The 72089-nt window shown below is 42.5% G+C and overlaps 1 long non-coding RNA gene and 1 pseudogene across 1 annotated transcript; both read left to right on the top strand.

Annotated features, from left to right (window-relative positions):
* The first annotated feature begins 25974 nt into the window (after positions 1 to 25974).
* On the top strand, positions 25975 to 27143 carry LOC130557428 (uncharacterized). The gene is made up of 3 exons (XR_008963308.1): positions 25975 to 26126; positions 26909 to 26979; positions 27085 to 27143. It is a non-coding gene; the product is annotated as an uncharacterized LOC130557428 (long non-coding RNA).
* Positions 27144 to 31010: 3867 nt separating this feature from the next.
* Positions 31011 to 65183, top strand: LOC130558395 (uncharacterized protein K02A2.6-like; annotated as a pseudogene).
* The last annotated feature ends 6906 nt before the right edge of the window (positions 65184 to 72089 follow it).

Raw genomic sequence — 72089 nt, 5'->3', positions numbered from 1 at the left:
TCATTGTGTCATGTTATAAGTGAGATGCGCTGTGAGCGTCAGATTAATAATGAAGAAATCTTTGAGTTCCAGCCACACCGACCCTGTCTACTTCCTTCACTACATTGAACCTCATCACACTGGTGCCGAAACCCGGGAGGAAGGAGAACGCCGCTGCCATCATGCAGACTCGGAATCGCCGTTTGCGGAGGTCATACAATCGCTCGCGGGGCTTCATCAGGAACACCACCAGGCTCTACTGGGACAGAGGGAAGACCTTGAGAGGCGTTTTCAGGCTCTCCTCCAAGCATAGAAGGAAGACTGCGAGTTGTTCCGGAGCTGGATGGTACGGGAGGGACACGACGGAAGCGCCATCGGCCACCGCCCCATCACAGTCGGAGCCGCTGCACAAGATGGGGCCTCAGGACGACCTAGAGGCTTTTATCGAGCTCTTCAAGAGGTCCGTGGAGACATCTGGCCAGGCCCAGGAGGATCGGCCCATGCGGCTCATACCTTTGCTGTTGGGGGAAGCGCAGCTAGCCAAACAACAGCTGCCAGTCAAGAACCTCCTAGTGCACACGGACCTCAAAAGTGCCATTCTCCAGCGGGTCGGCCTGAGCCCAGAGCAGCACTGCTAGCGCTTCCGGTAGGGGACCCGGGCCAGCCGTTCCTGATGGCCCAACAGCTCCGGGACGCCTGACGCAGATGACTGATGGCCGACAAAAGCGACGTCAGGGACGTCATCAAGAAGGTGGTGCTGGAGCAGTTTGTGACTCAACGACCACCCAGTGGGTCCAGTGCCACCGCATGAAGTCGCTGAGTCAGGTCATCCAACTGGCTGAGGACCAGATGGTGGCGTGCTCCGGGGTCGGCGAACCCATACCATCTCTCTCTGTTCCCCTTCTCCTTTTAAACCTGTCCCCTTTCCCAGGTCCCGAGGCAATCTGACTCCGCGCCCACCTTTTCGCTCGAGACCATCCCAGGGGACAGGACCAGCGTCGTTGAAGGCCCAGCCCAGAGGGGCGGCCCCAGCATGCAGCAGCTTTGAGGAAACACATACCTCCACCCTCTCCCCACCAATTTCTTGGCCCACTTCCTGCAACTAGGGCGGCGGGGAAGCCTGGGCCGGTCTGTTGGCATTGTGGGGACCCGGATCCTTTTCTTGATCGCTGTCCAGTGATGGATGTGGGGACACTGATCCGGGTCCCAGATGCCCCACAGGCTTCCCCCGATCAAGCTGGCCTACCAAGTTCCAGTGAGTATTAAAGGGGGTACATATCAGGTTTTGGTGGATTCAGGATGTAACCAGACCCCAATTCACCAAAGCCTGATTCAGTCCGTGGCACTGAATACGAGCCGCATGGTTAAGGTACGGTGTGTGCACGGGCATGTGGTGAACTATCCCTTATTGATCGTAGCTATAAAATTCCGGGTTCAAAAGTATAGCATAGAGGTGGCCGTTAACCCGCACCTCAGACATCTGTTAATTTTGGGAACGAATTGGCCAGGTTTTAGTATTTTATTGAGGCATTTAAGTGCGGATATCTCTTGGAGGAACCAAGAGCAGCAAAGGAGGGCGGTCGCCCAGGCGGGAGAAGCCGAGCCGGGGCCAATGAGAACTGAGTCAGGGGAACGGAGCGCTGTTGAGAGGAGAAATCTCTCTCAGAGTGATGATTTTCCCCTGGAACAGTCTCTGGACGAGACGCTCAAAAATGCATTTGAACAGGTCCGCACCACGGGCTGCTTCTCCAACCGACTTGTCCGCTCTCCTATACCTATTTTGCTATTTTAAAAGACAAGTTGTATCGAGTGACCCAAGATGCTAAGTCAAAGCAGAATACAACCCAGTTAGTCGTGCCAAAGAGCCGTTGGGAAATGCTTTTCCAGGAGGCTCACTGTAATCCAATGGCCGGACATTTAGGGCAAACGGCAACGTTAAATCGTCTGACGACTCGATTTTTCTGGCCGGGCATGCACAAGAACGTGCACAGGTGGTGTGCGTCTTGTCGTGAATGTCAACTGGTAAACCCAGCGGCCACCCCAAAAGCACCATTGTGCCCTCTCCCGTTCATACAGGACCCCTTCGAGAGAATTGGTATGGACCTGGTAGGGCCGTTAGAGCAATCTACACGAGGGCATTGCTTTGCATTGGTCATAGTAGACTATGCGATACCCCGAGGCAGTGGCACTCCGCAGTATTTCTGCGAAAAGCATAGCGGACACCCTGTTTCGTTTAATCTCACACGTGGGAATCCCAAAAGAGGTTCTTACGGATCAAGGCACGGCGTTCATGTCACGGACCCTCCGCGAACTTTACTGATTATTGAGCGTTAAATCGATCCGCACCAGCGTCTACCACCCACAAACAGACAGACTAGTCGAACGATTTAACCACACGTTGAAAACCATGATCCGAAAATTCATTCACGAAAACGCCAAAAATTGGGATAGATGGCTGGAACCCCTGTTTTTTGCCATGCGTGAGGTCCCCCAAGCCTCCACAGGGTTTTCCCCTTTGAGCTTCTCTATGGAAGTCAGCCCACGGGATGTTGGACGTCCTAAGGGAAACTTGGGAGGACGGACCCTCAGACAGCAAAAACTAAATTCAGTATGTCCTAGACCTGAGAAAGAAACTCCACACTTTGGGGCGGCTCTCTATGGAGTATTTGTTACAGGCGCAGGACAGACAAAACTGGCTGTATAACAGGGGCGCCAGATTGTGCAAATTTACACCGGGAGAGAAAGTACTCATATTGCTCCCAACATCTAGCTCTAAATTACTCGCCAAGTGGCAAGGGCCCTTTGAGGTCACATGACAAGTTGGTGATCTCAATTATGAAGTGGTACGATCAGACAGGAGCAGGGCACATCAAATAAACCACCTCAACCTCCTAAAAAAATGGAGTGAGGAGGACTCAGTGATGCTGGCGACGGTGATGAGTAGGGAGGAAGGTCTCGGCCCAAAGGTGAGCACCAAAAGTCAATCTCTCGCTCTGGCCCAAGGTGGAAATCACCTCTCGCCCTCCCAGATCACTGACGTTGCCAAGTTGCAAGCGGAGTTCGCAGATGTGTTCTCGCCCCTGCCTGGCTGCACTAATCTCATTCAGCACCCCATTGAGACCAAGCCAGGTGTGGTAGTGCGCAGCCGGCCGTATCGCTTACCCGAACACAAAAAAAAGTGGTTCAGATGGAATTAGACGCGATGTTAGATATGGGAGTAATAGAGGAGTCCAGCAGCTATTGGGCAAGCCCGATAGTTTTGCTCCCTAAAACGGACGGCTCTGTGCGATTCAGCTTGGACTATCGCAAGGTGAATGTTGTGTCGAAGTTCGAAGCATATCCAATGCAGCAGGTTGACGAACTGCTTGATCGGCTCGGTTCAGCTCATTTTTACTCGACACTGGATTTAACAAAAGGATATTGGCAGATAGCCTTATCTCCATTATCCAAGGAAAAGACTGCTTTCACCACGCCGTTTGGATTACACCAATTTGTCACCCTTCCTTTCGGCTTATTCGGAGCTCCAGCCACCTTTCAGCGTCTCATGGACCGCATACTTCAGCCGAAAGCTGCATACTTGGATGATATCACCATCTATAGTAATGACTGGCAGCATCATATGCAGCATCTGAGGGCAGTTCTGGGCTCGCTGAGAGGAGCCGGACTAATGGTTATCCTGAAGAAGTGTGCAATTGGGCGTGTGGAGGTTAGATATCTGGGCTTCCACTTGGGTCACAGTCAGGTGCGTCCCCAAATTGACAAGACGGCAGCAGTTGCAACCTCTCCGAGCCCCAAGACCAAAAAGGAGGTGAGGCAGTTCCTGGGGCTGGCGGGATATTATAGGGGTTTGTACCTAATTATTCGGACCTCACCAGCCCGCTGACTGACCTCACTAAAAAGGAGGCTCAAGATCCCATCCAGTGGAGCTGTGCCAGCAGGCTTTCACCCAGATGAAGGCTGCTCTGTGTGACGGCCCGCTATTACACTCTCCTGATTTCTCTCTCCCCTTTCTCTTGCAGACCAACGCATCGGACAGGGGGCTGGGAGCGGTCCTGACCCAGGAGGTAGAGGGTGAGGAACGGCCAGTGCTGTACATCAGTCGTAAGCTCTCAAAGAGAGAGACGATGTACAGCACCATCAAAAAAGAATGTTTAGCAATTAGGTGGGCTGTCCTCACTCTTCGCTATTATCTTCTGGGATGGGAGTTCACGCTCTGTTCGGACCACGTGCCCCTGCAGTGGCTCCACTGCATGAAGGATACCAACGCGCGGATCACCCGTTGGTATCTAGCATTACAACCTTACAAATTTCAGGTGGTCCACAGGCCGGGGATGCAGATGGCAGTGGCCGACTTTCATTCAAGATCTTACATGTAGTGAGCGTACACTATGCTTACAGAAAATTGTCATTCTGTGCACAATATTCAGGCTTTATACTGCAAATCTTGAATCTTTGGCAACAAGAATAGTTGGAACTGATTAGCATTTTCCTTTCACAGCTTCCAATTATGATTAAACATTGATTCAAGTAAAACTGACAGACATTCTCTTTTCGGTAATTTTGATCTCAAGCAAGGCTCCTCTGAGCCAATGAACATGACGAATATCCTATGAAATCTTCACTGAACCAAACCGATGCGTTTTACCAAAGCCGTGTTATTTCTGCAGTCCAGGACCTAACCATAAAGACCTGTTTCAAATGATGATGCTTGAGTCTGTGTGGTGTGTAATGGAGTGAACACAGCACACCATTCTGCCACCCACTTGGCTTTGAGCTGTCAGACCAAGAAAGAGCGCCTACATTCCTCCTCATTGTTCTCTTCTCAAAGCCCAGTCTCATTATGTCCAGTCTACTGTCTGAGAGACTGTACCCACCTTTCACATGTACCACTTCAAGATGCTTCTTCTGGCCGCCCTATTATTATGTCTGATAAATGCAATCACTGCTACACCGCTTTTTAGTTCTTCAGAGCCGTTTTAGATTGCGCTTTATTACCAATTCCATCTGGTTTGTTAAAATTGTCTCCCGAGTCAATGACATGAAATGTTGAGGGATCACAAATCGTTATTGCCTAAAAGACAATATATCACTTTTGTTTCGGCTTGTTTTGTAGACTTAGCCATCAATGCATAGATGAAAGTTTCACAATAAAGATAAGTAATGTTCCGCAACTGCTCAATTACAAGAAATACTCAAGCCAAGCTCAGTATATGTACCTGCTTCACCAATCATTCAATTCAATTTCAATTTTATTTATTTTGTGCTTTTTACAATGTTGTATTGGTTCAGAGCAGCTTTACAGGAAGAAAAACAAAACAAAAAGAAAAACACATAGAAAGGTAAAAATACAGTACATGTTACAGAAGGAGTAACTCCATTCTAGTGTAGCATGGGGGGACAACAAACACATTTACTCACCTGCGTATGACTCCACAACACTGCGAGAGCAATTCAAAAGCATATCAAATATTTGACTCTAGAGCGATTTTGATGTCACACGCCAGTCAGTCTGCGCAGTGCCACATACACGTGAATACATGATCCGTGCTGTGCTGCTTTTATTTATCAAGCAGTAAAAATGCTAATTCATCTGCCCAAAACAAGGCGTCTATGAAGGATACAACCGTAGATATGGACATGACAGTCATTTCCTTTAACAACGTGAGTCGTTATGCCATTATTTAATTTCTATGTCACTGCACAAATGCAGAAAGTCCTGGGTCAGTTTGCAATCCAATCAAGGGGATTGGAAAAAGGTATAAACCACCAATTACACAACTGAATGCAATTTTAATCGAATTGACCATTTTTATTATGACTGAGATGTTTACATGGAGCATTTTCATTAAAATAGGACTTTTAAACCGATTACGGTGGAAACACAGTTGTCCATGTAAATGCAGCTAATGTTGAGATGAGCCAGGATTACAAAAAGCCACCTTTCAAATTGTTACGATGTCTACTGTGAAGAGTCCATGACCTTGGATTGAGAAATCAGCCTCATACAGCAGGTGAACTCTTATAGCCATGCTGTTGATCACCATAAACTTCAAGTAGGTCTTAGCAGATAAACAAAGGTAGTCTTCATGTTCATGGTTCAAAACACAACATATGGTGGTGAGCAATATTGTCAACAGAGAACAAATGAGAAAAATTATAAAGAGAGAAATCTTTCTCAGTAGTCAGTCTGCTGCTATAAGTTTTGTATACTAAAACTCTAAAGAATGGGAAAACGTGAAAAATATATTCACATGTGTAGTCGTTTTGTCTTAATTCAGTGATTTTCAAAACAGCACTATTTCAATAGCAATGGGGGAAACGGGGGGGAAAGGTTAATAGTTGCCATTTCTCTCCAGTGTTTGTTCATTATCCAAATGCCAAACAGGAGAGGATTAATCAATGCTCGCTGCCATGCATTGGAGTTATATGCCACAGTCTGAATATGTTCATTAGATCCTTCATGTTTTATTTAAGCAATCAGACAGCAATCTTTTCCCATTCAAGGCAGTGAGTGGCCGTTTTGATCCAAAAACAAGAGAGCAGAATGAAGTTTATTATCACCACACCCGACGCCTCTCCGCTTTGATGATGCCTTATACAAGTGGAGATGGGTTATTCGCTATGGCTGAATTATGTAGACAAGATGAATTATGGTTTTGTCAGACTTCATTAGCCATAAAAATGCGTATTCTTCCTGCTCAGAGCCCCGCAATGTGAAAATGCACCCACGCTGTTGAAATTTTGCTTGTTTTTCGTTTGCAACCCAGAGCTTTAATGATTTAAGTGTGGGAGCTACTGAGGAACTTCACTCAACAGAGGAAAACGTCTTGGTTACAGATGTAACCTCCGTTCCCTGATGGAGGGAACGAGACGTTGTGTCGAACCGACAGAATGGGACACAACGTCGAGAGACCGACAGAAAGGGAACCTGCTTCTTTTATAAAGCTTCACTGTCTTGAAATGAACAAAAGAATAAAATCAAGTTAACGTGACAACATAGAAAATATACCTGAGAGAGAAAGAAATGCATGTTATAATTAAACACAATTGAAAGTCTTGCAAACATGAACTGCCCCCCAAGACAGGGATGCCATTACAGTGAAGTGTAAAGGGTCTGCTCGGGAATAATAACTTCAGCCAACCGCATTATATTACAACACTTCTGAAAAGATGGCTGGAAAAGGCAGCTGTTGGAAATAATGCAATCCATTTTGTATAGCTTCAGGACACGACCAGCTCCTAAATGAAGCATGTCTTCTATTAGACCCCTAAAGAAACAAACTAATAGCCTGCAAAGCTGTGCCATTTGTAATATGACTATAACCGGTATGATTCATTAAGCAGAAATGGAAAATGATAGTATAGTCTGATTAAAAATAGACCTTGGGGAAATTAGCACAACATTTTCTTTTGAAAATCTTGAAACTTGGCAAAGATCAAAATCCTTTCATGCGTTGAATGTTGGATTTGTCATTTGCCACTAAAAAAATGGCCTCACAATTCAGTCAATGAAAGCAATAAATGATCAATGGTATTCATATATGATGTTCTTAATAATACATGACTTCAAAGCAAATCAGTTATCGCTCTTTCACTCAGTTTTAGTCAAGGGAGTGATTCTATAACATTAATGTATTGAGCGGAGTAATGTTTTTAAATCACCGCATGGCAACATGCTTAGCTGCTGATAAATGAGTTCAGGGAATCTTTAAAAGGAAGGAGGGAAAAAACAGGGCATCGGTTGTGCATATTCCAGAGAGAGTTGGCCGTCTGTGGGACTAATTGTCAGGCCTCCTGCATTCGAAGCGGTTTGTCTGAAGGATAATTGCCCTCTGCTTTGTCATCTTTCACCTTGCAGCTGTACGACTTGCCGTGCGGGATGAAAAACTACTGCGCTGTGTGTGTGTGTGTGTGTGTGTGTGTGTGTGTGTGTGTGTGTGTGTTCACCTACGCACTGCAGGAGTTAGTCCATTCATCACATCACATTAAAGCGCCTCCTCTGGTGGTCCTCGCTGTGGGGTCTTCCGAAGGCCATACATCCACTGCCATGTGCGCTCTTTGTTAGCTGGAGCATCATTTGTTAATTACCCAGCGTGGTCATATATCACCAGCGACTGCTGTAAACACCATACGGTGTGATACACTGAAAGATAACCTTTCACCTCTCTCCTCTTCAAGGAGAAACCACACCCTCTCTCACTTCTCTCGTGGTGTATGTATGCACCATATATTATTCATGACTACTAGTCAAGTTAAAAACATTTTGAACGTTGCATGTGCATTCCCCCATTGGTGTTACCTCTAATAGCTCAAGGACGTCTTTTTTCATAAGCTGGAAAGTTTAATTAATAAATTGTGTTCAACTAAAGAAATAGAGTCTTATACTTTACATCTAGGTTGACAGAAGAATTTTTAGGATGAACTACCGAGAGCCGACGCCACTGGCGGGTTAAGAAGGGGTTATGAAATACGAGTAGGGATGTGACTAATGTTTTTTTCTATTAAATATTTGAATTTATTTGATGAGTCCACTAAACTGACAATAGTTTTCTTTATTATTCAAATAATTATTTTTTGATTACCCGATTAATCCTACGAGATACAGTACATTTCAATAAATTAGTACTTTTATTGAATCATTTTATTTTTAAAAATCCTAGTAAAAATGCCAGAATTACTATGCAAACAACACTTTTAGAGTATCATGCACCAATAATGGCAAATAAATCCTAACATTGTGCAAAAAATACATTATGAATGCAAAATGTAGTTTAAAGTAGCAAAGTCTAAAGTAAATACTGCTTAATATAGTGCCGAAAAGCCTGTGTTTAAAACAAGCCAAAAACATCTGCCAACTAAACTTGAAATGGGTATTTAAGAGAAATACTTTAAACTAAATTCAAGTTTATTTTTCTTATCCAGTTGAGACTGAAACCGCAGTTACAACTACCCTGTTAGCGATTAGCATTATTACTGTACACAGTAGCCGATAGGTTCAGCTTTAGGGAGACATTTATGAGTCTACACTGTTAAGAACTCACAGTAAACAGTTATTTTCAACAGCTGGCTAGTCGTTTGTATGTTGGAGAGTCACAGGACATCTTCTTTTGAGATGCTCGTGCATAGCATTTGCGCTGCCATTGTAGGCAGTTTGAGTTTTACAGAGTAAATATAGCATTGTTTTGTTCGGACACTGTTTCCCACGCGTTTCATGATCATAGTCTGGCTTTGTGTAATAGATTATCATTTTCACCATAACCTCGCCCTTGGAACAGAGAGCAAATCAAGGTTCCCAGACCAAGTCAGAAATGTAACCTGGTCCTAGGTTAATGATTTAAAAACAAAAACAACCATTTTATAATCAATTCTATCTTTAACAGGTAGCCAGTGCAGAGAAGATAGGATTGGAGTTATGTGATCATATTTCCAGCTCCCTGTCAACAGCCTAGCTGCAGTGTTCTGAATCATTTGAAGGCGCGCAATGTAGATTACTCCATAATAAAGCACATCTCAGTAATCAAAACGTGTAGTAATGAACACACAAAAAACAATTTCAAAGATCTTCATCGAAAGAAAATATTTAACTTTTTCAAGGTGGCGCAGATGAAAAACTTAAACTTATCAAATCAAACTTAAGACCAGAATCAAACAAAACACCAAGGTATTTAACATAAGACCTTACTGTAATTCACAGAGGTCAACGTGACTAAGGGTGTGTTCACGTAAGACATGTTTGGTTCGTTTAAAACAAACTCAGGCGTGATTGCTCTGTTTGTGCGGTTTATTGTTGTTTATTTGTGTGTTTATTAAGTGTGAACGCTGCCACTCGAACCCTGGTGTGCACAAACAAGCGGACCGAGACCGCTGAAAATAAACCGCTGTTTATTAGATCTGTACTTGGGCATGTAACGGAGGAATTCTGGGCACCGTTTTGACTGCTTTGAACACTTCATGAGGTCTTCGCGAGTTACCGGCTTGCTAAAAATACCCTCATATGTGCAGACATACACCGAGCATGTGGAACCAACAGGTAGTCTAGGAGCAATGGGGTTTGCAGGATACAGGGTGGGATGGGGTCATCCCAAATACTAACAGAAGCCTGTCTGAGAGTTGAGTTCAGGGGAGGGAACATGGGTGGTAGCTGGCTTCTCAGTCTGTGATCCAGTGCTCCTCAACTGGCTCGGGTGGCAAATGCTCCACTTAAGTTAGAAACGTAACTTTAATATATTACCCAAGAAACGGACTCAGGAAGCGAAAACCACAGGTAGAACATAAAAAGAACTGACCAGGAACTGAAGAAACACAGGTGTGACCAAAGATTATCTAAGGAGAACTCATTTAGAAACCACTAAAACACAAGGAACTAATGAAACCACTAAAATATACAAGGAACTAGAGAATGTAAGCAAGAAGTAATAATGAGCCAAATTAAGAAGGATAGCTAGAACACAAAGCAAATCCTGACAAATTGACCAACTTGTTATTTACATTTCAAAATATTCAAGTCACAGGTTGACGCTGTAACTGTGTGCCATCAGCACATCATTTCCAGCCACATGGGAACTGACAGAGAAAACTGTTCATTTTTGCCACCTCCTTTGTGCTTTTGATGTCCCTAGAAGCCTTTATGTCTTTGGAGCCATTGTTTAGCTTTTTGTGAAAAGCACTTCATGCCCGCTGTGTGGTTTACCATCTTTAGTTGACAATACTGTCAAAGAAACCTGCTCTCTCAGACACTCTCTCCACCTCTGAAAATACCCCAGGCCCCAATTTATACAGCTGCTAAACCTGGGATGCAAACAACAGCTTCACGGAGGACACAGCACACTTAATAGCCATTCTGGAGATGTTTAACTGGAGTTAAGCCTAAATCAAACTGTACGCTACACTGGTATGGTGTGTTGGTGCATGTGTCAGCTTCTTTATTGGTGATATTTCATTAGAATGTATCAAGAACTCTCCACTCCGCAGTCTCAGCTGCTCAGATGCCTTTTGAGGGGGGGGGGGGGTTTGCCTGGAAAGATGAATCAACATTGATGGTCATCAAAATATATTTCTGTGAAAAAAAAAGACAGTGATTACCATTACCATAACCTCTCTCTCAAAAGAGGTGGAAATGGCAGGTTAATCAAACTACATACAAACCCCTAACCCAGCCCAAAACCCATAACCATAACATGACCCTAATCATGATCCTGAGATCCTCAAACTAGATTGTAGGGTTATGTCATATTTGGCAAAATTAGGTCGATCTGTGGAGACAACCTATCCTACAACCCATACAACCATATTGCCCCCTTGCCACAAATGCAACCCATAGGAGTACTTACTAATTTACTGGCAACAGACAATACTTCCATCGCTTACCATCATCATGACATGATTTATTGGGCTATTGGAGTTTGAGTTTCAGTTTAGGATTTTCACTGGCAGGATTCGCTGTTTTTATACATTACACTACTTAGGCATTCTGAGCAAATGATGTAAATCATTTATTTATTATATAATGAAGCACAACATACAAATCAATGTAATCAATGTGTCAACGACATAACAATTTACTGAAGTGAGATTTTTGTCATTTACCTGTTTTGACATATTGGTTAAAATATGCAGTAGTAGCTACCCAGAAGGATTCAGGGTTATTGCTATTGAAATAATGCTCTGACATAAATAAATGAACAAAACTGATCGCCTAAAAACTCAATGTGCATTTACAGAATTGGTCCATTAAAAACAGACAATACGACCAATATGGTTTTAGTTGATGCAATTTTATTTTACATGCTATAACTGCCATCACTATTCTTCTGCTTTCTCTCAATCTATCAGCCATAAGTTCATTAAACACGTAACCGTGACGCAGTTACTAACATCAGTGTTTCAGTCTATGAGACGTTCTTCTTGTACTGCATGACAATGCATGTATGCTGTTATTTGACAGCTTGTCCATAAAATGGTGTGTGTGGAGATCTAGAGGCAGGCGTTTAAAGTGAAGAACCCTTGTCGTTGAATGTATTAGCACAATGATTTCAAGAGCAGCTGTATACACAGTAACTGTGCAGCCTCGGTTCTCTCCAGCTTGTACAGTTGACATAGCTTCTGCGTCTCAGCAGATGATATGACACCTGACAGAAGAGTGAAACTGCTGGATGATGTGTGTGAAGGCTGAGGAAAGGCTGACGTGATGTTTGCAGGTTCTATATTAAAGCTATTTGCGCTGATTTGTGGGATAATAGTGGAAAGAGTTGTGTTTCCTTTGAATACACTCCAGGTGAAGGGAACTTTTGTCATAATAATGGTCACTTCAATTAATAAAATCTTCTCCCAGCTTAGAGTTACAAGACACATTTGCTTGCATGGAGCTCAGTGTAGCGCATGATCAATCTGATCATAACTCATACTTTCCTTTGTCTGTAATAACTATTACAATGTAATCTTTAATAAACTATTAAGATGAACTGAGTGCTTGTAACCTCTAGTGATTTTTATTATGCAAGATAAAGCAGACATGAACAGATGTCAACAAAAGTGAGTAACAGTGAAAATCAACAGATGCATTTAGAAGACAAATCACTGAACATTGCGCAACAATAAAACACAGTCACACCAGCAAAATAAGCGTGTTGCTGGGAACATAAGCACTCACATATTCCATACTGGACTTCAAGAATACAGTCACAGCTATAGCTAGTGGTTAAAATCATTCACTGGGGGTATTTAGTTAGGGACAGTATTTGATCTTTTTAAACCAAAATGAAGTTCAATAAAAATATTGAAGTTGAAAACTTTAAACCAAAATCGGAAACGTTTACATATAAAGGTCTGTTTTACGAACATGAATCATGAAACGTGAACATAGATCAATTATGCTGAGTAAACATAACTTTAATATGTGCAGCTGATATACATGATTTTTATGTAATTCCAGAAGATTTCTTCAGTGTGAGTTGCTGCCAAAAAAGGTGATGTAAACATAAAGTAGCTGAGAAGCAGGATGTTAAAGTGAATATGTTTTTATGAGAGACTGACAGTTTGAGCCGGAGCAGCTGTCAGGAGGTCTTCCTCTTCATTTTCTATTGATCTTTTTGACCTATGATATGCCACTGTGTGCTGTGGAGAATGAAAGAATGTTGGTTCTACAGCGGGTGATGCCAATATCTACAAGCACCTGTTAATGCACAACCTGGTCAACTTGATGAGAGCAGGGGTGTGGTGAAGAATATCAACCGCCGTTGAGAAGTACGCTCTGTTTAGACCACTCAACAGAATCAAGTTGATACTTTATGACTTCGACTGTTTAGTCTTATACAACGCGTTCATATAACACATTACACCTCATTGTTAAATGTTACAAGTTTGTGGCACCAACTGTTTATTTTCATTGGTTTTATTGTTGCATTGATTCATACAGACAAACCACATAACCGTTTTCCATATGGGGCCTCATTTGTAACATTCCCCTTCCTAAATTTGATTTTACAGAAAGCTCCAAGACCTCTTAAAACTATCTTACTTTGTGTTCTGAAGATAAACGGAGAATTCATGATAGAATTCAGATTTTTCGGCAGAGTTCCCTTTTAATATACATACTGACTTCAGCCTGGACCACTAAATACATAGACTGCTAGTGTTCTGTAGTTAGTATGAGGGTTAGATTATTTAGTGTACAGGTTATTCAAGAGTGATAAACAAAGTGATGGGAAATATTTATCTTACCCCTCTGGGCCTCTTCGTTTAGGGGTCACACTTTTTATGTAATATGTTATACAATTTTGCTCAAAATATTTCTTCTTTTGCATTTTGAGAGAATTAATGGTACCAATTAATATTTATGCTATAATTTTTATACATTTTCCTCCCCATTGAAACCAATAAAATGTTTTACCTCTGTGTGCATGCGTGTGTGTGTGTGTGTGCATGTTTGTGTGTGTCAGAGAGAGAGAGCCTCTTTTGTATTTTATTTAATTTATTTAACATATTCTCAAAATTTGCTCTGTTGCAACCTTATCAGTTTATTTTTTGATTGAGTGCGCGCGTGTGAGCGTGGCAGGTAGGGCTGGACGACATGGAGGTGAAGCCAGGGCTGGAAGCCTGAATGTGGCAGCTATCTTGCCTCTGGAGCGGGAGAGCAGTGCACAGCCCAAACACACCACAAAGCTGCAGCCACAACCGACAGAGCTGACTCCGGTGACAGGACCTCAGGAACAGATGCCTCCGGGACCAACGGAGTTAGGAACCACCGGCAAGCGACCATCATGGCTGGAGGTTCTGGACTGGCGGCCATCTTGTGAATGGGCTCAGGTAAGGTGGCCAAAATTGCCGGGGTGACCACCCTCAACGTGGGTGCAGCCGGCTTACTGCCCCCCAAAAAAATATTTTGGGGCGACCACCTCCTCCACCTCACCCACGGTAAAGATAAACCCAGAAAACAACAGAGTATAGTACATACTTTCCACTAGTTTTTTCCTCGAGGACCATTACGGATGAGGTGTTCTTGAAGTGTTCAGTTTAATCCATTACAGATAAAACAATCTATGAGGGAGAAGTCCAGGAGATCAGAGTAAAATGAAATGTCCAGAAAGTCTTGAATGAGGAGAGGAGAGGATCCATGTGTAGTAAAAGGTATTTTATAACATCCACACAATCCAGGGACCCACGAAGGAGAACATACAACAACTGAACGCAAGTGCTATATACTGTATACACACAGATGAAGGGACAAACAGGTAATGAGACACAGGTGAAACCAATACACGACAACGAGACATAAAGCATGATGGGAACTGGAGTCCTTAGAAAAACACAGGCGCATCGAGGCACCAGCAAAAAGGCGTGACACTGATTTGTAATTTGACCACCAAAAGATTCTCTGAGTTTTCATATTTCCCATTCCTTTCCTATGTCGGTCATTTTTGACCGCGAAGGAGCCAAGTGTGATTCTTTTTTGTGTCCCCATTTTTTTTATGTCCATATTTTTTGATAATGTGTCATAAGTCACCAAGTGTCATCTCATTCCGATGAAGCTACGTCTAAAAATGTGGAAACCACCCATTGTGTTATGAAGGAGCGAGCAGCCGAGTGCGGATCCACGTGCAGTGAGAGATTTATTAACATTAAAACAAGAAAACAACAACAAACTAGGAATCAGATTAAACAATAAACATGATCGGAAACATGGAACATCAACGACCGACACCAACAAACTGAGACAAGCGGCTTAAATACATGGGGTGCTTCTCAATTCTTATTTGTGAATCCTCGTTAAAACAAGCAAAATGGCATATCCTCGGTCTCTTTAGCGTCATTTCAAAGTGCCGTCAGTTAATGATGACTCAGTTTTTTATATTTTGTAAGTGTACAGTTAACTACATACTTTTGGCAGATTATATAGTCCCTAGTACAATAAAATAAAGTTGCTTTATAAAATAAAAAACATGCTTTAAGTGGTTAGAAATGTGTATGAAATATGTCAAATATATGTTATATATAAAAATGAACTATATTAATATATTCACTGTTTGAATAATAATACTGTCTGAAATAGGTCTACATTTAAAATAATATTAGCGTAAGCGTAATTATCACATTTATGCATGTTTGAATATGGTCTAAAGATGTGCTGATGTGCAGGGGGAGGAGAATTATGCGCGTGTCAGGTTTAGTTGATAAAACGCCTGTGTATCCTCGCCTCTTCTCTCCTCGATACAATTAGAGAATTGAGATGTCCTTAAAGATGGCTGAGCTCAATCGGTTTCCGGGTCATAGGATGGAGGACGGAGGAGCGAGGAAAGAAGGAGGCATATTGAGAAGCACCCATGGAGACAGACCTGGGGCGTGTTTCAATAAGGAGGTTCAACAAACCCTAGGTTAAACCTTGAACTCAGAGTTGGTTTATTCAGAAATGAGAAAATTTGAGTTTTTGGTTTCAGAACAGCTGATTTGAGTTAGTTCTATGTACTCTGGGTAGGCTTACCCTGGGTTAAGCGCGTGCACCACGACTATAAAAAGCCATCATCAATGGAGCTCCGATATTACGATTCACCATGGCAACGGCACCAAAACAAGCAACATGGCGGCAGAAAGCACTTGAGAGTGAGGCACACTTTTCGCTCTGCATACAGTGGATTTACTGATGTCCTGAAAATGACTTAAGTTTAAATTAAATTTTAAATTAGATAAATGTACCAATAAGAAAACAAATTAATCATGAAATGAATAAAACAACATACGTAAATAAGACAGAAATAATAAAATAAATTGTATGTTCTCACTCGCCATGAGAGCTCTAGTTACGTGAGTGAGACGTCATGGTGTATAGGGCAACTGTAGGGCATCAGACTCTCGTGCAAAGTTAGACTGATCGCCGGTTCGAACCCTGCTCTGAGCAGATTTCAGTTGGAATGGCTGCATGTCAAAATGACTAGTTTATTACCTTTATCGCTTCATGTATGTCTGTATTTATTCATTTCTTTATTCATGCACTTTATTGAATCATTTCTCATCGTCCATAGAAAATTATGCTCTGATGTAATTGATGTAAGGATGGATGAGATATATTTTGATATATCTAATTCACTGTAAAGAAAAGGGGTACAGTTTTAATAAAAATGCACAGGGAAATGACAAAATTCCACTTGGGTCCTAAATTGCTCTCCTGAAATCAAAGTGCATCCCAATGAATGAATGCAGCCTCTTCATGAATCCTCTATAAAAGCACATATGACACATTAGTCACTGAGATGGTCTCTGTGTGATCAAAATGTGGATCTATTTATTGTCAGTTTATCTGTTATGAAGGAGCGAGCACGCGAGTGTGGATTTATTAACATCAAAACAACAAGAAACTAGATCAAGATCAAACAATAAACATGGAACATGAACAACCGACCCCAACAAACTGAGACAAGGGGCTTAAATACATGGAGACAAACCAGAAAACAAGACACAGGTGTGGGTGATCAAACAATTTGTCCAGGCAATATATGGGAAATGTAGTGTGAACAGGTAGTCCTATGAGGAGAGTGGCCTCTAGAGGACCTGAAAGGGCACTCCAGTTGGTGACTGTGACACATTGCATTACACCCTCTCCTGGCCATTATTATTTGTAAAATATGGGAATGTGTGTGTTTACATGATTACTTTAAGTATGATAATTAACATTATGATGTTTCATTCATTTAGGAAAACAAACAAGTTTCTTAGCCCTCAAGGGACTGTTTGGCCAGCCAGCTTATTTCTGTATGAAAAGCTGAATGTTTTTGATAGTGTAAAAAAGTAGAACGTTTTTGAGACACAGAAAGTGTCCTCGTAAACCACTGTTACAGTGTTATACACATGTTATAATACACACTGTGTCCTCGTAAACCTTACACCCACAGATTTTAATGACACCAATCTGCATCAATGGTGTGCGGCACAGCTGCTTTCCGTCTCGATTGATTCTTCTGCTTCCTTCCTTCTCAAGTACCTTTAGTCTAATTAGCCATTTGTAACTAAGTTTGAGCTTGTATGCTAAAACAGACCACCAGCAGTTACCATAGCAACTATACATTTGTAAACTCCATTTCCATTTCAGAGAGTCATTCATGCGAGATCCTTCAAGTCAAGACCTTACAAGGCTCTCCGTCGGATTTCGCTCACATCTGCTTCATCTCTGAAGCTTCCGAGTGCCTTCTGTCCCTTTAGAGATCACATTGATTCTAATGACAGCTTGAACACACATGTGACTCCAGGACCACGGCTGCTGGTGAAACCCGTTTACAAAGTTCCTCCTCCTCATCATTAAATACACAGAGGCATCACATCCCTGAGATATCTGAAGATGATGTGACCTCTTCCTCCCTCAAAAACCTGTTTAATCCCAGTCCATCTTTATTTGTAGCGTTACATTAAGCGCGGCGGTCACAGCGTACACTCTGCAGACACATTCAGCTTCGGTGTTCATGCAGGAGACGTGGGTGCCGAGTAGGGCTGTCACAAAAACAGATTTTCATTACAAGATTATTGTGCCCAAAAGATAACCCTATAATCAACAATAATATCATCTTTCAGGCAAAAACGCTATTTCATTGTATAATTTGTGTTTGCTCTTTATGGGCAATTTTTATATTTTTGAAAGCATGATTTTTTCACATCCTCTTTAGCCGTGTTCGGGCAAACTGATAGACTGCATTCCACAGTCTTAAACCAGCAAACCCAAATAACTGCCTAATAACAGCATATGTTTGGTTGTTGTTTATTGTGACAATGAATATGCAAAGTTTGGAGAGAGTTCATGCTGGTGTCTTTTGTATATTGTACTGGAGTAGACCCCTAACACCTGTAAACATGTTTAAACACAAAGACTTGCTGGAGATCCAGTATTAAGGCAGCAGGTTCTCCATCATCGGACAGTAAGTGTGACGTGTGCCCCATCAGCACATCAAATAAAAACAGAGGAGCTGCTGAGTTTCTTTCACACGCAAGCCAAGAGCTTAAAACACACAAAAGAAACAATTGATGTTTAAATTGAACATGGGCAGCCATTATGCCCTTCCAAACTAACATGACACCCTGAAGCACAGTAAATGTACTGAGAGAAGATAATGGCTCTGAATGCATCTACAGGTATGTTTCCATTCACATCCTACGGATTCTTTGAATATCATGGTAGTTGAAGATGTATAAAAGATTTACTGTGACTTTAATTTTTTTGTAAATAACTACAACTATTGGAAAATTATCAGGTTTGTTTTCCATTGTCTATCCTGTCTCAATTGTCAAATGAAACATATGAGGTGAGCAGATGGTTCGGTAATTTATATCATTAGAACATATGCAAATAAGCACTGGCAAATATTCAGAGGGTCTGTTTCCCATTCACTGTTTTCTCTTATGCCATCTGTTCAATTTTAGCTCAGGTTTTCCTCTGCCTTCACAGTGTTGTGGTACATTGCAGCCTCACCTGAGTCAAAATGGTCATGAAAAGAATCACATTCATCAATAATTAGTGAAGAATGAAATATGTATTGACTACAGACTCACAAAAACATGCTGTGCATTTGACTTTTTTTCAGGTTTGAGTCTTTAAGGTGTTGGGAATGTTCTTCTGCACAGGTTAGATTCAAAGTCACCATGGCATCAAACAGGAAAATTCTAAGTGTTTTACACAGTGTTGCAGTGATTATTATAAATGATTTATCCGTGCACACCATGGTTTTTCAAAATTCCTCGGCACTTGTAATCTTTAATGAAAAACATGAAGCTCCTCCCCCTCTCAACAACAACTCTTCACCACATGACGTCAGCAACAAATAAGAGGTAGGACTATACTCACTGTCCAATGGCCAGGCATTTTTAGCCCTCCCCTCCAGGCCCAATTTACAACAATCCAATCAGAAAGGAAAGGGCAAAATAAAGCCCCGCCCTACACTTTTTTGTAATTTCAAAAGCCGTTTCACTCCGATATACATCACGATACGGAAAAGAAGTCAATCGCAAATACCATTTCATGGTGACTTTAACATCTGCATTTGATCACATAACGTACCAGATCAGTGTGATCTCATTACTCTTCAAATGTATTTGAACTACAGATAGATTGCTTTACCTTTAACTTTAATAGTAATAATAATAATTTTACACAAATGACCTAAAACCCAGCTTAAACAAGATTGTACTATCGTCAAGACATTTAGCTATGACATCAGAATAGAGTTTGACCTAGATAAATGTGACCCTGAATCAAAAAAGTAGAACAGGAACATTTTTAGTAAAAGCCAAAAATACATTGTATGGGTCTAAATAATCTATTCTTCTTTTATGCCAAAAATCATTAGGATATTAAAGGGATACTTCACCCAAAAATGAGAATTCTGTCAGTGTCACGGAATGTGACTGCAAAGAAGCACACGACGAGGGAGTAAACAATTATTGTCTTTTAATTCCAACAGAAACACAGGAGAATCTACAAACACATGAACTAGCATTAATCCAGGACAAGACTAGACAGAAACTGAGGGAATATATACACGGGAGAACAAAGGAGCAAATTAGATGATTAACAGGGGACAGGTGAACATGATCAAGACAACTGGGGAAAACTAGTTCAAACTACACATGGCAAACAGAAACAAGGAAAACACCAAATAAAGTCCTCACGGCCGTTAAAGTCCAGTGTAGGTGTAGCCAGGTGGAGGTGCAGAGACCAGCAAGGGAGACAGGCCACGGAAGTGTCGCCGGAGGGGGGAGCCATGGTGTAGATAGGAGAGCAGACGACACCAGGGGGCCGACTGACGAAGATGTCAATGGTGGAAGAGGAGCCCAGGGTGGAGACAAGCAAACGGAGAGCCAGGGTGACAGCAAGGATCAGGAGGGCCAAGTAGGAACTTGCGGCTCAGGAAACCGAGGCAGGGATCCAGAAGACCGCGGCGGAGCCAGAGCGACCAAGGATGAAGGAGGAGCCAGAGGGAAGGAGGAGCCTAACAGAGCCACAGGGGCAGAGTGACGAGGCAAGCTGGAGGATTGGAGTCCCAAGGTGGCGGATGGTTGACAACTGACCCAGGCGGAGCCAGAGGAAGCCTGGTGGAGCTTGTGGGATGACGGGCCACGGTAGATATGAGGCAAGGCAAGGCAAAATTATTTATATAGCACATTTCATACACAAGGGCAATTCAAAGTGCTTTACAAAAAATGATTGACAGAGAAATAAGACGTAGCTTTAAAATGCAAATGATTTAAGATCACAAATACAACTTTAGATTTTAAGAAACAATAAAGCAGCAATAAAATTGAGGGAGGCAGGAGCCAAGTTGTAGCCTCTGGTTCGGGGAGCCGAGGTGGAGTCCAGGTCTCGGAGGCTGGGAGTCTCCACCAAGACTCCCACGGCGATGCAAGGCGTTGCCGGCTCACGCACCTGGTCAGGACGCGTCAGGAGGCTCAGTCTTGACAAAATATCTAAAGCAAGTCAGATAAACATGAAACTACAAGTAAAGAGTAACATTTAAATGCACAAAATAGAATGGCTGAAAAGCAAACCATTGCATGGAGAGATTGTTAGAAACTTGGAAAGATGGTTTGTCAATAAAATTGCATCTTTAAAGTGCCTATGCAGTTCTGAACTGAACGAAGAGACACGGTGACACGGACCGTGTCTGGCAGTCCCCTATCAATGGCGTCAAATCCGCGTTACCAAAGACACTAGATGGAAAGCCTGCAACCTTCAGTAAAATGCAGGAAAGGAGACTAACTTGATCCATGTAAGCCGTTACGCTTTCTCTAATTGTATTACCCTGTAATAACAGTCTCTGCCGTTACCTTCGGTTTCCGCTTTTACTGCCGTAGAAACCATGACAACACAGTCTCGTGGACAATGTGAAAGTATTAGTTTGTAGTGTATATCTTGTTTTGCGCAGTCGTTTTGGAGCACAATTATTCTTTACTGTTTGCAACTGGTTCTGTTGGCAAAGACAACTCCCTTAAACGTACGGAACAACCAAATGACCCAAGAAGAGTTTGGGACAAGAAGAAATAAACGAGAGAGATCAAACTGTAATCAATATCGGTGTGGCATTTCCTAAATGGAGAGAGCTGCGCAACAAATTTGAACTAGCAGAGACGCTCATCTTGGATGTGTTTTAATACATAGGTGAGCACCTGTTTAGATTCCTTTACTGAAAGAAAACAAGGTTAGTCTTATTGTTTAAATGTCTTGTTCTTAATTTAGCACGAGTGTCATGTATATATTTATTGAACAAGAAGTAATTGTTTTAAGATCATCTGACTAAATAGTAATAAATGAATTAATATGTATTAATATTTATTAATACGTCTAATGCGTCTAATTCATTATAATGAAATAAAATCATGTCATCATTTATAAAACTTTATTACCTTACATCAACCATAAACATGATTTCTCACTCACGTCTGATTGATTATTAGAGGTGGAGTTGAAGACGAAAGTTCCCATTATTCCACGCTCCTTCACAGTGTCATCAAGCTTCGCCGTTGTTGTTGTTTTGAACATATCTGTTTTGAATGTGCTCCCTCTAAGGTTACAAGATGGGTTATTTCAATTTCAATTTCTTAAGAGGATAGCCCCTTGAGATGTAACATCTTATTTTCAAGGGGGTTCTATAAACAAAACAAAAGTTTACAACATAGGCACAAAATACATACAAACATGTAAGACACAATATACAACAAAAAATCATGCTCAACCAGTCCCCCACTCCCACAGCATACTTAAAGAATCAAATCAACAATGCCATAAACAAAAACAAAAACAAAAAAAAGAAGAAAAAATGAATCAAAAACATATACAAGTTATTTTAAGATAAGAAAATTTTATGCGAATGCTTGACTAAAAAGATGTGTTTTAATCTAGATTTAAACTGGGAGAGGTTAGGAGTAAAATGCCTTTAGTGTGATACCCTGGGTACTACCAATAGTCCAGAGGTTTGTGACCTTACTTAGCTTATTTATCACAAGTCATTCTGATACGCTGATTTGCTGCTCAAGAAACATTCATGTGAGCCTGAAGAATTGACTAATGATGCTGAAAATTCAGCCTTACATCACAGAAATAAATGACACTGTACCCTGTACCATGTATTCACATAGAACACAGCTCATTTATATTGTGATCATATTTAACAATATTTCAGTCTAACTAAACTAAACTAAACTAAAACCATGACCTAAAACATTTCAACAGTAGTGTCCACAGTGTCTGTAAACAAGCAGTCTAAACAGTTAAAAATGTGCTCACTCCTTTTTTAATAATTTGCATAATTCAAAAACCTTGCTGGTAAAAGCAAAGATTTGAATTCTGCCGTTAATGTCGTCACTCAACGGCAAAGCCCGCCCAGCAGTGGTGACGATCTGCGCTATTTGCTGAGACACAGCCCCATGTGGGAAGTACAACAGTCGCCATCGTTAGATCGTCACTGGAGCTACACAATGTCTGCGCCACGGAGGCACTACAGTTGTTCTGTATTAGGATGTACCGACCAGCATAACTGTCTCCACAGACTCCCGCAAGCTGAGTTACAGAGAACAGCATGGTTACCCTAATTTCATTTATGAAGGCAATGTCCTGCTGGGAATCGGTAAAGTATTTCACGTTTCCGCCAATCATTTCACACCGGACTGCTTCACGAATGAGGGCCAGTACAACGCTGGATTTTCAGCGAGGTTGCTACTGAAACCGGGAGCAATACCAACACTTCGTGCCCAGTCCTCATATCCAACAGAAGCAGTAACGTTAAGTATCACACCTCATATTGTTGCTGATTAGTCTTTCAAAATGGCCACTCTTAATGTGCTTGTTATCGCGCTATAGCCTATTGGTAATGTTGCTAACAATAGAAGTACAACGTCTAACTGTATTTACTGACGCTGCCCTCACATGCTGTCGGGCTTATCGTAAACAATACGTAAAGTAAGTGTGACAGTACATGATAGAACAACGTTGAACGCGTAGTATAACTGTAGTAACGCTAAACTATACCTGCTCGACCTCCATGCAGCATTTATTCTCTGGCTCTGTAGGCATTTTACTGCAATTCCCACACGAGCACCTGCACAGCGATTTATACATTATCATGACAGACCATGCTAATGCTTATCGTTCACTTGAAGAACGTTCACTTCACAATAACTGCAAAATTACAACTAACCATTCGGAAACGTCCTGTTCAATTCTTAAGGTTGTCACTTCTTGTGTCTCCATCAGTGTCATACTTCGGTTCGTACATATAGGGCTGAACACCACTAACAATTACTGACATTTTGATGTTTTGTTAACTCCGCCCTCCTCTGGAGAGGGGGCTGAGACGAAAAGCTCATTAACATTTAAAGAGATACAAGCAAAATCGGTGCATTTTTACACACACTCAAAAACGGGCAACTTCAACATTCTATAATAAATGATGCGCTGGGTATTTTGAGCTAAAACTTCACATACACACTCTGGGGACACCAGAGACTTATTTCACATCTAGTAAAAACATTCGAACAACCTCTCCTTTAAAACAATCATGCATCAATAATGTTAATTAACAACATCACATATAATATTAAAACACTGAAATGGACCTTTTTTGTAAATTACATACTTTTATTTAACTAAAGTTTTTAATGATTATTTAAAAATTTCAAGCCGTTACAGGCGCGCAATGAATCTCAGGATAGCCTAAGCTGTGAAGGATACATTCGTTCAATCCTTAAAAACCCGCGGAAATAAGGTCGCATTTTGGGGCTGCATTTAAAGCAACCTTTGAATCAGGACAGCCTTACCAGCCTTCAGTCGCGCTGCTGTGATGCAATACGCCCTTTTCACATGACGTCACACATCTTCCGTTCTGCCACGAAGCAGTGTATCTTTACTTCCGCTAGCACTCCAGTTCATAAGGTGGCGGTAATGCAGGTACAAGCTGGTTTGCCATCCACCAGTAAAACTCAAGAAGTTACTTCCGCTAGCGCCTCAGAATGGAGTTTACCAAGTCCCTTGCACATCTGCCACAAATACGTCTAGATGATGTACAACGTCTTGCAGACAAATTTTCGCTTTTACGACAAGATCAAAGCTAGATAAAGGATACAAATTCTTCGTTGAACAGTACCTGTTTGATTATGAAGGTAAGCGTTTTGTTTTCTTTTTGTGTTAGCAAAGGTGCTAGGATAAGTACTTGAATACGTGTTCTGTCAGTTTTATTTCACTGTTGTTAAATTCCAGCGCGACGGCAAAACGGAAGTTCTTCTTCTTTGTTGCAAGACGGATGTTATGATACACTGCTTTGCGAAAAGGCGGAAGTTAAGTGACGTCATTGTGAAAAGGGCCTATCGGTCTTAAAATGCAGCACGCAGGCCCTGTCCCAAATGGTGCACTTGCGGTCTCGTGGACTTAAATTGCACATTCTCGCCAAGTCTACGAGTCTGTAGGTGTCCCATTTGTCTTTTTAGCGCTCAGAAGTCTGCTCGCGAGCGCCTCCTTTGTGCTGTCGATGCGGTCTTCGGCGAAGCCCGCATTGAGTGAGACTCCACTGATGTCCCCTACCCAGGAATCCTTGCGAACGCCCAATCACAGAACGGATGGGAGGAGTGTCGTGGATGTCAGACCTATACATAAACATGACGGATACATTTTTAAATATATGTTTTGATAAAATTCTAAATTAATTTATTAATTAGTTACTTATTCACATTATTGCTTATTTATTTTCTATTAAGCCAGCTATTCAAGACTAAAAACTTTTAATGCAGTGCATTTTCTTACTTAAGGTAATAAGCCATGTTTTGTTATAGATTTATATCTAGTTGTCTCTGGGCTCTGTAAAGCTGAACAACACAGCTTCTGTATTATAGAGAAATATAAAATAACAACATATATGCATATTAAGAACACATTATGCACATTAAGTATAGTGTAAACAAATTAATAAATATACATTCATGACGTCATGACAAATAAATGCATTACAAACATAAGTATCTATTGCATAATTCTCGGGTGGCATATCAACATATGAACTACAGAACAATAAAAACCGGCAGCTCCAGTCCAAAATAACAACAGTGGGACAACAAGTGGTCGACTTCACGCGGCGCTGTGCAGACTGATCAGCGAATGACAACAAAATACCGCGAGAGAGATTAGAAAGCACCGCTTGCTCTTTCCGGTGTGATGACCTCAAGTCTGTCCCAAAATGCACTCCCATGTACCCTTGTGGACTCGTGCCTAGTGCCCTATAGGTCTGCACTTCCTGACGTCACCAAGTGTGGACTCAGAGGAGGTCCTCAAGACCGGAGTGCGCCATTTGGGACAGGGCCGCAGTGTCGCTACCCGATCCGTCCCGGAAACACGATTTGTTCCGCGCATGCGCGACACTGACGCCACTTCCGGTTAATCCTGTTTTCACGACAGTCGACTCGATCCGTTCAGGGGTTGCTCGATTTGCACTGTGCATGTGCAAAAGCGCATCACGACACTTGTCCTGCGGATGTGCTCGATTAGATATTTGGTGATGAGTATATGTGATAGCAGTATGGACTCTTTTGCATTTGATAAACAACTTAAATATTATCTCTTAAAGGAGAAATTCCTGACAGCCCTACAGAGCGTCAGAAGATAAAACGGGCGTCTACGAATGATACCCTCAAAGGTAACTAAATACCGAGAAACTGTCTAACGTTACACAATATGTCATGTGCTTAATTTATATGTTAACAGTAAATTACCTGTTCAGCTCTCTCTCGTACTTAGGTGCCCTGCTGAATAAAAATAGATTTGATAACAGAACCATTAGCTTTCTACAATTAAAACCATTACAAAGTTCCTGTTTTGTATTGTTTTGGGGATTATTCAGATATCTGCCACAGTACATAGACCATAGTTTCCATCCCAACCAAAACAATTTCTATTATAACCATTAAATCCAATAGAATTGCTTATTTTTTCAGCAGGGTATTAATATCATATTAGTGATCATATAGTGATAAAAGTGATCATAAATATAGTTTAATCTGAGTCAGATATTAATATGATTTATTTGTCTTTACTTTGTCATCTGTTTAAAGAGGAAAGGTTGCAGTTCAGACTCTTCTACACGGTACATACGGCTAGTTGTCCTGTCAGAGGAAGAGAAAACATCTGATCTCACAGAGTGCCACAATAACCCAGGACCTGTCAATCACAGCAGTGTCAGAGTCACTCAAAACAGTGCTATTGCTGGCTACTGTTGGTCCACAATAATCAACGATGTGAAAGAATGGGTAATATACTACAGAGGTGGTACTTTACTTTTAATTGATACTTTTTCCTATTTTTTTAAATATATGTACTTAAGAACTTTTGCCACCTCAGGTTGTTAGGTACCTTCTTGATTTGGAAGTTATTTTTAGTTTATTGTTCTCGCCAACCTAGACATTTTTGTGTTGCTCTTAGGTGAGATCTTGTCACTGCTGCCAGCTGAATGACCCCATCAAACTGTTGTGCCAGTCTTGCATTCCATTAAGGTACTGCTTACAATATTTGTGCATACTCATGAGACTAACAAGCTAGTCTCAAGCTTGTGTACAGTTTTACCAGCATTTGACTGATGCTAATTTTGTCCCATGCAGGTAAAAGAAGCTTGGGAGGTGCTTGGTTTAGATTGATTGAACCACTACCAGAAACACAACGCAGCAACAAGTATGTCCGTACCATGACTGACCTGTACACCAAGTGGGTGTTTTCAGAACCCATGCAGTCAGACTGAGACATGCAGCTGAGACAATGCATTATTTTAAACATGGCAGCTTTCACAAGGATGTAACCGATCTGCCTTTAATTTCAGATGGGAAATGCTTGCCTCAAGATTGTAGAAGCTGCACGACAACATTTACTGTGTACTATTGTGGCCCGGTTTCACAGACGAGGCTTATCTTACGCCAGGACTAGGCCTTAGTTAATTATCTGCATGCTGATGGTAAGAATGTTTCATTTGTCAGAGCTGTTAGATAATAAAAGCAAACTCTTACAGTGTTATTTGTGTTTCACAGTATGCACCTGCACATCGTGTCCATTAACATTCACAGAGGTAAGATGGATTTTCACACAAGAAAACATATGCCATCAAACTACTGTGTGTGCGTTCGTGCATGTGTGTGTTTTAGGAGGAGGTTCCATTGATTTGCCAGTGGTGGTGCATTCAACAAGTGTATGATAGACTATCCAGCCAAGATAATAATATTACATCTGTAAAGTCACTGTTAGTAAAGTGAGAACATATCAGCGACTGTTTAAACTGCCATTTGCAGGTTTTATTCGTGCACACACAGCCAATCTAACATTGTTTTTAAACGCATTATTTGTTTTTTTCATGTCACAGACACCCGATGGTAGTCCAAACCATTACCATTACAAATTGTAATGTGTTTAATGTCTTTTGATGTTAAATGCAATGTTCAATAAAGAGTGCCGTAAATTGTATTGACCGGACGTGGCGTCAGTTTCGCGCATGCGCGGAACAAATCGTGTTTCCTGCACGGATCGGGTAGCGACACGCAGACCCCGAATTGGGACACAGCCAGCCACTCTCTTATTTTGTCACAGAAGAGATGGATGGCCAACCAAAACACTAACAGAGTTACTCTCGCTCTCTCCCTCTCTATGGTCATTATTAACAATTCCAGAGTTTCCTCAACACTCCATAGACTACAATAGTGAATTGGTAAACAGTAGAAAATACTGTATTATACCTTAATATTTACTATGGTATGGTTTAAAAACACTGTAGCATCTAAGAATTTTACTACAGTTTACTACAATAAATAATAAAGTATACTGCAGTATTTGTTAATGGTTTGTTGTGTCCCCCATAAAAATGTGTATCAATGAGCACTGGTTGAGATGCTAACAGACTTTCTTCTTGATGACATAAAACCATTTCTAAGTAAATAAATAAGTAAATATTCAACAGAAACGTGTCAATTACAAGTGAGAAAAGTGTCAACAACAGTTGTGTGTATTATTTGTGTGATTTGAGTAACTAAACATACCTGAAAACACTGAAGAAACCCGTGAGAAACAAACTTTGCTGCTTTCAGCCCCGTTTCCATGGTAACTCCCTCCGCTACAGTGTTTGAATGCCACACGAATGTTCAGCTCGCGCACACCCGTTAATACACGCCAAAGTCACGCAGCATCTCTTAAATCTCATTAAATTATCATTAAATTGCAAATAAATAGTGTTTTTATTTAACTGAACAAATATTTTTTGTTAGATAACTATAAACCTACTATTATATTAAATAAACTCGGGCTATTTAGCCCGTATATTCCATCCTTAAGATTCCTTTGACTGTAAAAACAAAAATTTATATTTATAGAAATGTCTTGTGCGGTGTTTTTAAACACATCATTTGTTTATTCATGTCACAGACACATAAAATAATCACATAAGTAGTTACTGTGATCAAAAGCGACACTTACAGTACATCGTTCTCGTCTACTTGGGTTGGTTCGGCTTGTGACAGCGCGTCGTTTCTTTGGTTTGCGCAATAAATAGTGTGCTTACTGACATCAGCTATTAGCAACACTATACTGTATACAATCTTGTTTCTGTGTGTAAATGATAAGGTGTATTCAAAGCTCTGTTTCAAGCAACAGAGAGTTGATCACACCATATACAGTGAATACACACACGCATGTTAGAAATAAGCTGGTATAGTGTCACCATTCGTGTCTGTGACATGAAAATAAACAAATTATGCGTTTTCAAACACCGCTGTGTAGGCTTGTTGCGATAGTCGTGTCACCGTTATCCACCCTTCTACCGATTGCATCACCTGTCCACCGCGGTACCGACCCCCACCCCCACCGTCATTTGGAATTTTTATAGTAGGCATATTTACATTTATTTACATTAATGCATTTGGCAGACGCTTTTATCCAAAGCGACTTAGAAATTAGTAAATAGTAATTAACTTAGTTTGGTTAAAGACCAAACTACAGTTGCGCGTCTGAACGCGTTCTAATTTTCAAAAGCCATTGTTTTGCCATTTATTTAACATAAACTTTGTTCATTTCGTATTCCTTTCTTATTCGTTAGTTATTTATTTATTATTTCCTTATTCATTTCTTATTTATTTATTTGCTGCACAATGTGTGCCGTGATTAGGCTACTGGTTTTGTTAATATAGGTGTTGTAGAGTGACAATGAAGTGTTAGTACAGGTGATGACCTGTAGAGGGCAAGCTAATGCTGTGGGTATTGGGTTATAAGTAGCAGAGAAGAACTGTGTGGTTTGTGTAAAAGTGACTCCACCTGTGATGTGCTTGTGTGTACTGCTGGTAGTTGCATTCCCTTGAGTAAATGCAAACTTGAACTGATCTCATGCCTCCTCACGTTATTACATTTTGGCGAAGAGGATAAACAAAGGGGAATACCTTGAGGATGGAAGGAGTTTTTCTGGAAGATGTAAACTGGATCTCTATGAGTTGGAGCTTTGGAATAGAAGATGGCCAATCTGGTAGGAACAGTTACACCATTTGAGAGTCAGTCCCAATCTTGGGAGGAATATTGTGAAATATTGCAACATTTTTTTAAGGCAAATGAGATTACAGAAGCAGTCAAGCAGAAAGCTATATTGTTGAGCTCCGTGGGAAGTCAAACATACAGTCTACTGAGGAATTTATTAAGCCCAGTTAAACCAGGCTCAAAGACATTTAATGAATTGGTGAACTTACTTAAAGAGCATTTCAACCCAAAGCCCAGTGAAATTGTACAACGTTTCAAATGTAATTCAAGATCAATAGAAGAGGGGGAAACTGTGCTGGAGATTTAACATTTGAGAAGGCATTAAAAATAGCCCAAGCAATGGAAACAGCCAATAAAGATGTTAGAGATTTGCAAGCTCAACGCACAGAAACCACCAATTCAATGAGAGTGTATAAAACTTCAGTAAAGCAAGATGATGGCCAAAGTAAAGCATGTTACAGATGTGGAAGTTTGCAACATTTTGCTAACGAATGTCGATTTGTTTCTGAGAAGTGTCATAAATGTGGAAAACAAGGACACATAATGAAAGTATGCAAATCAAAAACTTATTTTGGACAATCCAACTTCCAAAGGGGAGAAAGACGTAAAAGAGGAGGACAGGGAATGCATTTTGTGAGCAGAGATGAACAAGGTGCATCGGCATCTGTTGAAGAAGGTATTTTTACAGTATACAGTTTGCAAGGAACAGAAATTCCGAAAGTAGCTCCACATACCATCACATTGGCTGTTAATGAGTCAGATGCACAGTTTGAAGTGGATACAGGATGTGGTGTGACCATAATGAATGGGTCCAACTTTGCAAAATTGTGGGAAAAAGACCTGTTCTTTGAACTTAAAGACCTATACTGGCCAAGCTCTAACCGTGTTGGGTTCTGCACAATTATAAGTCAGATACAAAGATACAGTGAAGGAGTTACCGGTAGTGGTAGTACCTGGAATTGGATTAAATCTATTGGGCAGAGGATGGATTAAGGAATTGGACCTGGAATGGGAGGCCCTACATAGGATGCAAAGGGGAACAAATTTAACTTTGCCTGAAGTCCTCAGCCAACATGAAGAATTGTTTAAAGAGGAGTTGGGGGAATTGAATGGTCCACCAGCGAAGATTTATGTAGATAAGGAAGCAGTCCCAAGGTTTTACAAAGCCCGTCCGGTCCCTTATGCAATGAAGGCAAAGGTAGAAATTGAAATAGAACGCCTGTTAACAGAACGCATCATAGAACCTGTTAAGCACTCTGAATGGGATGCACCGGTAGTACCTGTTTTAAAGTCTGATAATACAGTACGTCTATGTGAGGACTACAAGCTAATAGTAAACCGAGTTTCAAAGTTGGAACAGTACCCCATTCCTCGGGTAGAGGATTTGTTTGCAACTCTGTCGGGTGGACAGAAGTTAACCAAATTGGATATGAGCCATGCTTATCATCAGATAGCATTAGATGCAGAGTCAAGAAAATATGTCACAATGAATATCCACAAGGACTGTTTACTTACCGGGTTCTACCTTTTGGTGTCTCATCTAGCCCCGCCATTTTTCAACGGACTATTGAGGGGTTACTGCAGGGTCTTCCGCATGTGGCAGTTTTCCTTGATGATATCTTGGTAAACGGTCGTAATGATGAAGAGCATCTACAAACTCTGGCTAGAGTAATGGATAGATTGCAGGAGGCAGGATTGCGGTTGAAACGGAGTAAATGTAGCTTCACGGAAAAAGAGGTACTGTTTTTAAGCCATAAAGTGGATAAGACAGGCCTCCATCCCGCACCAGAAAAAGTGACAGCTATTCAAAATGCTCCTTCACCAAAGAACGTGACAGAACAAGAGGCGGTTTTTGTTCAGTCTAAAAAAAGGATTCACTCCGTACAAGTTCTGGTTCATTATGACCTACAGAAAGAGGTGATTTTATCATGTGATGCTTCTCCTTATGGCTTGGGTGCAGTTCTCTCGCATAAGATGCCTGATGGAAGTGAAAGACCTATAGGATTTATGTCATGGACATTGAATCAAGCTGAGCGGAATTATTAGCAGTTGGACAAAGAAGGGTTGGCTGTAATGTTTGGCTTACAGTGCTTTCATACTGTAAGTATTTATATGGTCGGAAATTCACAATCGTTACGGACCATAAATCCTTGTTGTCTTTATTTAACGAATTAAAAGCTGTTCCCCAAATGTCCTCTCCTAGAATCCAGCGATGGGCGGTGACCCTGAGAGCATACAAATATAACATCATCTGTAAGACTGGTAAAGATCATGGCAACGCAGATGCTCTGAGTTGGCTACCATTGCCAATGGAATCTGCCACGGAGGAGGAGGAAAGAGTACTAATGCTGAAGAATGCTGATATCACATTGATCACAGAAGAACAGGTGAGAGAGTGGACAAGGAAAGATCCAGTATTATCTAGGGTGAAAGAAACAGTGCAACGCGGATGTTTAATGGAACTAACAGGAACGGAGTTTGACCCCTTCAGGATAAGTAAAGAGGAATTAAGTGTACAGGATGGTTGTGTGCTTTGGGGGGCCCGAGTAATCATTCCCAGTGTGATTAGAGCAGAAGTTTTGAAACAATTGCATCAATGCCACCCAGGAGTGTCTAGGATGAAAGCTTTGGCCAGAGGTTATGTGTGGTGGCCCAAGTTAGATCAGGATGTGGAATGGTTGGTAAAAACCTGTTGTACGTGCCAAGAGCATAGAAATGTTCCAGCTATTGCCCCACTCCATCCTTGGAATTGGCGTTGCATTGCAACGATTGCATGTGGATTATGCAGGACCATTCATGGGAAAAATGTTTTTTGTTCTGATTGATGCGCATTCCAAATGGACGGATGTGTGTCCAGTGAATTCAGCCACATCGGCTACCACCATCGAATGTTTAAGGAATAGCTTCAGTAACCATGGATTGCCAGAACTGATTGTATCAGATAATGCTACTTGTTTCCTTAGTGCTGGATTCAAAGAGTTCTTGAAGATAAATGGTGTACGGCATGTTACTTCTGCACCTTACCATGCCTCTAGTAATGGTTTAGTGGAAAGGGCTGTCCAAATTGTTAAAACCATCCTGAAAGAAAAAAAAATGTGGATGGAACAATTGCAACGAAGTTGTCTCGAGTCTTATTCAGTTACAGGATCACTCCCCAGACCACCACAGGGCTCTCTCCAGCAGAAATGTTGTATGGACGAAAATTACGCTGTTCTATGGACTTTATACATCCTGATTTGACAAGGAAGATTCATGAACAACAACAAAAGCAAAAAGTGTATCATGATAAAAAGGCCCGGGAGTGGAATTTTTGTGTTGGAGATCGAGTACTTACTCGGAACTTTACTTATGGACCGAAATGGATTCCAGGGCATATAGTGACTGTGACTGGACCACTTTCTTATAAAGTAATGTTGGGGGATGGGCGAGTGGTTCGACGGCATGTGGATCAAATTCATGCCCGACAGAAATTGGTTGTAAATACTTCAGAAGTGGGAATGGATAGTAAATTCCCTGATTTTGATATTCCTGAGAATTTGACACCATGTTTTTATTTTCGTTTCTTTTTTTTTGCTAGATGTGTGCTGTGATTATTCGTTTTGTAAGGTCCGTGTGTTAGCAAAAACCATCAGTAAACATACCACGAACACAGGTTCAAGTAAAACTTACAAAGATTTATTGGTGGCACTATACAAAAAGAGACTATGTACGAGGACGCCCAAATGTTACCTCAGCAGAGCATGAGCGTTGAACAAAACAAACGCACATGAAAAGAAATACAATCAAATTTCACAGCACAACAAATTATAACACCATCGTGCCTCACACTAGACATGCATTTAATGGCTCAGTTCTGCCTATGTTACATACCTTTACATACCTTCTGTCCTCGGCATAGTAACACAGTGGTAACAAGATTACTTCCAAACAAACAAACAAAAAAATAAAGAAAACTAGTCCTCCTAGCAATAAACCAAACCCTCAATAGTAATCTGTACCAAAGAAATAAACCCAAACAAATCAAATAAATAACAAGAGCAACATATACAGGCCCTATAGTGTCACCCTAAATACCGCAGCCCTGCAATATAAACATTTAAAAGCCACATTTATTAATTAGATTAAAACATTACCCATTAAACATTTTATTAATACTTATGTCATACCTGTCTCAATGATCCCAAACAGACCCACATGTCAACACTTTAGCATAACAACAAATATATGCCCATCTTTTTCAGGCACCACAGAGCTGAAATTAGAAAGTTAATATTCCTTTATTAAAAGAACACACGCATATTAATCCATTTCCCTAATGAATGGACTAATTACCTGTTCTCAACATCCAACCATCACATACGAATCCTCCATGGAACCATGTGCGTCAAACTACTTCCGCCGGCCGGAAACAACCGCATTTTAGAACCCGTTCCTACCTAGAACCTTTATACGGTTGACCACGCCCTCTTCATTCAAAGCTCTCCCAGTATCACCTGCTACACGTGTAATATAAGCAAATACCATTGTACTTCTTTGTAGTTTTGTGTGTTTTTATTAAGAAAGATATTGAACCCACTATTCAAGCAATTGCCGTCTATAAACCGGTGGGAAAATGTCATCACCGCCATATTCCTATCGCTGTGTGTGCGAGTAAAACTCGTTCATGGCAGTCACAAACAGCCTATGTGATGAAACGGCTGAAGTGGTCAAGTAAAACATCTCGTGTGATTTGACATACATCCTCTGTAGGTTGCAAACAATGATAAACTGTAAAAAAAAAAATGTATCCACGATCATTTTGTGGGAAAATGAACAACTGTGTCACCTTCGGGAGCAAGAGTAAACTTTCCGCTGTATTTGTCATCTGCTCAGCAGACTGACAGGCTTCGGACAGACGAGAGATTAATGACAGCGGGCGGTTTTCTGTGAAATTGTGCCGGTAAATGTAGATAAATTGTCTGGATTGCGTTTACATTACACTGAGATCCGATCACAACTACCTCTGGATCAGGACACGCTGATCGGATGACATTTCGATCAGAAGCGCGTTTACACTTGTCTTTTCAATGTGTATGTGGACAACATCCAGATACAGGTCGCATGTTAATGCCAAATGTTAACGCAGCTATAGTAATTGTATAGTATATAGAATTCTAGAAAACACCCAGAACAATTAAAATAGAAAATAATGAAATTGGGATTAAATAAAATGGCATATAAACAGGGTTCTGCGGGATTTATTTGGGTTTTTGGATAGATAAATGTATTGGCTTAAATTATTAAACATTATGCAGTACCATATTATTTTCATCAAACATCGAAACTTTAAGAAAATTAAAGTAGTTTGTTCATTTATTTATTTACATGACTACATTCTTTTCAATTTCGTAATGTTTACTTCAGTTATTTGATAACAGACTGATTGGAAAGACTATTATACAGTAGTGCTGATACTGTTTTATTTATTATTATTTAATCATGTATTGTCTTTTATTATTCTTTTATTAGTTTGTTAAGTCTTAATGCATTTAATTCAGAACTAAAGCACGTGCGCACCCATTGCCAACAAAACAAAGACATATGACTCAGTTTCACTTCCCGCGTACGGTTCATGTCCGGCATCTTTTAGCGCTGGGACCGCTCCATCTATCAGTCTCAAACCATCTCCAAATCCAGCGTTATATCCACCATTTATATAACATCCATCACTGAAATGTTGATACGATTTTCATGTTAGAAAAAACTTTTTGAAACCTATACTAAAGCTGGGGGAGTGTATCGAGCACAGAAATACTACGTCATATGTCCAACTCATTTTTTGACAAGTTGATCATGTTTAGCATGAGAAGACAGCTCTTATAGCACTTTTATATTAAAGATTGTTAATTGATACAATTTTACAAGTTGAAAAAGCCCTTTGCTATGACCAATAAAATAATGATTAAAATGATTCAGCAGTGTGCCTGTGCGTCCTCCATTGTGTCAGTAAATATTGGAATAATGTTAACATTAAAGGAGAGAATATAGACAAAATCTTATGAGAAGAGCAGTCTTACACTGAAGTCCATCTTAGACGCTGTGTTTATAAGCACAAACAGTTAGAACAAGAAGTGCAAATCAAACGGAAACTTACTCTTCACATGGCGGGAGAACACAGTAATCATCACTGTGATAGTGACACTTTGAATTGTTCTCCAAACCAGTTGAGTGAAAGTTCTACCCTGCAGCTAATCTCATTGGTTAAGGGTAAGGGGTGGAGTTAAGGGTAAGGGGTAGGCATTGATAGGCACTCACGAGCGTGAAGCCTAACTGAATACACGTTACGCTCGCTTCACATCAGTGCACACGTGCCGCTGCACATCCCCAGTTTAAAGCATGCTTATCTGGGTTTTCAGTGTGAGTACTGCTTGATGGTTACATGAGCATGAAGGACTTCTCTGTGTGTCTACACACAAGCCGTCGTGACTGTTTAGCAGGATCATTATAAATTGAATGAATACAGCAGGGTTTAGTCAAACACAACGGGCTGGTGGAGTTGAATTATTTACTGTAGCACACTTCATGCTTTAAATCACAGTCTTAGTCTTTGTTAGCACCAGCCATCAGCAAACCATGTCAATACCCCCCGCTGGAGTCTGGATTAACTCAAACTCATCGTGCGATGAATAAATGGTTTACGAGATGATGATCAGAGGAGCTTCTGACAGTCTAGATAATCTGACACTCCTGTAATCTGATTTCCCATAATTCCCCCAAAACCCTGATGGAGTAAATACTTAATTCTGGCTAATGAATTCTTTCCAATGTAAACCCTGTCAAAAACAATATCTGAGCCAGAAACAGCACACAGAAGAATAAAGAAATGTTTGAGGATTAACCTTCTTCTGGTCATTTCATGTCTTGGATCAGTGTGATGAAGTGAAGCAGGACTTCTGGCACACAGAGAAGATTCATGAATGCTTTCTCTCAGCCACACACACTCATGTCTTGCTGCAGTAGAGCCGTATGTGATGATGTCACGTCGTCTCAGCGCTCAACATGCTGAACGCAGCTCCTGTGCCATGAATCACTAAGAATCGGTGGGATGGTCATAGTACTATGCTGGCTCTGAGGCTCCCAGTATGCATTGCGGCATGAATGATTTATGCCGTTGGATTTGTTGTCAGAATGATCTGGCTTTCTAAATCCCTTGTTTTGCTATTCATGATCGGGTAATCCATCTTTTGTGCCATTTTTTTAAAGCAAAATTGGATTGGATCATCCGGATGCAGATACACACCTTTTCATATTACCAAATCCGGATTACTAGTGCTCGAAATGGGATCACATATCACAATGTGGGCTACTACCGGAGTAATAAAAAACAGGTATTACGGTCAATGCGAGGTCACTCTAATTAAAAATTAAAAACACCAAACGTCTCCTTCCTTTTTCAATTTCAATTCAACATTCATACTATTCATCTGATGCACAACAATTGAATAGAAACATTATACACAAATACATTGCATGTGTTTTAAATCTTATGTTAAATCATAAGGGGTGGTTTCCAGGAAAGGGATAGCCTAATCCAGGACTAGCCTTTAGTTAAATTAGGATATTTAAGGCGTTTCTAAAAACATACTTTACAAACAAACATGACTGTATCTTGAGACAAACCAATTGCACTGATATATCTTAAGATATGCACATGCAAGTTGTTTTCGATCAAGACGGCACTAACATTTTAATTAGTCTGGGGCTAGGTTGAAACCCTGTCCGGGAAACTGCCCCTTAATCATGTAATAGGAAGATTTTCCTTGAATACTTTATAATTAAAATGGTTAAAATAATGCCAAATAATTATGTTCTTTTTGTGGACTAAACAACATATACCAATCATAACTAAAAGGTTTTGAACTACACAAATTGAATCCAGATCAAAACCTACACTGAATTGTGATCTAATCCACATTCAGAATGCTTTTTTCTTTTGGAAAACCCATCTTCATTTAACCGCAATTTAACCGCAATCCAATCAGATTCCTTTTAAGCAATTGGCTCTATCATCAAGAAAAAGTGCAAAGGTTTCAGTAACTATAACAGAGCAGGACTGAAGGGTGTAGTGCACTTGTTACCTGAAGCAGGTGTGAATTATACTGTGAGTAAACTCTGGTGAATCCCCTCCACACACTTTACATGAATATTCGGGCACACAAATATCTACAACCCGGTATCTAATCTCTCCACCTCCAATGTACCTGAAATCTTTACACTGTCAGATCGATTATGGCCTGGAAATTGACCAATTTTCTACATCAAATGTACACATTGGTTACTATACATACCATAACGTCACATATCTTCCAACGGTTGTTTTCAGAGACAGCTGATATTTCTTGTAAAACATGACCTCAGTGTTATTTAAATGATCTCGGTCATGACTCTGTTTTCACGTGCACATCCCTTTTGTGTTGGCACCGCGCCACAGCAACAAACCTTGTTTTTCTCATTTCTCCATTTGTCAAATGTGATTTAAAAGCAGTGAGGCAATCTATACGGATTAATACTCTGTGTTTTTGTGTGACAAACAAAGACATTCTTAAGAGATCTGGCGCTCTGAGGATAGCTTGTCTCCAGGTCAGGGATGTGGATTAAGTTCCTATTGAACGACAAGGCAATCTATATTTATATAGCATTTTATCAGCAGGAGGTCTATATGATTCAATAGTGGCCACCTCACGGTTCACTGGAGTCAAGGTTTGCACAAATCCCCAGGAACACAGCCAGGAATAAGAGCGGCACACAGGTTTGACCTTAAAACCCTCGCCCATTCTAATGACTGGAGCCAGTCGCCCTCAGATGGAAAGGCCTGTGAACTTCAGTAACTACAACATTTCTGATGTTTCTTTCTTTTCAGCTCTTCTTCAGACGGTGACTAAAGAAAAGGCTTGGGTTCAAAACCGGGTCAGAAAATGGAAGTTAATCAAGAGATTGAAAACACAACTAAAAAAAACAAATCTCTCAGTACCACATTTCTTCAGATTGTTCGTTTTTAATGATTCTTGTTGAAATGCTAACCGTATTTCTCATTGAAATCTGGACTTACTGTAGCTGACTGCGTTAAAAGAATGCAGCGAGTTGGAGAACTTTCAGTCACACTTTACATGACCTGGTAGTAACATTAAATACCTGCGGGCAAGGCCGGACTTACCATTGGCCTTGACTGGGCACCAGCCCAGGGGCCCCGCCCTTCAGGGGGCCCGCCTGCTCTCGTTCATTTGATTTGTTTAGTTATATGCCAATCATTTTATTTTTCATTTAAACTTTCTGCATTGGCCTACCAAGGTTCAATAGCACTGCCTTATGTAAGGAATGATGTCATTTAATTGGCTAAACGTTCCGTCAGTCATGTTGGCGTTTCCTGATTGGTTATTTGTGGATTCTATCCATCATGTTTTCCTCAGTTGAAACCTGTCTGCTCGTGCTCGTTAAGACGCTTGTTCTAATGGCTGACAAGCGCAATCGCAGTGCCGCGCTTAAAGAAAACCAGAGACAAGAGACAAGAACGCGAAAGAACAGCATTTAGAAAATAATGATTCTTTACACCCATGGCACCACACCTTGATCTTTAGGCAGAGAATCCAGAGCATATCAACACTCCCGTTTTTCACACCCATCTCCCGCCACCCTCCGGTTTTATTTCAGTTATTTCTCCTTTGAAACTCGCGGACCGACAGGAGCCGGAACGCGTTCACTGGGTGGCTCTGTGGCTTGAGCCGCTGCCCATTTGCCCTCACAGGCTGGCGCCCTTTGGTAGACGAAGTAGAGTAGAGAGGATTCACATCCCCGCGAAAAAATTTCTCTGAATACACCGCTATATGATTCCACTCCGCGTTTTCCATTTGACGCTCGCTCCTCACAGTCTGTGTCCGCTCACTGAACACGACAGATCGGTTCATCGACAGGTAGATGCAGTAGAGTCTACTAGCTGTTGTTGTTGTTACACTTTCTTTGCTTTTACAAAAAACGTGTTATGAAAAGTGTTGTGTTCTGCAGACATCTCTGAATAAAAACTGGTAACATAGAGTTTATTTCTAATATTTCCCGTTCTGTGACCATAAGCGGTTCTTGTAAATAATATGCAAACACTGTTAAATCCATCCATGTAAATAAAAAATGAAAACATTCTGCTAACTAATAAACAAAGTTAAAACAACCGAACTACAGGACGCGTGAAGGGACAAACTGCTCGTGCTTTTTCAAACTGCGTTTAGATAGTTATTTCGTTTCTGACGTTGAGATATCTGGCAAAATGTAAATGCTAAATTAAGATGATACCTTGAAGATATACCATTCATGGATTCATGGCCCGTGAGCTGCATTAAACAGTCTCTTAGATTTTAATTTAAGAATTTGACATGAAAATGATGTTATGTTAGACAAAGTAATTAAAAGATTTAAAACGATTTATAACAGAGGGGTGCCCTATTTGCCCTGCACAACCTCAGTTAACTAGACTTTACAAAACTATGGACCCATCTCATTATAATGAAACTATTTAAGCCATAATAAGACGTTTCATCTCATTATATGAATACAATTTTAATGTATATTTCAAACTCATACATCTGTCATATGCTTTACTGATGGAATTGCAATAGAATACTAATATATTTTTAACACTTTACACCATGTAATTTTAATATACATAATGGTAGGGCTTTATGATTATGTCAAAAACTGTAGTCCCCTTGATATTGTAATGTTGATTATTAATGTTGGATTTTGCATTTAAGTATGTTTGAAACTTCCTACACACTATAAATGCACCACTTGTGGCTCCCACTGTCAAAACAAGCATTATAAATGTGTAAACCAATGAACAAGTGTCATTGTTGGTCATTGGAGGAAAAAAAACATTTACTAATGCTAACAAACATATGATTTTAAATAGTACGGGGGCCCCGAAAACAACTCAAGCCCAGGGGCCCCCATCCTACTAAGTCCGGCCCTGCCTGCGGGACTGTAGAAATAATTTGTATATGTGTTCATTTGTCTTAGCCCTGTACGGATTCAGTTCAGAGTCTGCTCGAAAAGTCTTTCTATTCGGTTTGTTCGTGTTCTCTTTAACAATTCAGTAAATGACACATGCACAGCATACGGTCCTGGGGCATAACACAACCTACCCAAACCCCGTTCATTATTAAACCTTTTTAAATTATTCAGGATTTTCAAATAATACAAACACATAGGCTTACAGTAACAGTAAAACACTAACAAACAAACCCAAAGCACTGAAAATTAAACAGATACATACTGTAACAATGAGTAATCAGCAGCGGATCCACATGCAGTCAGATTTTAATCACAAAAACACAAAGTAGAAACTAATAAATGACCACCGCAACAAGGCACTAAAATAATCCAAAGGGCTCTGTGTAAAGACACTGGGAACACGACCAAACATACAACTCACACTAGACAAAGGAAACACTGGGGTTTAAATACATAGAAACTAACAAGATAACAAGACACACCTGGATGAACTAATTAACACTAAAAACTACAAAGGACTACAAAACATGGCACAGAACAGGAAGTAACATAAAAGTTCACAAATACAGGGGAAACACGGACTGGGATCGTGACAGACCCCCCAAGAGCGGCTTCTAGACACTCTCAATAGTCCAGGAGGGCAGTGAAGTGGGGGGCGGAGCAAGGGGAGGGGTCACTGTTTAGAATGGGCTTAGATATCGTTATATATGCACATTATACCATTACGAATCTCTGAGTCATTTGCTCACCCCTCCCTTTCGAATTACGACGGTGGCCGCAACAGTAAAAAAAGATGTCGTCTACTGAGACAGCGGATAGCAGTGATACAAGCAACGATGTTACTTTACAAAGGTAAGGCAATATATTAACGTAATTAATCATTTAACATGTATTCTATTGCGAAAGTTACTGTTACAATTCTATAATTAGATATATTTCTTGCGATCTGTCTAGTACACGCTGAGAGTAGTGAAGTAACTAAAGTTAGCTAATCGTAAATAGCAACGCTGTTCAAAGAGTTTGATCTGAAAAAGACATAGGCAGTTAGGTGTAAGTTAGTAGACGTTTGTCTCCCCCTTTGTAAAGTCAGGAACAACAGGAGTACGTACCGCAGGGACGGAAAAACATTATTATTCGGAGGTTATATGGCCATTTGTATAAAATGCTAACGTTACCGTTTCAACAAAACAGTTGTTTGGTAAACATTGAAAAAGTGGAAACATTGAAAATGTTGAATTATCTTACCAGTTTAGCAGAAAACAGGCAACTTCGGCATCGCCTCGAAAACATTTGTCTTTCAACAGTGCCTTCCATCTGGTAATAAATACACCGATGTTTATCCTGGATTTTCTGTCACGTCACATCTAAAGACACAGTTTTGTATGTTATATTGCATTTCTGTTAATAGATCATACAAAACATCCTGCATTGTACCTTTAATATAAAACTGAGCAAAACAAAGTAAATTCAAACAAAAAATTGAGCCCTCTCCCTTCATGAATAGCCTATATTAATTAGTCCTATAACTGACTGCTAAAAGAATGTAATGTAAGTTGTTCTGTACCCCTACAACAAAACACTTCATTAAAAAGTGTCATTCAACATTAGGCCTATAAGCTAAAAATACGAATAAACTAAAACTGTTGGATTATTATAGGCTACATTGCAAAATGATTTGAGAAAAAAAAAACATCCAATGCAAGCAATTCTGACTGATGCTGAGTGACAACCATTTCAGTTCACGTCTCTCCTCCAAACTGTATTGTCAAAAATGATGTACAGTCATGTTGAAAAAAGTACAAGCACACTTCAATATGATGAAGAATTCTTAGGTCTTTACATCTTAGCCTGATGACCTGTAGGGGTCACACTTTTCCTATGGAACACAATGTTAATTTCAAGTGTGATTATATAAATTTATACCATGGTCTGTTTGAATACTGGATTCTGATTGGCTGGAAGGTGTGCATTAAAACCCTTTAACGCACAGGTAGCTCCAGTAAGTTTGAACATTTGAGTACATTTGAAATTTAACTGACAAAATCACTGTCATTTTCACCTGTTTGATCTAAAATTTCACTGTAAACATCAATAAAAGCTCCGCTTCGCGTCAGGTGGTTCTTGGCCTTCACGTCGTGCATTAAAACCCTTTAACGCACGGCTAGCTGTGGATTATCCCTTATGTATTATTATGTACCAGTTTCATTACATTTTTGCTTTAAAAATAAAACATGATACAAGTAATAAGTTTAACAAAATAAAATTAACTTACTCGTCATTTGAATTGCGGTGCTTTTGAGTGGCGCTGCAGAGGTTTAAATTTAAATATGTATGGTCAGTTACAGTCCTGAACTGTGACTGTCGTTGAAAAAGTAAACTTTAACGGAAGGAACCAGATTGGCCGACCTGTACACGCTCACTCAATGGATGGACGAACTGTCAGAATTACGTTAACGTTACCTCCAGTTAAGTGGTCTGACATCCACACATACCCCATAGGCAAGGCAAGTTTATTTATATAGCACATTTCATACACAAGGGCAATTCAAAGTGCTTTACATAAAATGACTGACAGAGAGAAATAAGACGTATCTTTAAAATGCAAATGATTTAAGATCACAAATACTTTCGATTTTAAGAGACAATAAAACAGCAATAAAATTGATTAAAAATGTGAGTGTATATATAAAAAGAATAAGAGCAAAAGAAAAGGAAATGAGAAATAGAAGTGCAGTTGATGTAAACAGCACAGTGCTCAGGTTGTAAATGCACAGCTAAACAGGTGTGTTTTAATCTGGATTTAAAAGTAGCTACTGTTGGTGAACGTCTGATGTCTTCTGGAAGCAGATTCCAGCTAAGGGTGGCGTAATGGCTAAACGCTGACTCGCCTTGTTTTGAGTGAACCCTTGTTATCTCTAACTGACTTGATCCTAATGATCTGAGAAGTCTGTTTGGTTTATATTCAATAAGCATATCTGAAATGTATTTAGGTCCTAGACCAATGAGTGATTTATAGACAATTAATAATACTTTGAAGTTAATTCTAAAAGTAACTGGTAACCAGTGTAAGGACCTGAGAACTGGAGTGATATGCTCAGATTATACCACATAAATTATAGAGAAAGAAGCCAAGCGTGTATAGTCAAGACAAACTGAGAGAGAATAATGTTATATCTTTAGATGCCTATATGTACAGTGGCAAACGTTACACACACCTGACACATTACATGAGCTTTCTCACTGTTCCCTCTCCCGGTTTTCTACTAATACACTTATGAATGTATGCCATGAAAAAACTACTCAAGTAGCTAGTTACTAGTTACTTTGTATCTGATTATATACTATTCATACTTTTTTTACTAATGCCAATATTTTAAGATTATATTTTATTCAATTTTTTTTATTATTATTATAACCATAATCATATATATTTGCAATATAAGCACAGAAACTAATAGACAAAAACAGAAGAGACAAGCATTTCTGTAAATTTCAATGTCAATGTAGCCTACACAACTTATTTAGAATAATAGTCCATGTCAAACTAAAGTGAAGCTGCCAAGTTTTGCATTTACAACGCTCTTAACTAAACTGAGAGCATTTCTTAAGATGATCTAGAACATCTGCAGTGCTCTCTTATATCTATATATTATAGATGTTTACTTCCTTCTGTTCTTCAAATGTATATTTCTGCAAGCCCACGTCTCTGTGTCTAACAGGTTGCGCGCATGTTGCTGTGTCTGACGAACACGTCGCGCGGGTGCGTGCATATGGTGGGCATTTATCATTGCTGGCAAACAATATGACGCATTTGCAGTTTTGGTTTGATAGATATAGATTAATATCCACTTCCTCCAACGTCTTGTTTTGTCTTGTGTTCATGCGTGTTCTTAAGTTTCCTGCTACAAGGAGTGAGTAATCCGCCACTTCAGATCGTGCTGCGAACTGAACAAATCATTTGAACTAGACGGTTTTGCCCAGTGCTCGAATTGAAGGGGGGCTAGTGAGATCCGGGACACCCCATAAGGCATTAGGGACCCCCATAAGAAGTAAAAAATAGACTTGGGGGGTCCCTCAGATATTGTTATTTGAGTAAAAATGATAGTGACAAATGTGATAAAATTCATGCAACGTATATGGTAAATTTCGTGAATTAATTATTTACAATAATTTATATTAAGTTTGTTTATGGGCTAGTTGTCACATCTCTTTAAATTTTAAACGCCTTTCGTTGTGCGGTTTCTGTGCTATATATAATCCATTCAGAATTGTATAAAACTTGTTTTTAATGCTGCTAAGACCAACGACCACATACACGCTGCAAAGTTTCGGCAATTACATCGGCATATAAATGCAGGATTCACTCTAAAAATAGCTTTGATTGACATATTGATAGCCATAGATAGTTCCTGAATAAAGCAGACTTTTGGACTGAAATGGTTGAATAGTCTGCTGACTGACACACTCACTCATAACAGTCCCTTGCCGCCACCTACTGGACGTGAAATTGTAAACTGCACTGAAATCGTTGAAAAATCCCACAACACTAAAACACAGACTGATAGCCGGTCTTGTCACAATTTATATTTTGAATATCTAATGAAAACCATTTAAATCATTTAAACAAGTCTTTTGGAACAAACATTATTATCACAAAGTGCAATCATCCAGTTGTTTTTGGGGAAAATAGTAAATACTACATTGGTAAATAATGCTATAATTATTCTGTTGGACATACACTACTGTTCTAACGTCATTTCTGTTCACCAAGCCTGCATTGATTTGATCCAAAATACAGTAATAATAATAATAATTAATAATAATATTAATTTTTTTACATTTATATAGTGCTTTTCTGGGCACTCAAAGTGCTTTACATGGAAGGGGGAATCTCCTCAACCACCACCAATGTGCAGCATCCATCTGGATGATGCAACGGCAGCCATATTGCGCCAGAACGCCCACCACACACCAGCTTATTGGTGGAGAAGAGACAGAGTTACAAAGCCAATTAGTACATATGGGGATGATTAGGAGGCCATGATGTATATAGGCGAATGGGTGAATTTGGCCAGGATGCCGGGGTTACACCCCTTCTCTTATTCGAAGGACATCCTGGGATTTTTAATGACCACAGAGAGTCAGGACCTCGGTTTAACGTCTCATTCGAAGGACGGTGCTTTTTGACGGTATAGTGTCCCCGTCACTTCGTAATAATACTTTAGATTTAATACTGTCTTACGGTATAAATGTTGGTGATGTTAAAATCCTTCAGCAGAGTGAAGACATTTCGGATCGTTATCTGGTATTATGTTTGCTTCACTGGCCTACGGCTGCAAATAAAACTTATTGTTACAAATATGGTAGATCAATAACTTCAACTAACAATAACTTCTCTTATTCGAAGGACATCCTGGGATTTTTAATGACCACAGAGAGTCAGGACTTCGGTTTAACTACTTCACATATAAAATCCAAGATATTAGAGAAAAAATTATAACAATGCAATCAGCAGCGAAACCCGCTGCACAAACTAACTACAGCGCCCTTAAGGAGATAATGCAATTATTTTATACCGTAGATCAAGATGAGCTGTCTAAAATTATTAGATCATCTAAATCAACAACATGCATACTAGACCCTATACCTACAAATCTACTGAAAGAGATGCTCCCAGAAATTATAGATCCTCTTCTTGGTATTATTAACTCATCTCTGACATTAGGACATGTGCCTAAAGCATATAAGGTGGCTGTTATAAGGCCCCTTGTCAAAAAAACCCAACTCGACCCTAGAGAACTAAGGAACTACAGGCCTATATCGAATCTACCTTTCATATCTAAAGTTCTGGAAAAAGTAGTTTCAACTCAATTATGCTCCTTCCTCCAAAGGAATGACATCAATGAAGAATTCCAGTCTGGATTTAGAGCATGTCACAGTACAGAGACTGCTTTGATCAGAGTTACAAATGATCTGCTATTGGCGTCTGACCGAGGTTGTATCTCGTTATTGGTGCTGCTAGACCTTAGTGCTGCATTCGATACCATTGACCACAGCACACTCCTACATAGACTCGAAAATTATGTCGGCATTAAGGGAATAGCTTTGAAATGGTTTAAATCTTATTTATCCGACCGTTTTCAATTTGTAGCAATAAACAATGAGGTGTCACGCAAATCGCAAGTCCAGTACGGTGTACCACAGGGCTCAGTCTTAGGGCCTCTGCTCTTCGCATTATACATGCTACCTCTAGGAGATATAATAAAGCGACACGGAGTTAGCTTTCACTGTTATGCTGATGATACTCAACTTTATATTTCCTCGAAGCCTCATGAAACACAGCAGTTCCATCGAATAATGGAATGCATAGTCGATATAAAAAACTGGATGAGTAACAACTTTTTATTACTGAACTCGGACAAAACGGAAGTGTTACTTATTGGACCGAAAACTGCTATAAGTAACAACCAAGAATACTGTTTAACTATTGACGGATGTTCCATAAAACCCTCGTCGTCAGCAAAGAATCTTGGCGTTCTATTCGATAGTAATCTGTCATTTGAGAGCCACGTCGCCAACACCTGTAAAATTGCGTTTTTCCATTTTAAGAATATATCTAAACTACGTCATATGCTGTCAATCTCAGATGCAGAGAAGTTAATTCATGCATTCATGACATCAAGACTAGATTACTGTAATGCACTGTTAGGTGGTTGCCCTGCAGGCTTATTACAAAAACTCCAATTGGTCCAAAACGCGGCAGCTCGAGTTCTTACACGTACAAAAAAGTATGAACATATTAGCCCGGTTCTGTCAACCTTGCACTGGTTACCTATAAAGCATCGCGTTAACTTTAAAATCTTGCTTATTACCTATAAAGCCTACATGGTTTAGCTCCTCAGTACTTGAATGAACTCCTTTGTATTAAGTCCTTCACGTGCATTACGCTCTCAGGCGTCCTGTCAGTTGGTAATACCTAGAATTTCAAAATCAAGTGCAGGTGGTAGATCCTTTTCCTATCTAGCGCCTAAACTTTGGAATAGTCTTCCCTGCACTGTCCGGGAGGCAGACACACTCTGTCAGTTTAAATCTAGACTAAAGACGCATCTTTTTAATCTTGCATACACTACTCTTCCATAATATAAATCTTCTGAGGGTTTAGGCTGCATTAGTTAGATCAACCGGAACCAAAAACACAACTGATGTACTTGTTGCATCAAAGAGTGCAGAACAGTACTCTACTCTCAGCCAGTCTTGTCTCATTGTTCCAAGGTTACCACAGCGAGCAGGATGCAGTTCATGGCCTGACCTGATGGTAGAGCGGAGAATGGGAAGCGGCGACCTGACAAGAGCTGAGATGATAGAGCTGGATAAAGAAGGACCGGTCACCTGACACGTCTTCACCACAAAATTTCAAATGCTATTAGATTATTAATGATAATCTTAAACTATAATTTACCTTATTAGTAAGTTTATTTATTTTATTTAGCCTTGTTGTGCAAGCTCTCTGGAGCTTGTGCAGAGGCAGCAGCTTTTGCCAGAGGGGAACTGGAATCCCCTGGTTGGGCCTGGGTTCTCCTGAGGTTTTTTTTCTCGAATTAGAGTTTTGGGTTCCTCGCCACCGTTTGCATACTGTTTTTTGCACTATTTGCCTGGCCGGGGGGCTGCTTTAGAATTTTAAAGTTTTACTTAATTAATATTGCATATAGGAATTTATAGTCTGTTATATTTGACCTGTGCTTCTCTCTCCTTTATCTTAAATGTGTGCTCTCACTGTGCGTGTGTGTGTGGCTGTCGTGTGTGTGTGTGCGTACTTGTCTGTGTACGTGTGTGTGTGTGTGCGTGCGCTGTGTGTGTGTGTTTCTATGTCAATGTGTGTTAGTACGTGTGCATATTGTGTGTGTGGAGTGTTTTGTATGTGGGTATGTCTGTCTTCTGTGTTTTCAACTTTTTCTTGTTTTTCAGGTACAACTTTAATTGTTTTGCTTATAGTCAATATGTCTCATGTACAGCTGCTTTGTAACAATGAAAATTGTAAAAAGCCTATATAAATAAAGTTGAGTTGAGTTGAGTTGAGTTGAGAAGAACCAAATCTCCATCAAAGATCAAAGATATTTTTACTATCAAGAACCTTTTGTATAGCAGGTGCGTACGGTAACTGAAGAGACTGACAGCTCACTAGTCTAAGAAGCTTCCCAAAATCCTGCAGTTAAGCATTATCCTACACCATTTGTAGTTAAATTGTGTCAGCTGTTAACAGTAACAAACTGTATAGATTTAATCACTAAGGCAACAGACTCATGCCAGCCCAAACTGCTCAGACCATGATGGAGAGAGTTGCATAGGTTAGAATTTGATAGCCACGTGGTTTGTAGATAATCAAAGGTTAATTAAGTAACAGGAAGGCAGCTTAATAAAATAGCACAGTTAAGTACATCTCCACCACCAATAATTGCCATTTTTTTTACCTTAATCATTACTTTGCATAAAGCTGTTGAAACCTGTTACTGTAAATTGCAATGCTTTGAGAGTGCAAACTCCTAGGTGCTTTATAAAAAGGAGAAAGCAGTGCGCCCCTATGAAAGGACTTAGTTTAAACCGTGTAAGAATGGAGCCAGTAGAGCGGTTGGCAAATATACGAGGGAAAGGAGGAACGGGCTCGACATCTGAATCCGTGTAGTCACAAATAACGTTCACTTGCGTGATATATTGATAGCAACTGATCGCAAGCGAGTGAATGTCGGTGCTAATATCTGCAAAGGCACCAGTTGAGTTAGTATGGATCTTATATACAGTACTCCAAGTGTTGGATGATGATTGGCTAGATCAATAGGTAATAAGTGAGGTAGCATTAGAGTCTACCTAGCAGAACTTTCTTGGGGTCATAGTCAGCATTTTTCCTCCTTCAAACACAGAAAGTCAATTTTGGTCCCATTTGACCACAGCACTTTGTCCAAAGCCTTTTCTGAATCATTTTGATGTTCACTGGCAAACTTCAGACGAGCTAGATGGGCTTTCTTGAGCAAGAGGACCTTGCGGGTGCTTCAGGATTTCAGTCTATTGTGGCATAGTGTGTTGCCAATGGCTTGCTTGGTAACTGTGGTTCCAACTGCATTGAAGTCATTAACAAGCTTCTTCCGTGTAGTTCTGGGCTGATCTTTAACCTTTCTCATGATCATCTTTACTCCTTTGAGGAAATCTTGCAGAGAGCTCCAGACCAAGGGCAATGATGGTTATTTTGTATTTCTTCCATTTCCAAATAATCGCACCAACAGTTGTCTCCTTCTCACCAAGCTTCTGTCTGTAGCCTATTCAAGGTTTGTGCAGGTCTACAATCTTGTCCCTGACATCCTTTGACAGCTATTTGGTCTTGATGATGGTGGTGGACATTAGGAATACTTTCCTAAAGTGACAGGACTAATCTGTGGTCCATATAGGCACATAACCAATCTGTTGAACCAGAATTCTTGCTGGCTGGTAGGGGATCAGACACTTATTCTACTCACTGAAATGCAAATCAATTTATAACCTTTATGCTGTATAATGTGGGGTTTTTCTGGTTGATATTCTGTCTATGTCAGTTAAAATAAACCTAGCATAAATTATAGACCCTTCATTTTTTGTAAGTGGGCAAACTTACAAAATCAGCAGGGTATCAAATAATCATTTTCCCAACTGTAATCAAGATGTGGTGTAAACATTATATATGTCTCAACTGTATGTGTCACTTACACAAAAACATGTTGACCTTCGATGTTTCCTTGCTTTAAGTAGCAGGTGCTGTACTGTAGTGACTGGATCATTGAGAGAAAAGCCATAACCCCCCCCCCCCACTCCCTTTTCTCCTGGTTTCTTGATACCATCATCAAAAGACCAGAGTCAAAACCTAGCTCCAAGTGTCTGATTTTAGGTTTTGACCTCTCACTGAGAGTTTTGATAACCTTTTGTTCCCTTTCTGTCGGTCTCTCGACGTTGTTTTGAGCCGACAGATGGGGTTTGCTCTTGAGAACCTATCAACTTCTGACTAGTTTAGAAAAGGCCAATGAAATTGGCGAATGACATTTGCATGCCGGACTCCGCCCCTGGATATGCGGGTATAAAAGGGAGACGGCGTGCTGCATTCATTCACCTTTTGTTCTTCGGAGCCCTCACACTGATCGACTTCGAGACTTCAAACTCTACGCCGAATTACTGCTGGAATCTTATGACATGGTGCAGCAGACTGTCCCTTCCCAACCCTAACCCATCGAGGAGGGGGACGGACACGATGTCTGCTTCCAGTACGCTGGGGCAGACGTTGTGGATACATCCTGCCCGCACTGCGGGCGGTTGACGATTCAGACGTTGCGTCACGGGTGGCTGTGTTCCCACGGGACTCAGCCACCACCTCGTCTGCTCCTTGTTCTGTGACGGCAGGACTACGGCCCTGCCGTCCACTACGGCAAGCAGCGAGGGTGATATGAGGATACTGTGAGCGTTAATCCGCCAGCCACTGGCTCACGGACCGTTCGCACCTCGTCTCGCTTGTCTGACCGTTCCCCAGGAGACGGTCCCACCGTCTTGTTCCTCAACCACGTATTCGGACACGATGAGTGATGATGAGATGTCTCTTGCAGCATCGGGGGGTGATGTACTGCCATCCGACTCCGACGATTCCTCAGGCTCCCTCCCTAGGGGGGGGTCGAGCCCAGGAAGAAGCAGACGTCGAAATGTCAGCCATGCTTTCCCGGGCCGCCGTGAGCGTTGGGTTGCAGTGCCCGCACTGCCTCCCCCAGCACTCGCGGCTGGCTACATGGTGCCTCGGGTTTGAGCTGCCCCCAGTGCCGTGTTTTCCAGTGCATGAGGAACTTAGTAAGACCTGGAACGCCCCCTCTCCGGCACGTTCACATCTAACAACCGGGTGTACGTGTGTTCACCACTTGCTGTGCGTGTGTTCACTACTCTCTGGATGGGTTAAATGCAGAGGTCACCATTCGGGTATGGGTCACCATACCTGACAAATAGGGTCACTTTCACTTCACTTTCACTTCAACAAGTTCTGTCACCCTCTCTTCCCTCGAGGGTGAGGCAGCTAGAGGATACATCGATGTCTCCCAGGTGGAGTGTGCCACCGTGGTGCACTCGTGCCCGCAGGGGGCCACCTCGGGGACTCGACCTAGACTCCCGTCCAAAGCATGTAGGGTCTCGGCATCTCTCGTGTCGAGAGCTTACATTGCTGCGGGCCAAGCTGCCTCCTCTCTCCACGCTATGGCTCCTGCCAGGCCAAGGCGTTGAGAGAGCTCCAGGAGGGTAAGACCAACCCAGCGCTTATGCAGGAACTCCGCGCCGCCACCGACCTCGCTCTATGGGTGACCAAGGTGACCGCATGGGCCCTGGGTCGGGCGATGTCCACACATGTGGTCCATGAGAGACACCCCTGGCCGAACCTTGCACAGTAACGCTGAGAAGGTCCGCTTTCTCGACGCACCCATCTCGCAAGGGAAGGGGCTGTTTGGTGATTCTGTCGACCCGCAGTTCTCGACAGTAAAGAAGCAGACAGAGGATATCAAGAATATCCTCCCGCGCCACGACTCGGTTACCTCGGCCGTCGAGTCCTGTGCACCGTCTGCTTTCCAGCAGCCCTGGTCCTCTTCGATGCCCTCCGGCTCTGGCGCCCCCCACTCAGGCGGCCCACTCTCTTAAGAGTCCTCTCTCTCTGGGTGTGTATCACAGCCGCTCTCACCCTCTTCACGAAGGTGTTCGGCAACTCGACGTTGCGTCACGGCGAGACCCAACGTCGAGGATAATCAGTAGCCCTCAGCACTCTCAGTTGACGTGCGTTGTGCTACATCATCGCCAGGCAGGTAAGCAGCAGAGCCGATCTCCTCCCCGGGGGCCTCCCCACGGCAAGGGATCCGCACTGCTCGCCATTGAACCACCCCCTGGGAGGTCGATGAAGCAGATCATACCCTTAGACCCTGTCTCGGTACCTGGGAGCTTGACTAGAGCCCCCAAACCGTCACGTGGCTACGGGATACGATCCGTCTCGGCTACGCGATGCAACTTACCAGACGCCCGCTGAAATTCGGGACATCATTTTTAGATTCAATTCAAGATTCTACCTCCGTCAGAGGCGAGGATGCTCCCGTGCTTCGGGGGCCAGGTTCACCACCCCTCTGGCAAGCGATCGTGCTCGTCCCTCTGGCCGAGATGTTCAACGGGTTCTGCAGCCCGTACTTCATTGTCCCCAAAAAGGGGGGTTGCTAGATCTGCGTACCCTGAAAAGGCACCTACTCAAGCTGCCCTTCAGGATGCTCACGAAGAAGCGCATCCTGGCATCTGCCAGATGTCAAGATTGGTTCATGGCAATCGACCTGAAGGAGGCTTACTTTCATGTCTCGCTTTCGAAGATGGACATATCAGTACAGAATCCTCCCTTTTGGTCTGTCCCTGTCCCCACGAGCCTTCACAAAGATCGTGGAAGCCGCCCTCACTCCCCTTGGGGAGAGAGGTGTGCGGGTACTAACTATCCAGACGACTGGCTCGTCTGGGCACACTTGCGAGATCTGTTGTGTACACACAGGGACCTAGTGCTCCGGCACCTAGATCGGTTGGGACCACAGGTCAACCGAGAAAAGAGCAAGCTCTCCCCTGTTCAGAGCATCCTCTTTCTCGGTATGGAACTCGACTCTGACTCCATGACAGCGTGACTGACTCAGAGCACGCTCAGTCTGTGTTGAACTACCTGAAACACTTCAGGCAGTCAGCTGTCCCCCTGAAACTTTCAGAGGCTCCTGGGCACATGGCGTCCTCGGTGGGGGTGGTCCCCCTCGGGTCGATGCACATGCGACTGCTCCAACACTGGCTACAGAGTCGGGTTCCCTGGAGAGCGTAGCACACCGGCAGCAGGCGTATGGTCATCACGCCTTTCTCCCTTTCGAGCCCCTCGGAGCTGCAGCTCTTTCTCACCTCATGATAAAGACGGCTCTCCTGATGGAGCTCACCTCCAAGAGGGTAGGGGACCTACAAGCACCCTCTGTGTCCACAGATTGCCTAGAACTCGGGCCTGGTAATTCTCACGTTATCCTGAGACCCCGGCCTGGCTACGTCCCCAAAGCTCCCACCACTCCCCCTAGAGACCAGGTGGTGAACCTGCAGGCGCTCCCCACCGGGGAGGAAGACCCAACCCATCCGTATTGTGTCCAGTACGCGCACTGCGCCTCTACTTGGACCGCACGCAGAGCTTCAGATGCTCTGAGCAGCTCTTTGTCTGTTTTGGAGGTCAGCAGAAGGGGAGGGCTGTCTCCAAACAGAGACTGGCGCACTGGATCATGGATGCCGACGCTACGGCATACCGATCTCAAGATCGCCCCTGCCCGTTAGGAGTGAGGCACACTCCTCATGGGCACTGGCTCAGGGCGCCTCTCTGGCAGACATCTGCAGAGCTGCGGGTTGAGCTACGCCCAACACCTTCGCGAGGTTCTAATATCTACGCGTGGAACCGGTGTCAGCCCGCACCCTGCAGGGCAACGTGTAGGACCGGCAGCCGGTAGGGTGTACGCCTGCGATCAGCGGCTATTTACGCCTCCCTTCTTTCCCCTTTTTTGTTTTAAAGAACAGGCATTCCATCCATCACTAGCACCTTCCTGGGGGCAGGCTGGGCAGAGCAGCCCTGCCCCCTTAGGCCGGGGAACAGTTGAGTTATCCACCACATAGCTCTAACCAGACCTAGTGCTCCAGACGTGGTAACCCCCACCCCCCCCCCCCCCCGGGCGGTTGCGTCTGATGTATCCTCATGAATGGTTACCACCTCGGTAACCCATGACCTCCCTAGGTGGACCTCCACCTTGCGGTTAACTCCTTCAGTCCGCACGTTTTCCCATGAGTTCTCCCCTGATGGTGAGACCATGTGGTGTCTGCACTAATCCCTCCCTATGGTAGGATAGTGCTCTCTGTAGCGTTTTTCCCCCGGGGGGATTAATGTTTACCCAGTGGCCCTTACGGTGCTGGGCGGCTTCTCGCTGTTAGAGAATCAAGGCCTCCGTCCGTGACGGCCAGTGGCAGGGGCTTCCCACCTTTTTCCAAAAAGCTCTGGGACCCCCTACCTCTCCACTGGACAGTTACAATTTCGAGCTAGCACTCACGCCTGACTCGCCCAGGCCAGTCAGCGTCGCTCCGCTAGAGATTGTGATGCGGCACAGCGCTGTGGTGTTTTCCAAAGGAACCCCATCTGTCGGCTCGACACAACGTCGAGAGACCGACAGAAAGGGAACGTCTTGGTTACGGATGTAACCTCAGTTCCCTGATGGAGGGAATGAGACGTTGTGTCCTTCTTGCCACAACGCTGGCCGCCCGCCGCAGCGGTCGAGGGATGCTCAGGCTCCTCAAACCAAAAGGTGAATGAATGCAGCACGCCGTCTCCCTTTTATACCCGGATATCCGGGGGCGGAGTCCGGCATGCAAATTTCATTCGCCAATTTCATTTGCCTTTTCTAAACCAGTCAGAAGTTGATAGGTTCTCAAGAGCGAACCCCATCTGTCGGCTCGACACAACGTCTCGTTCCCTCCATCAGGGAACTGAGGTTACATCCGTAACCAAGACGTTTCTCCGTGGGATATTTTACGACTCCTAAGCTTCAAAGCAGAGGTGAGAAGTCTCTCTGTCTAATCTGAAACTTAACATCTGAGGCTAACCAGAGAAACTTCTCTGACAAATAGGAATTTATGTGATTAAACTGTCCTTTTCTATAAATATATCTAAATGTCTAGGTTGTGTGTTGGCGCTCGTGCCATTTTAAATAGTCTGTAACTGTTAGATATACAAGTTTAATTCAGGCTTTGTTTGTATTCATACCTCCGAATGAATCATGACTTGATGCAATTCAAACCTGTCCATTTTTTTTTATCTAAATGTTTCTCTTTACAATTCCTCCTTGTTTATATATATTGTGTGACCATAGAACCTTCTCTTTTCATTATGTTATAATTTGGAATGGTATTTTGTAAAGTTGCTAGGAGGTCATAATAATGCAAATTAGCTGGACAAAGAACCTCTTCCCTGCTCAACTCTGATTGGTCGATTCAAACTCAGGTGGGCATACCCTCTTATGAAGTTAAATATCGAGCCTGCTCTGAAAAGAGTCTCTCTTTTTTTTGCTACCTGCCCTCATCATAAACTGGTTCGTGGTGTCTCTTCAGAGACTGCCTTTTCCCCCCACTGGGAGGAAAGAAGGAATAATGGACTTCTGCTGCCATACACACCTGGCTAAGCCACGTGGTCACGAGGCCCGGAACTTTCCAGCTGGACTGCATTCTGAAATCATTTGAACATTTGTGAAGTGAAAGTGACCTATTTGTCAGGTATGGTGACCCATACCCGAAATGTGACCTCTGCATTTAACCCATCCAGAGAGTAGTGAACACATGCACAGCAAGTCATGAACACACATACACCCGGAGCAGTGGGCAGCTATAACTGCAGCGCCCGGGGAGCAAGTATGGATCAGGCGCCTTGCTCAAGGGCACCTCAGTCTTTACCCGCCAGCCCTGGGAATCAAACCGGCAACCTTCTGGTCACGAGTCCGACTCTCTAACCATTAGGCCACGACTGCCCCATGTTAAAGTGTTTACACCGCACGCAAGATACGCCACAAAAGCAGAGAACCCATGATAATCACTGATGCTATTTACATTGGATGCTGTGCGCTGCGTTTCGCAAGTAATCCCTGTTATTGTTTTTTCTGTTTACTCTCACTTTGGTATTTACACTTGTAAACTGTAGTAAATTGTAAGGTGCTGTTATATTGTATAGCTATATATAGATGTTATAAATGTTTTCAGTAACATGTTTTCAGTTGTTGTGCTGTATAGCGTAACACAAATAAATGACGAGACACCCGATGGACTGTTATTATTCTCTACTGAACTAAAGTTAACCGAAAAGTTACTCACGTATTTTGTCACAGAAGAGATGGATGGCCAACCAAAACACTAACAGGGTTACTCCCTCGCTCTCTCCCTCTCTATGGTCATTATTAACAATTCCAGAGTTTCCTCAACACTCCATAGACTACAATGGTGAATTGGTAAACAGTAGAAAATACTGTATTATACCTTAATATTTACTATGGTATGGTTTAAAAACACTGTAGCATCTAAGAATTTTACTACAGTTTACTACAATAAATAATAAAGTATACTGCAATATTTGTTTTCATTTAGGTTGGCACCTTATTACTTTTAATAAACACCATTACATGCTTTGATAGTTAAACCTTTTTTTAGCTAAGCAGTGGTGATACGTTGACGTCACATGTCAAATAGCTTGTTGCGCCCCCTCAAAATAAATTGTGCACCAGCCGCCACTGACCCTGAGCTTAAACACGGAAGTGCAGAGTCAATTTCCTGTTTACTTGCACAACTTAGATTGACATTTCTAAAATCTAAGCATTTATAGTGATCAAAACACAGTAATATTTTAACCGAGAAAATGTTCCACTAAAAATATATTTCTGATCACAAAATCTTTAGTGCTAGTGATTTAAATACTCTAAACTGCTTAATATGTAAACCTCAAATAATGAAACTGTTTTTAAACCCTATAGGCTTCATTCAGGATCCACAGAGAAGCTGGGATGCAGGTCAACTACATGCATTATACTGCATTTAATGACAGGGACAGAATTGTTTTCATCTGTTTATTCATTGTACTTTTAATCTTCACATATTCTGAAATAATACTTTTTATCTATAGGTTATTAGTGGATTAAAGGGAAGAATACATCATACAAGCTGTGTCTGAAATGCCTATATTATGCACTATATCAGGAATCAATATTGGTTTACGGTAAATGCATTTTGATAAACAATACAGGGAATGAAATTGTTCACTTCATTATAACCATAATGCACTCTGATTTATAGTGCACAACCAATGCATACAAACGGATGGTACATTGCCTGTAATCAGCGTCATGCCTGCAATAGTCAAAGGTGTCCAGGAGTGTATGTATTCAGTAGTTAGTAAATTATTATCAGTTCTATTATCACACATTCTTCAAAATGTAGTCATTATATTGTCTTTACATCAGCGTTTGAATCTCTGGACCATTTATATTGTTATATAGATCTGCCATTTACTATATAGGCAATAAGGAATGGATAAGTTTAATGGGTGGGCATGTGTAGACAGTTCCTCATGTTCTCCTGCCACTTGCTGGCCTGTAATAAATCTGTGAATAAATGTAATAAATATAGATTTTACTGTTTAGATTGGTGATCAAAGGTGGATGGACGCGACAGAAAATCTTCTGCTGATCCAGATGGCCAGTAAAATGCTGGTTACTTAATAGGCACATCATTAAATCACAGGTTGACTGGACAGAGATATTCAGCCTGAGAGAACAACAGTACTGTTGTTTACAACACAGAGTCACTCATAAGAATCAAAAGCCATCTGTCATGTCTAACTCCAATCAAAGACAATAAATATGATCATTCCCTCTACTAACTGTCTACATCCTCATGAGCAAGCGGGAGAAGAGTCATGTGTACTAATAATCTCAATCTAAAATGTAATGTAATGTTAATAATTTGTGACTTGACAAGCAGACCAAAGGGCAATGGCAGGGGGTAACACAGCAAACCAGTACATGACAGCAAACACAAGGGCAATAAAGAGGTGAGGAACCCAAGAGGGATAAAAAGAGTAGCAGGTGAGGACCATCAATCAATGATTGAATGATTAGCTAGGAAACAAAAGGGTGGGGCCAAGAGACAAGACAGGAGATCACATGGCACACAGAATACAGAACTAGGTCTAACACGAGAGCCACAGCTTCAGTCCTACAGAGTTAAGTTTCAGCCCTAATCAATCACACCCATAACTGTAGAAAACATGGACGTTGTGTCCGGGAGGTTTGTGAAGAGCAATTTTGAGGTTTAAAGTGGTCAGAGCCGGTCGTCACCATCTTGGCGTCACTCACGGGTAATAGAAAATGGGCAAAGAGGTGGGAAGTGGGTGGAGCTGTAGGTAGAGACAGCACTAGGTGTGTTCGACTTCATGTGGCGCTGCACTGACCGATCGGCGGCTGACTTGAAGCAGTGCATGCTGGTTAGACATTTTGTCCGACTTGAACCGGTGACAGAGTAAGGGGAGTTGGAGGGAGAGCCAGAGGACGGGGCAGAGTTCGAATTAGAGGAGGAGGAGTTGGAAGGGGAGCAAGGGGAGGAAGAGTCGGAAGAGGACGAGGAACAAGAAGAGTGGTCTCGAATGAGATTAGGGCTACACTAATTGATCATGTGATAAACCACGGTTTACTGTAACAATGAGAGAGGCTGGGCAGAGAGTCCAGCCTAATTTGAGTAGATTTACAGTGACGGGTATAATTAGAACCTTTAGAAATGAGAACAGGTATGTAAAAATCTACTGTTACAGTATTTCCACATGTTCCAATGTACACATACACTAATAGCTATTTCAGCATAACAAACAGTAGGCTATAACACATATATTTAGTACACATTGGTCACAGTGTGGTGAAGTATCAAACTGTACGAAAGTACAGCAGACTGTAAGACATTCTGACCATATTGTATATGTAAAACAGTATATTATGTTACAGTTTATGGCACACAATCACACTGTTCCTAAATCTTCTACAGAGTGGAAAGGCGAAGGTTTCATGGTGGGCGAGGTCACATGTTCACTGAAGAGCAAGAGACGGCTATTGTGAATTTGGTTTTGGCCAACAATGCTATTCGAATTAGTGAAATACGCAACCATATACTTAATGATGCCAAAATTTTTGCAAAACATAAATGATGTGAGTCCCTCAACAATACACCGTGTACTCCAGAAAAATCAAGTGAGAATGAAACAGCTGTACAGGGTCCCATTTGAAAGGAACTGTGACAGAGTCAAGAACCTTCGACATGACTTTGTGAATGTATGCATTTCTCCAATATATCGGACTTTCACCTACCAATTCAGGCTATTGGATTGTGCATATACTGATCTACATATTATTTTGTCTTTATGTAACAGAGTATTTTGGAAATGGATGCCCATCCCATAGTACATGAATACATTTATGTGGATGAGCAGGAACAGAAGCAAGACACGAGACTAGGTAAGAACAGCACGAACAAGGCACAAAGCACACATCGAACGAAATACACGAGCCACAAGACAATGAAACAAGAGGGCATTTTAAAGGAGAGACAAGCGAAGGATAACGACACAGGGCAGGTGAGGGTAATCAGACACGGGAGGAAAGCAATACATGAGACAAGAGGGGCGGGGCCAAAGACAAGACACGAGAAAACACATGAGAAGTAAAAACAAACAACTCATGGTTTTCTCACATAAAACCTAAGGCTTTGTCATGGCTCTGCCACAGGACCAAGAAAAACATGACTAAATGAAGCAGAGCCATGACAAGGACGGCACACAAACCAACAGTTCCAGAGGGTTCAAAAATGATTTTTGACTTTTACACCTGTTCACCCACAGCAAAGTTTCGTTATTGGTAAGTCTGTGCTATTTCTTATTTTTTCTTGTGTGTTCACTGCTAAGGGGGCCTTGATGAAACTGTGTTTAAATGTCGCTATTTGTTTAATTATCATCGCAAGCAATCATAAAATGCAGCACATTTCAACAAAGCTTGCTATTAAAAGCACTTCGGGTTCGGGTCGGGTTAGGGCTTAAAATGTAACTGTAATGTTCGGGCCGGGTCGGGTTAAACAATCTCGGGTACGGGCCGGGTTCAGGCTTTCGTTTAAAGCCCGTACAGACCTCTAGTACTTGTTGCATAAAAGAGTACAGAACAGTACTCTACTCTCAGCCAGTCTTGTCTCATTGTTCCAAGGTTACCACAGCGAGCAGGATGCAGTTCATGGCCTGACCTGATGGTAGAGCGGAGAATGGGAAGTGGGGACCTGACAAGAGCTGAGATGATAGAGCTGGATAAAGAAGGACGCGGTCTCTTGACATGTCTTCACCACAAAATTTCAAATGCTATTAGATTATTAATGATAATCTTAAAATATAATTTATTTTATTATTAAGTTTATTTATTTTATTTAGCCTTGTTGTGCAAGCTCTCTGGAGCTTGTGCAGAGGCAGCAGCTTTTGCCAGAGGGGAACTGGAATCCCCTGGTTGGGCCTGGGTTCTCCTGAGGTTTTTTTTCTCGATTAGAGTTTTGGGTTCCTCGCCACCGTTTGCATACTGTTTTTGCACTATCTGCCTGACCGGGGGGGCTGCTTTAGAATCTTAAAGTTTTACTTAATTAATATTGCATATAGGAATTTATAGTCCGTTATATTTGACCTGTGCTTCTCTCTCCTTTATCTTAAATGTGTGCTCCCACTGAGCATGTGCGTGTGTGTGTGTGTGTGTGTGTGTGCGTGTCTTTGTGTGTGCGCGTACTTGTGTGTGCGTGCGCATCCGTGTGTGTGTGTGTCTGTGTCTGTGTGTCTGTGTGTTAGTACGTGTGCATATTGTGTGTGTGGAGTGTTTTGTATGTGGGTATGTCTGTCTTCTGTGTTTTCACCTTTTTCTTGTTTTTGCAGGTATAACTTTAATTGTTTTGCGTATAGTCTATATGTCTTATGTACAGCTGCTTTGTAACAATGAAAATTGTAAAAAGGCAGTTGTGGCCTAATGGTTAGATAGTCAGACTTGTGACCAGAAGGTTGCCGGTTCGATTCCCAGGGCCGGTGGGTAATGACTGAGGTGCTGTTGCGCAAGGCACCTTACCCCTACTTGCTCCCCGGGTGCTGCAGTGATAGCTGCCTACTGCTCCGGGTGTACGTGTGTTCACAACTTGCTGTGCGTGTCTGTAATTGTTAATTTTACAATTTACTCTAGTATTTTTATGTGGTGAAAATGAGAAATTGTGCAGAAATCTCTTTCTATTCTCATGATAGGCTTCAGATAGATTTCAGATAGGGCTTTATGCAAACTCAAAAACTAGACTCATAAATAAAATTCAAGCAATGGAGAATCCTTTCAGTGAATAAAACAAAAGCATGAACTGAACAAAAAACAGTGGGCACAATTTGTCAATTCTCCCTAAAAAGTTGTTATTGTCAAAACCATCCCGAGAACATATTTCATCTGTGTACAGACGATTAACAACATGACAAAGTGGTATTTAATATAACTGGGGCTTGCTTGATATTATTGTCTGTTAAGGGCAGGGTCACTTTTAAAAAGTGGGAAGAAACATCGTCCCTGTAAATGTTAAGCATTAAATTAAAGCGTGACCAGTTTAATGTGACTCACTGAAAACACTGCATGTATGGTTATAAGAAGGAAAAGGGGTGAAGATAAATGGCTGTTAGGAGTGGAGGCGAGTCTGCACATTATCAGCAACAACATCAGGCAGTTCCCTGCAGATATCAGCACATTATCACAGCTTCCACACACACACTTCATCACACGAACACTTCATCACAACACACACACACGCGCGCACACACTTCATCACAACACGCACACACACACACGCGCACACACTTCATCACAACACACACACACACATGCGCACACACTTCATCACAACACACACACTTCATCACAACACACAGAGCAGAAATCTATTACTTTCTGTCACTCACACACACTGATCTCTATCAGCTATTTGAATTTTCTGCTCTCTCTCTCCCTCCTTTCTTACTTTTCACTCCTTTTTTATACCAATATAACCTTTTTAGAGATACGGCTAAAACCATTGTAAAGCGTTATATCCATTTCAGGAGTCTGGGTGAAAAAAAACCCACACATCCCATCACATCCCTTGCTTATCTGTCAAAAGCTTTAAATGCGTGTTGGGCCTCCTGTCACTGACTGCTTTGACAAGTGCAGTATTTTCAGTGTGAGAGCTGACATTTACTTTACATCGCATGTAGACCAACCTTCTGGTATATTGCAAAATAAAATCTGTGGGTCATTCTGTCAAACTTTGTGTCTTTTCCATTTCTAAAAGGTGATTTCTGAAGGAAAGTTTTATAATATTTCTGTATGAGATTTGTAAGGTTTAGTGTGTGAATGATAAATTCTGTTTTATGCTGGAAGCTCACAGCATCGGTTAGGCCAGTGTTGCTACGGTAAGTCCTTCCAAACAGACACGGCAGTGTTTCGAGACGCTTGGATGGTATGTGGCTTTGGTACAGGAGAATGTAGCATAATGTTTAAAACATTACACTCTTTTCTTTTTGACACTGGAGAAGTTAGGTTATTGACCCTTTTTAATGGACAAGCCAAAGTGAGACAGATGTGTGACAAAAAAATGAAGGAAGAAGAGAGAGCATTCGGGGAGGTTGTCACGCTGCTCTTGTCTATGCACGATCCTAGGAAAACTATTTTTGATTATAGAGAAATCAATAGCACTTGAGTTATCAAATCAAGTGTGCTTGGAGAAGAGCTGGAGGGTGCGCTGCTGTAAAAATCAATCCCGAGATATTGCCTTATTGTGTAGATGCTGTAAATAGCAGCATTATGATGTTGAGTACTGCTGAAGTTATCAGGAGGACACGAGGAGGTCAAGCAACACCACTTTCACTCACATGCATACTCATACACACTTTTCACACTTAATAACATTCCTTTTTCATAGTAAATCCAAAATAAAATCAGAATTGGGGAACAGTAGAAATGGAATGCATGTTTTCCACATGCTTCGGTCTTCACATAAGCCCTGAAACAAACCAAGAGTCACCCTGAGACTGACAACATTGAAATGAAAAATAGACATGAGCGGGTTTTCTTGTACTGAGCAGTAAGTACAAGCAGCGTGGATCTGTCATTGGAGATATTTGTACTTTATTCTCACCTCGACTGTGTTGACTCCTCATCAATAAAGAAATGGAAAACATCACTAATGCTGCATGGCAGCTTGCGAGTCTTTTACTTTGAGTTGCCTACTAGTCAAACATGTTTCTAGATCAAATTCTCTCCTCCAACAATGACAGGTGATCTTCATTTTACCGATGGCAATGTACCACGCCAATATGTTAGTGGTATTATTAAGTATAAATGGCGAATCCTCTGGCGACAAATTTTGAAGTGCAGCACGAGAACCCAAAAGCTAATTTGAAAGACACTTCTCTGAATTTCCTCCATCTGTTGTGCAGCGTTGAATAATAAGTTCAAGAAACATCTGTCCAAGTCGTGAGTGTCAACGATTGTTTTTTAAGCAGAGGGTTGATCTCACAACAGAAACAGGACACTGTGTTCCTGAGGCTGATGTGCGGGGAAAGCTGTTTGGCACCAGAACTCATCATGAGCCGCAGGCATTGACTACATCTTGTAATCAGATAGAACGCTGTAAGTCTCTGGATCGCACTGACCCTTATCAAAAGTGTCAACACAAATAAAATAAAAACAATAGCCAGTTCCTAAGTTATTCTAAGAAAATGACAAATGGAAAGACTGAGAGAATTTGGCGGACACATAAAAGGGTAATGACAAGGACTCGGGGGGTTATGTTCCATCTCAGCTCATTCACAAGTAAACTGTCTGTTGGGTCCTGGCAAGACAAGCCGCACCTGTGCTTCACAGTCACTGTGTCCAAATAGAAAATTGACATGGACCTGGAATGCACAGTGTGTTTTTGTGCGAAATGAGTAAGAACTGAGAGCGAGAGAGAGGGAGAGGGAGAGGGAGAGGGGGAGGGGGAGGGGCAGGGGGGTGCACAGCAGCAAGACCAATATGAATGGAACATGTCAGTTTAATGACAGATTATTGTCAACCTGGTTTGAATCTAAACTGGTGGTGAATGGTAACTCGAAGAGGGGGAGGGGGAGGGGCAGGGGGGTGCACAGCAGCAAGACCAATATGAATGGAACATGTCAGTTTAATGACAGATTATTGTCAACCTGGTTTGAATCTAAACTGGTGGTGAATGGTAACTCGAAACAGCAAGAGATTGACCCCCTACACATGAATTTCATGTGTTTTCTTGTAGGGTTCCTGTAGCTCAGCTGCTAGAGCATTGTGCAAGCCCCCGCTCTTGCTCCTGGCTTTCTGAGACTCTTCGCTACCATCAGACCAATCTAAGGCCTGCGGAGAGGAAGTGGCACAAGTCAAGAGACCATGCTGATCTCTCCAAGTATCAACATCTTCTTAACTCCTTTGCTATTGATATATCTGCAGCCAAAATGTCTCGGTTACGTTTGTAACCTCGGTTCCCTGATGGAGGGAACGAGACGTTGTGTCGAACCGACAGATGGGGTTCATCCCTGAGAACCAATCGTTTCCGACTACTTAGAAAAGGCCAATGAAAATTGGCAAGTGAAATTTGCATGCCGGACTCCGCCCCGGAAATCCGGGTATAAAAGGGAGACGGCGTGCATCATTCATTCACCTTAGTTCTGAGGAGCCTGAGACCTCTCACGACTGCTACAGAGGACAGCACGTGTTGTGGCAAGGAGGACACAACGTCTCGTTCCCTCCATCAGGGAACCGAGGTTACAAACGTAACCGAGACGCTCCCTTTCTGTCGGTCTCTCGACGTTGTAACACTGTGCCCTGTCACAATCTCAACGAAGCGACGGTGACTGGCCTGGGCGAGTCAGCCGTGAGCGCTACCGCGAAATTGTAACCTACCAGTGGGTAGGTAGGGGGTCCCAGAGCTTTCTTGAAAGGTGGAAAGGCCCCTATCTTCGGCCTCATAGGCGGCGGCCTTGTTTCTCTAACAGCGAGAAGCCGCCTGGAACCGTAAGGCCACTGGGTAAGCGCTACTTCCTCAAGTGGGGGATGCGCTACAGAGACCACTTCCTACCACAGGGAGGAGACTAGTGGAGATACCAACATGGTCTCACCGATGGGGGAGAACTCATGGGAAGAAAGTGCGGCTGAAGAGTAACCGCGAGGTGGAGGTCCACCTGGGGAGGTCATGGGTTACCAAGGTGGGAACCAGCATGAGGATACATCAGACGGAACCGCCCTACTGGGGGGTTGCAACGTCTGGTAGCACTAGGTCCGGTTAGAGCTATGATGCGAATAACTCCGGGAACCCGGCCTAAGGGGCAGGGCTGCTCTGCCCAGCCCGCCCCAGAAGGTGCTTGCTTAGTGATGGATGGAGTGCCTGTTCTTCGCCCAGTGGGGAAAGAAGGGAGGCTAAATCGGTATACTGACCCACTCGAGAGAGGGGGAAAAGAACCGGACAGGCGTACACCCTACCAGTTGCCGGTCCTACATGTGGCCATGCAGGACACGGGCTGACACCGGCTCTACGCAGAGGTTGTAAAACCTCGCGAAGGTGTTGGGTGTAGCCCAACCCGCAGCTCTGCAAATGTCTGCGAGAGAGGCCCCGCGTGCCAGAGCCCAAGAGGAGGCTACACCCCGGGTGGAGTGGGCCCTCACTCTTAGGGGGCACGGGCGATTTAGGGATTGGTAAGCTGCCTTGACAGTGTCCACAATCCAGTGGGCCAACCTCTGCTTGGAGACAGCTCTCCCCTGCTGCTGACCTCCGAAACAGACAAAGAGCTGATCCGAGCTCCTGAAGCTCTGTGTGCGGTCTAAGAAAAGGCGCAGTCTTCCTCCCCAGTGGGGAGCGCCTGTAAATTCACCACCTGGTCCCGAAAGGGAGCGGTGGGAACCTTGGGCACGTAGCCGGGCCGAGGTCTCAGGATAACGTGAGAATCCCTGGGTCAGAATTCAAGGCAGTCAGGGGACACGGAGAATGCCTGTAGATCCCCTACCCTCTTGATGGAGGTGAGCGCCATAAGGAGAACCATCTTCATCGTGAGATGAGGAAGAGAGGCATCCCCTAGGGGCTCGAAGGGGGGCCTGGTAAGACCTGACAGGGCTACATCCAGGTCCCAAGAGGGTATGGAGCGCGGACGAGGCGGATTGCGCCTCCTCGCGCCCTTTAGGAACCTAATGACCAGGTCGTGCTGCCCTAGAGACTTCCCAGCAACTGAGTTGTGATGAGCAGCAATGGCGGCTACATACACTTTCAGTGTGGAGGGGGAGAGGTTAGTCTCTTGTAGGAAGGACAGCACGGACCCGATCGCACAACTCCGTGGGTCTTCTCCTCGAGAAGCACACCAGGTCGAGAAGAGGTGCCACTTGTAGGCGTACAGTCGCCTAGTGGCAGGTGCTCTAGCCTGAGAAATGCTAGCTACCACCGCTGGGGGCAGACCACTCAGGATCTCCTCGTCCCGTCCAGAGGCCAGACATGGAGGTTACAGAGGTCTGGCCTGGGATGCCATAATGTGCCCTTCCCCTGGGAAAGCAGGTCCTTCGTCAGGGGAATCGGCCAGGGGGGAGCTGTCGTCAAGAGCATTAGCTCCGAGAACCAAGTCCGGTTGGGCCAGTGTGGCGCAACGAGTAACACTTGCTGCTACTCTTACTTGACCTTGCACAGGGTCTGTGCAATGAGGCTCACTGGGGCGAAGGCGTACTTCCGCTTGTCCCGCGGCCAGCTGTGCGCTAGGGCATCCGTGCCGAGGGGTAACTAGGTCAGAGAGTACCAAAGCGGGCAATGGGTGGTTTCGAGGGAGGCGAACAGGTCTACCTGGGCCTGCCCGAACTGCACCCAAATGAGCTGGACTGCGCGGGGGTGGAGTCGCCACTCTCCGAGAGGCGTAGACTGACGAGAGAGCGCATCGGCTGTCTGGTTCAGGTCGCCTGGGATATACGTGGCACGCAGGGAGCGGGTCACCTGCTGACTCCACCGGAGGAGGCGTCGGGCGAGTCGTGTTAACTGCAGTGAGTGAACACCACCCTGACGATTGATATACGCTAGTGCAGTAGTGCTGTCCGAATGGACCAGCACGTGCTTGCCCAGCTCACGGTCCACAACTCTAGGCAATTGATATGCCAGCGCAGACGGGGGCCCGTCCAAAGCCCCGACACTGCGTGCCCGTTGCGCACTGCAACCCAACCCTGCAGGGAGGCATCCGTTGTCACCACGACATGCCTCGTAACCTGCCCTAGGGGTACCCCTGCCCGAAGGAAGGTCATGGAAGACCACGGGGTTAGGGTGCGTCGGCAGCGAGGCGTAATCACCATCTGCCTGCTGCCGGTGTGCCACGCTCCCCAAGGAACTCGACTCAGGAGCCAGTGTTGAAGCGGCCTCATGTGCATCAACCCGAGGGGTATCACCGCCGCCGAGGATGCCATGTGTCCCAGGAGCCTCTGAAATAGTTTCAGGGGAACCGCCGACTGCGTGAAATGATCCAGGCAGTTCAACACCGACTGGGCGCGTACTGCGGACAGTCGCGCTGTCATGGTGACAGAGTTGAGTTCCATACCAAGATAGAGGATGCTCTGCACAGGGGAGAGCATGCTCTTCTCTCGGTTGACCTGTAGTCCCAATCGATCTAGGTGCCGGAGCACCAGGTCCCTGTGTGCACACAACAGATCTCGCGAGTGAGCCAAGATAAGCCAGTCGTCGAGATAGTTGAGTACCCGCACACCTCTCCCCCTGAGGGGAGAGAGGGCGGCCTCCACGATCTTCGTAAAGACTCGTGGAGACAGAGACAGACCGAAGGGGAGGACTCTGTACTGATATGCCCGACCCTCGAAAGCGAACCGTAGGAACGGGCGATGACGAGGGAGAATCGAGACATGAAAGTAAGCGTCCTTCAGGTCGATTGCCATGAACCAATCCTGACATCTGACGGATGCCAGGATGCGCTTCTGGCGGTCTGGGATGGATCGCGTAGCCGAGACGGATCGTTCTCCTCAGCCCCTCAGCGCCAATTAAAAGTTCTTTCTCAAAGCGCTGCACAACATATAATAAAACAATACATCACACATTAATAAAACAAATCAGAGCAATACATCACACATTAATAAAACAGCACAATAAAATACTGTATAAAACAAAACAAAAGATCCAGTCAAGTAAAAGCAATCCTGAAATAAAATGTTTTAAGAAGAGATTTGAAAGTGGCTAGTGAGTTTGCCTCCCTGATGTTTATCGGGAGAGAGTTCCAGATCTTAGGAGCATAAGCAGAAAATGCTCTATCACTCATGGAGCGGAGCCGTGTCTTGGGAACATCTAAAAGACCATACTGAGAAGAGCGTAGATTACGACATGGTTTGTAAGGTGAATGAATGAGGCACGCCGTCTCCCTTTTATACCCGGATTCCGGGGCGGAGTCCGGCATGCAAATTTCATTCGCAATTTTCATTGGCCTTTTCTAAGAGTAGGAAGCGATTGGTTCTCAGGGACGAACCCCATCTGTCGGTTCGACACAACGTCGAGAGACCGACAGAAAGGGAACCAAGTACTTTAAAAACAAAATCCAAACTGCATTTCTTCTGCGTCAACTTTTCTCAACCTTTCTTCTCTCTTCTCTGCCCCCCTCCCCCCAATACCTCACTGACTGCTGATGACTTTGCCAACGCAGACAACTGCTCAACGCATCCCTGATCTCTCTCTCACCGCTTGCTATCCTCAACTCCCTTCTTTCTCTCCCCTCTCGGAGACTGATGTCTCCAAAATTCTCCTTTCCACCCAGCCTACTACCTATCCCCTTCGACCCGATCACTTCCAACCTCCTACAGGCTATCTACTGCCTCAACTCGCACACATTATAAACACCTCCATCACCACTGGTACTATCCCCACCTCATTTAAACAAGCCCTGGTAACACCTTTACTCAAGAAACCAACACTCGACCTCTCAGTGGTCAGCGACTACAGACCGATCTCACTCCTGCCCTTCCTTTCCAAGGCCCTCGAAAGGGTAATATTTAACCAACTCCCTGCCTATCTCTCACAGTACGACCTTCTGGACAGTCAACAATCCGGCTTCAAGAAAGGACAGTCTACGGAGACCGCTCTCCCAACTGTTGTCGGAAACCTACAGCAGGCAAGAGCTAAATCCTTGTCATCTGTCCTTATTCTGCTTGATCTCTCTGCTGCATTTGACACTGCGAACCACAAGATCCTGCTGTCCACTCTCTCCAAACTGGGCATCTCTGGAACTGCACTCAACTGGTTTGACTCTTATCTCACAGGCAGATCATTTAAGGTATCCTGGAGAGGCGAGACATCCCGAACTGGAGTTCCTCATAGATCAGTTCTTGCTCCTATCCTCTTTTCTATATATACCACCTCCCTGGGTCCAATTATTAAAACACAGGGTTTCTCATACCATTTTTATGCAGATAACACGCAGCTTTATTTCACCCCACCATCTATGCCTGCCTTCTGGACATCTCTTCTTGGATGAAGAGCATCACCTACAACTCAACCTCTCCAAGACAGAACTCCTGGTTATACCGGCCCAGCCATCAATTGAACACCACCTTGCCATTCAGCTCGGACCCTCAACTATAACACCCACTAAGTCTGTGAGGAACCTGGGGGTGATGTTCGACGACCAGCTGAAATTCACCTCTCACATCACAGCAACCTCTCGAACTTGCAGGTATGTGCTCTACAACATCAGGAAAAGCAGGCCGTTCCTGTCGGAGCTTGTCTCTCAGCTGCTAGTCCAAGCTCTGGTCATATCAAGACTGGACTACTGCAATTCTCTTCTGGCCGGCCTTCCAACCAATGCAGTCAAGCCCTTGCAAATGATCCAGAATGCAGCTGAATGTCTAGTTTTGAATTTATAGTATTTATAAACACATACTCATACGTGTATTTATACAACAGTTCTTTCTGGTTCTCGAATCTGATTGGCTGAGTGCCATGCAATATTCCACCAGGATCACCACGGGAACTGACTGTTGAACCGCTTAACTGACTGTTTGTATCACTCCGCCACTAAACCAACTCTGACTATGCTGTCCTCGCTACTGCATCACTCTGAAGAAGTTAGACAGCTAGCTAACAAGCAAGCACACACACACACACACACACACACACAAAGCAGTTTATCCTTTCCAGATAGTTTACTCCCGTGACTCATTCTCTAAAACTATCATACAATAAACAAGATATGAAAATACGAACTGCACATTAATTAGTTTGGTATAGCCTACATGTAAACCCCTGCACTGTAATCTGCACATGGGTGCACATGTGATGCAATAGGACTTTCTTTCATTATGATATTATTTCGATCACAGTTTAACATCTAAAAATCAATATTATGTTAACACATAACAAGAATACTTACAGATAGTCAATCAACTTACAGGCATATCTTTCTTCAAGACAAAGATTGTTAGCATGGTGAACCGAAACTACTGAGATCTAAACCTCAACACTGCACATGTAGGCCACTAGGTGGCGACTATACACCATGATAATTGGAACACGTAAGTGAAACTAAACGTTGTCAGTGTTGGCAGTGTCTCTTAGCAATTTATTCACAGTGCTCTGCGCTCATGGTTTAAAAAAATACAGCACGGGACGAGAGGGTCTCAATCAAGATAATATGTGACTGTTTCTTCCAGGCAGTAATCACCCAGGAAGCAGGTGGACGGTCATTTAAATCTTTGCTTTATTTTAGCCGCATCAGCATCTGGGACAATATCAAAGTTGTTGTTATACAGTGGCTCAATGATGCTTGGCTATATCAGCATGTAAATCTCACGAGGCTCTGCCATTTGTAATGCCTTGATACACATGTACAATAATTGAATAATGGTAAAAAAAAAGAATATAAAGAAAATAATTATTTAAAGTAACATACAAAAATCCTTTCCTTTCTATCGTCTCTCAGTACAAATATATGACTATACATTGCAAATTAATGCATTAGAACAGTAAGTGACCATCATTTTGTATTATTTTTATAAAGTGAATAAACAGGGCAGTAACAAAGAGAACACACATGACTGTATCAATTCAAACATAACAATAAACTACATAGCTGGGACAATATCAAAGTTGTTGTTATACAGTGGCTCAATGATGCTTGGCTATATCTTTAAAATGAGACAAACATACATTCAAACCACAGCAGCCATGCCATTTTGCAATCATAATCTCCATTTTATCTCGGCAAACTACATAAGTGACTCGATTAACAATTGACTTGTAAACAAAACGATTACAGATGAATCACATACATTCTGGTCAGACATATGCGTCAAACTAAGTTCGTAGACAAATGTAATTTGTTCATATTTATAGCCAAACAATCGGAGCACTTACCAGCATGTAAATCTCA

The sequence above is a fragment of the Triplophysa rosa genome, linkage group LG8, assembly GCF_024868665.1.
Source record: "Triplophysa rosa linkage group LG8, Trosa_1v2, whole genome shotgun sequence".
NCBI lineage: Eukaryota > Metazoa > Chordata > Actinopteri > Cypriniformes > Nemacheilidae > Triplophysa > Triplophysa rosa.
This window is presented reverse-complemented; position numbering and strand designations above follow the sequence as displayed.